General features: G+C 42.0%; 1 protein-coding gene and 1 pseudogene across 1 annotated transcript; one reads left to right on the top strand and one right to left on the bottom strand.

The window, feature by feature from the left end:
- Positions 1–1,858: 1,858 nt before the first annotated feature.
- LOC115128786 (metaxin-1-like) lies at positions 1,859–14,103 on the bottom strand (annotated as a pseudogene).
- Positions 14,104–22,335: 8,232 nt separating this feature from the next.
- On the top strand, positions 22,336–37,848 carry LOC115128491 (mucin-5AC-like). Its single transcript, XM_029658362.2, has 8 exons — positions 22,336–22,356; positions 29,906–30,066; positions 30,260–30,333; positions 30,732–30,871; positions 30,975–32,386; positions 32,505–32,645; positions 33,293–33,377; positions 36,099–37,848. The coding sequence occupies exons 2-7, from the start codon at positions 29,935–29,937 to the stop codon at positions 33,344–33,346; spliced, it is 1,953 nt and encodes a 650-aa protein (XP_029514222.2). The 5' UTR covers positions 22,336–22,356; positions 29,906–29,934; the 3' UTR covers positions 33,347–33,377; positions 36,099–37,848.
- Positions 37,849–51,647: the final 13,799 nt, after the last annotated feature.

The following is a 51,647-nucleotide window of genomic DNA, read 5'->3' as shown; positions in this document are numbered from 1 at the left end:
GGATTGAATTGACAATCCTACTAGACCAGAGCTAACAGCCACATTTGACCCTTGACAACATCTGGTATGACCTGCCAGCGTCTTCCAGAATGATCTTATGCATTTATGAACATTTGTTTTTATTGTCTTTTGGCCTAAGTACCACTGCTGAGATTATGTCATGGCTTTGGGTTTATGCCTTCAGATTATACTTTTCTTTTCTGAAATAAAGTGGTTGCAGATTGATTCTTGAGAGACTGTTTAACCTAAAGTATAATTAGTGTGATTGATCTAATCCATATATGTCTCATTGGCAATGTTTTGGCCTGCATTGTACAACATGGCAACACAGACAGGTCAGAAGGTTCCTGTCGAGACAAAACATATGGTGGAAATAATATCCCGCTCCTCGTAGTAGTTGCCTCAAATGTAGATCATCATAGAACACACAAACATTGTTGTCAGTTGGAGACATTTATCAGCATATTATTGAGTGTATGTATTTCATTGTTTATATGCAACCTCAGAAGAGCAAGAACCAGGGCTTGTTCAGGAGAGTGTAACGTAACATAACATAACATTCAGATATAAATGTTTTTTTGGAGACAATATATGATTGTCTGCCCTGTAGACTATAACGCATTGTGTCTGATGCTCTATTTATGACTTTTCTATACTACATGAACAAAAGTATGTGGACAACTGCTCGTCGAACATCTCATTCCAAAATCATGGGCATTAATTAGTGAGGTCGGGCACTAATATGGAGTTAGTCCCCCCTTTGCCGCCACTCTTCTGGGAAGGCTTTTTTTAGATGTTGGAACATTGCTGCGGGGACTTGCTTCCATTCAGCCACAAGAGCATTGGTGAGGTTGGGCGATTAGGCCTGGCTCGCAGTCAGTGTTCCAATGCCTCCCAAAGGTGTTCAATAGGGTTGAGGTCAGGGCTCTGTACAGGCAGGGCCAAGTTCTTCCACATCGATCTTGACAAACCATTTCTGTACGGACCTCGCTTTGTTCACCGGGGCATGGTCATGCTGAACCAGGAAAGGCGTTCCCCAAACTGTTGCCACAAAGTTGGAAGCACAGAATTGTCTAGCATGTCATTGTATGCTGTGTGTAAAGATTACCCTTCACTGGAACTAAGAAGCCTGAACCTTGAAAAACAGCCCCAGACCATTATTCCCCCTCCACCAAATTTTACAGTTGGCCCTATGCATTCTGGAAGGTAGTGTTCTCCTGGCATCCGCCAAACCCGATTGGTCCTTCGGACTGCCAGATGGTGAAGCGTGATTCATCACTCCAGAGAACGCGTTTCCACTGCTCCAGAGTCCAATGGCTGCAAACTTTACACCACTCCAGCTGACGCTTGGCATTGCACATGATGATCTTAGGCTTGTATCCGTGCGGCTGCTCGGCCATGGAAACCCATTTCATGAAGCTCCTGACGAAAAGTTATTGTGCTGGCCTTGCTTCCAAGAGGCAGTTTGGAACTTGGTAGTGAGTGTTGCAACCGAGGACAGACAATGTTTACACGCTACACGTTTCAACACTCAACGGTCCTGTTCTGTGAGCTTGTGTGGCCTACCACTTAGCAGCTGAGCTGTTGTTGCTCCGAGATGTTTCCACTTCACAAGAACAGCACTTACAGTTGACTGGGGCAGCTCTAGCAGGGCAGACATTTGACAAATTGACTTGTTGGAAAGGTGGAATCCTGAGCTCTTCAGTCAGGCAATTCTACTGCCAATGTTTGTCTATGGAGATTGCAAGGATGTGTGCTCGACCTGTCAGGAACGGGTGTGGCTGTAATAGCCAAATCCACTAATTTAAAGGGTGTCCACATACTTTTGTTGTGTAGTGTATCTTTAATAGATGCGTAAAAGAGTTCAATTGAACACAGACTGTGGGTTATAGAAGGACGCCAAATTGGCGCACACTGAACAAATCTGATCTAACAAAGTGAATATTCATCAAATCCGTCATGATTTATGTATTGTAACAGGCCCACATTGTGTATACTAAAGTCAGATTTTGATATATTTGGCTGTTTTCGCTGCATAACATTAATAGAAGTAGTCCCTTTTCAGGTGTAGAAGAAGTGACTGCTAAATGCTAACTCCCATTCATATAAACTGGTAGCATAGCTAGCATAGACAAATCGGTGGTGGTATTCAAAGTCGTTTTTAACTGTAATGCAGTTGTTTGGTCATGATGACATGAACATATATTGGGGTTGACATCCATACAAGCATTGTACTCCGATTTTTACCTCAACATAGTGCAATATACCATAAACAATAGCCTAAATGTAGGCTAATTTTGCTGGGGGCAATGAGGAGATTTGGGATCTTTACCCCACGGCATCTTTCCCCCATGTGTTTCCATGGCATTTCCATTGTTTTGATGCGTTCTATTGACCTCTTTACCACATCTATGTTCTGTACATTTTATGCCACTGAAAACTTTCCCGTTCTCACAGAAAGGAGAATTCTGACAAGAATTCTGACATGATTGTTGAGTGGTAAAGAAAGACTAGCATGGGTGCCACAAAAGAGCATATATATATCACAGGAAAGGAAGAGGGACAGCATTCTGTTCCACTCAGTGCTCTTCCATCTTACAGTCTACTAGTTAATTGCATAGTGCTGGGAAGCAGAGCTGTACAGCATCATTATTTCTCAATACCAAACCGTATGCATGTTTTCTATAAGTCACCTTTCTTTGGGTGATCGTTAAAAAGAATACTGCATTCGTGAAACAGAAACATTCTCTGTGTTACCTTAAAGTCCCCTTGGAAGAATAACTTCCAGGTAATATATCTGCTCTACTGCATAATTCTGTCGAATATGTTTTCCATTGTGATTTTAGGGGTAAAAAAAGAAAGGCATACTTTCTTCATAATTCTTCAATTATATCAAAACTCACTTGAAGATTCTGAGACAAGAAAAGGTATGCCTTCCTGGGATGTCAAGAAAACAAAAATCAAGCCCCAATAAAGGAGACAGCCCAACTTGGCATGTTGGTGGATGCCAAGAGGGGTCTGTTCTGACAAAGGATTATCGTACATTGTGGGGGATTGAGATTTTTGAGGAATGTAATCCCAGTTCCCTTATTGCAGTACACAGACACAGAATAAATCAGAGAATGTCCATTTTCCCTTCACAACGTCTCCTTGTCCCTAGTCCCATACAGAGCCAGTACTGCTCATTCCTCTTCTTCCTCCTTGATGTGGTGGGGTCCCACTAGCGCTGCCTGTGGTCAGACGTGCTGGATGCTGACGATCCCCATCAAAATGGCATAGCCCAGCATGGAGCCCATGGCGAACAGGACCGACAGGATTTGGTTGCGTTGTTTATGGGGCTCGTTGTCAAAGTCACTACCATCCGAATAGACTGACACCTGGGATGAGTGTCAAAAGAGAAGAAAGCATGAAGTCTCAGTCACATAGCGTATCAGAACAAAACCAGTTTTTGCAATTGATTGTTAATACAGTTAGATTTTTCAGTGTTTTGGAGTTGAGCATCACACTGCTGGACTAGGTACTCAAGATCAGTACGTCTCAACTCTGGTTCTCGAGTATCCCAAACAGTCCAGCTTTTTGATACAACCAGTCAACCAATCACCCACTTGACAAGTTAAATTCAGGTGTGTTTGCCCTGTGCTACAACAAAAGTGACTGTACTACTCGAAGAACGGAGTTGAGAAATAATACTCCAGGGAACTTACCTCCGCCCTCTGAGGGGAAATAGAGGACCAGGCCGTTGGTGCAGTAGTGCCGCAGGTTGTCCTGGGAGTTGAGGTGTTGGTGGAGTTTCCCAGTAGGCAGCTTCACCTTCAGCAGGGGTGCTAGGTGACCGAACACATAGGCATCCAAAGAGGATGGGCTGGGGAGACAATGCACAAAGTGGCTCCATCACGGCAGTATGGCTTTTGAACTTAGCCGAAGTTCACATAATTTGCTTCGCATGCAATTTAGCAAAAACATTTAACATAATTTGCATTTTCTGCACAGCAGCCACTTACGAATCCTTGAAGAAGAACTTGTGTAAGCCCAGGCGGTGAGAGAGCAGGTTCATGCACTCCAGCACGTCATGGTAAAGCTGTGGAGGGGATCCAAAGCACCCAGACAACCGTCAGCATGGACATACAGAAGCATTCTCAGCCTGAACAGCTGCATTTGCATTTATGAAAAAGGTCATCAGCAAGCAAGTGCACATGGAGCTTATTTATGACCCATCCCTCAATGAAGCCAGAACATGGTTATGTGTACAGTTAGTTAAACCAGGGATGGGCAACTCCGGTTCCCCCAAGGACCGGAGTTGCCCATCCCCCAGTTACAAACCGAGTCAATGCACATGTTGATATAGCATAACAAATAAAATACAAAATATTTTAGGGTGGGATCTTTGAGAACAATACCCCTTTATTATTAACCCCCCCCCCCCTCCCCCCGGAACCACCTCACTAATTATTCCTGAACGTGGTTTCCATGGAGATGAACCGCCTGACCCAATTACCACGTGTTGTGAAAACACAGACTGTTTTGGCTTTTTTCAATTACCATGAACTACTCTCTCCACGTCAGGGTACCAAAGAGGCAATCCAGGGGCCTCTCTCTGGTAATCGCTAGCTGCTATTTACAATGTGGACTACTTTGATGATAGTCCATCCATAGACTTGGCCGTACAACCCTTATCATTTCACATCTTATTGTCATCTCATGTTTCACCTCCTTTCTCTGTGCTTCTCAAGACACTCTTTCATCACTCCCCTCCATCTCTTATTTCTCACTGTCTGAATGATCAACTCTTTGTTCCTCTCTTTTGCATCACCCTCCTCTTCTTTACCTTTCATCTCCTCCCTCCACCTGTTACCTGGCCATTTGCCAAATCCCATTGTGTCAATTCACACTCAGTCATATCTTCTCCAACAATATGTATTTTACACCCTCAACCGTCCCTTCTCACCTTCTCCAGCTGATGCCCGGTCTCCAGTGTGGGGTCTCCCCTCACCAGCCTCAGCTTCTCCAGTTGCTGGTTGTGAATGTGGTTGGGCAGCAGAAAGTTGAGTGGGAAGGTGATGTTCTCGGCGTTCCAGCGCCGCGTCACGTCCACTGCTCCCAATTTGTTAATCTAGGTCCAAAAGGCCACATAACAGCTTCTACCCCCAAGCATAAGATTGCTGAACAATTAATACAATGACCACCCGGACTATTTGCATTGACAACCCCCCCCCCCCCCCCCTCCTTGTTTTTACACTGCTGCTACTCGCGGTTTAGTATCTATGCATAGTCACTTTACCCCTACCTACATGTACAAATTACCTAAATTATTAATTTAGTTTATTTAGTAAATATTTTCATAACTATATTTTCTTAAAACCGCATTGTTGTTTAACCTGTTGCCTCTACTTGGGACGCTTGCGTCCCAACTAGAGCTCTGGAAATGCAAATGCGCTACGCTAAATGCTAATAGTATTAGTTAAAACTCAAAAGTTCATTAAAATACACATGCAGGGTATCAAATTAAAGCTACACTCGTTGTGAATCCAGGCAACAAGTCCGATTTTTAAAATGCTTTTCGGCGACAGCATGAGAAGCTATTATCTGATAGCATGCACCAATACACTACAACAGAAAAGCACAGCAGGGGACGTAAACAAAATAATTAGCATTTCGGCGTTACACAAACCGCACAATAAAATAGAAAACAGTCATTACCTTTCACCATCTTCTTTGTTGGCACTCCTAGATGTCCCATAAACACTATTGGGTCTTTATTTCGATTAAATCGGGCCATATAAAGCCAAGATATCGTTATATGTAGACTGTGTGATAAACAAAAAAAATAGCGATTTCACAACGTAACGTCATTTTTTAAAATTCAAAAAGTAGACGATAAACTTTCACAAAACACTTCGAAATACGTTTGTAATGCTACTTTAGGTATTAGTAAACGTTAATAAGCGATAAAAATCATCCGTAGGCGATGTAAATATCATTAGCTGTCGTCTTGGAAAAAATTTCAGGAGAGAGCTCTTCCGGAATGATCTGGGCGGAGACCGGAGGTAAGTCGTGCCCCTCTTTCGGTTCAACCAAGAATCAAAGAGGATTCAATTCACAAGACTCTAGACAACATGGGGATGCTGTGGGAGTTGAATGCTCGGTCTTATCTAATTCGGCTCACTGTTAACAATTGCTGGAAGTGGCGCAAGGATATTTATTTCCATTTTCTGTGATCAGGTTTTCCTGCACTTTCCGATGTAACGCACGTTATGTAATAGCCACAGTCGTGATTTAACCAGTTTTAAAAACGTCCGAGGCTTTCCTATCCACACATTCTAACCATATGAACGTACTATATTCCTGGCATGAGTAGCAGGGCGCTGAAATGTTGCGCGATTTTTAACAAAATGTACAAAAAAGTAGAGGGTCGACTGAAGAGGTTAAGGGCTTGTAAGTAAGCATTTTACAGTAAGGTGTTGTATTCGGCGCATGTGACAAATACAATTTGATTTGATTTCAGCAGACACTGGGAGATGAATTCACCTTTCAGCAGGACAACAACCTAAAACTCAAGGCCAAATCCACACTGGAGTTGCTTACCAAGAAGATAGTGAATATTCTTGATTGGGCGAGTTACAGTTTTGACTTAAATCTGCTTGAAAATCTATGACAAGACTTAAAAATAGTTGTCTAACAACAGTAAACAACCAATTTGACAGATATTGAATAATTTTGAAAATAATAAAACGAGCAAATGTTGTTGAATCCAGGTGTGCAAAGCTCTTAGATACATAACCAGAAAGACTCATATTTTTATTTATTTGAACTTTTACCCCCTTTTCTTAGTCTTGTCCCATCGCTGCAACCCCCCTACGGACTTGATCGAGAGTCATGCATCCTCCTAAACACAACCGTGCCTAGCCGCACTGCTTCTTTTCACACTGCTCGCTTAACCCGGAAGCCAGCCGCACCAATGTGTCAGCTTGCAGAACCCCAGCCCGCCACAAGGAGTCAATTAGAGTGCGATGTGACAAGGAAATCACGCCTGGCCAAACCCTTCTCTATCCCGGACAACGCTGGGCTAATTGTGTGCCGCCTCATGGGTCTCCCGATCACGGCCGACTGTGACACAGCCTGGGATCGAACCCGGGTCTCTATGCAAGCACAATTGCTTGCAATGTGATGCAGTGCCTTAGACCGCTGTGCCACTCGGGAGGCTCTATGCATTTAATTTTCAATACATTTACAAAAAAATCTAAAATATGTTTTCACTTTGTCATTATTGTGTGTAGATGGGTGACAAAAAAATTGAATCTAATCCATTTTGAATTCAGGCTGTAACAACAAACTGTAGAATAAGTCAAGGGATATGAATACTTTCTGAAGGCACTTTAGATAGATGGAGGGGAATAGAGGGGGAATACAGTATTCGCTTGAGCAGTGGTCACCAACCGGTGATCACGATCGATTGGTCGATCACCAAGGCATTTTCTATTTCTTATTTGTTTCGGGTGAGAGGCAGCCTCACTGCTGCTCCCTCCCTCCCCTCAGACTGACCATCAGATGCAGGCCATCAGTCAAGTAAAACAAATAAGTTAATTATGCTCACTTAGCTGTGCCTCAATTAATACAAAAAATGATCTATTACCAGTGTGATCATATGCCAAAATTGTTGAACTATAATTTCAAAATGGTCTGAGAAGAACAACATTGACAGGTAATTCAAGCACAGCCAATATGCTGTGGGCTAATTGTGTGCCGCCTCATGGGTCTCCCGATCACGGCCGATATAATGTATTGGGCCTATAAGAAAATCTGTTCGGTAGATCTCAGCTTGCGTCTTGACACAGAAAGTGATCTTGACTCAGAAAAGGTTGGTGACCACTGGCTAGAGCAACTAGATACAACAAATGATGATCAAAAGGCACTTCATAGATCCAACACAACAATGAAGATCAAATGCACCTTTTTTCGAAACAGACCTGTGAATTAAGAGGACAGGACCACCCTGACTATCCAACAGTTGATCCTTTTGTTGTAAATAACTTCAATTGCTAGGACTGCTATTTTGAAATCGAGATGTTTGACGACATGATGCATGCAATTGAACCAGGGGCACAACAGTATTTAACCTGACCATCTTGGGGTCCCATTTCCCTAATCGTAAGGCCATACTGTTGTTTTATTCCCAGAGGCTCGGTGCAGATGCAAGGGGTCACCCCAGGTGTCGTCAAAGATAACGGAGACTCTTCTGCTTGTTTCTAGATGCAACTCCATCCACCCTGAGACACAATGTCTGTCGCCCGTTTCATTACTGCCCTCTTTTACACAGGATGCCAGATGCTTTTATACACGAAATGCGGCACAGGTTGGTCATGGTAAACTTATGAGGATTCTCCACAGGGCCCAAAGAGTAAACACAGGAAAGCCATGTCCGTCCCTGAGCCTTGTTCCAATGTTCATACTAGCCTACTACAAAGAATACATGCCCGATATATTGCTGCACACTAAGTGCTGTGCTAGAATGGAAATTGGAACATGGCCAGTAAGCTTGGTACTATAGCTGCTAATCAATGCTCAATTAAGCTTCAAAAGTTTTGAAGGCTTCAAAGGCTTTGACGATGAATGCCTACTTCCCCTTTAACCTTAAGCTGAGTAGAAGTCAAATATTTCACAGTTCTAAAGAATATTTCACAATAGCTTACTTTTCTTGTAATGTTACATTTTACATTTACATTTAAGTTTATGTTGAGAGAGAAACTGCATTACCAAGACAGAACCTTGCATTTAACCTTGCCCATGGAAGGTCATGCCAGGCGAAAGCATTTAGAAAGCATATCTATTAGGAGTGGGTCAGACAGAGTTTCTTTTAGCTTTTTCAATGACTTGAAAGCGTTCCTGAATCCACAGGGGTATCTGATCCGACTCCTCCCCTGGCACAGACTAAAAGAGCAGAAACCTTTGATATTTTTTTTATCATCAACCTCCACCGAAAGGCGATAATGGGAATGTTAAAATGTGGGGATGTTTTTTATTTATCTGTGTGTTAGGGTTAGGGTACTTTAGCATGATCTGCTACACCATAGCCACCCTTTTACTTCTCTCTTCTTTTTCTCTGTTCTACATGGTATGTGAAAAGAGAAAAATAATCCATTAACTGTCTTCTTTTTCGTTCCTCCATCGCCCTCTCCACAGGCAGAAGTTATCTCACCAATGCAGGCAGCAGTTTCTCCTCCAGTAGGAGCCAGAGTGTCTGCCCCTCCCTTGGCTGAGAGGTCATAGTCAGCATTGTATTTCTGAAAGGCAGGACAGTCAGCCACTTAGTTTAGATATTGGGATATCAGGTCCTAGATGAGAGCATGGATGCATGGTCCCCCTTACAAAAGAGTCAATAGAATTCACTAGGAAAAAAGGCATTGCAAAAGTTAAACTTCTGGTGAAAAGGCCTTTACAAAGCTCAAAGAGTTTGAAGAATGTGCTCAACATCCACTGAAGTAGCTAGCAAGTTTACTAGATAGCTACAGTAGAGTGGAGGCTGCTGAGGGGAAGGTGGATCATAAGAATGGCTGGAACGGAGCCTATGGAATGGCATCAAACATGTTTGATACCATTTCACTCATGCTGCTCCAGCCATTACCACAAGCCTGTCCTCCCCAATTAAGGTGCCACCAACCGCCTGTGCTCCAGTAGTTGCCTTGGTAACCAAAAGAACAGACTTGCTAGTTTAGCTAGCCAAACTATCAGTCCTAGCTTGCCATAATGAAAATCAAATTCAACAATGCCAATAAGGTTTTCAACTTGGCTTTTGAAAGTACAGAAGCTCAATAGAACATGCAATAATGAACTATAGCCATTGAATTCTACCGTGCTGATACACCATGCGTTATAGGGAAATAATGCACGCTCTAGAATGCCCTTCAAGCTAATCAGAAACACGTATTCAACAATGCCATGGTATAAGAAGTTTTAAAACAGTGAAAACCAACTGTAATCTTTAAGAGAAAAGTGCTGCCAGCTTATTCTGTAGTGTAAATTTGAGCACTAAAGTTTGAGCACTGTTGTCAACACAAAGCAACCACAAACCATCTATTAAAAACCTTGTTACCAAAAGAAAGACCATGGCAATCATCAGTGTCAACAAATGGAAGGATCCTAGAATGACACCTTAACTTACCCCTCATCGTTTGTCCACTTCCTCTACACATGGACCCTTTGCCAGGACTCATTAACCATAAACCTCTTTGCCAAGAGGCATAACTGTCAAACCGCTTCCGTAAACCACAATAACTATAAAACACTTTGCCAAGACCCAAGACTAAACTAAATGCCATGACCCTGACGTGCACACTCATTTCCAATGAAGTGTTATATTGTCATTGTCCAAAGAAAAGTATAATGAAAGCAATTGAAAGCAGTCATTAATTTATAAATACTGTGAATACTAAGGCCAATATAAGTGTTTGAAAACACCATTTGAATTTGAACGCTGGCCTTTTCCTATGGTGAAATATCTTCTCTTTTTTTGCTGTTGTGAAAAAACAAGCTTTTCTTAGGACTCCAATGAGACGGTCCCAATTCAATCCCTACCCCTCCACCCTGGCCCTAACCTCTCAATCTGTAAGGTGGAAGCAATATGGTGGACGCTTACCACAACACTGCTAAACTGTTGCACAATCTGAGAGATATACTACAAAGCAGGATCAATGAGTTAACTTTGAGAAAGAACCAGAAATAACTATTGATTGATTTCTGAAAGCTAAACTTAGATGTGTTTTGTTGAGTTCACCCTCCACCAGGGTGCACATTTTTGGTTTTCACCCTAGCACTACACAGCTGATTCAAATAACCAAGTCATCATCAAGCTTTGATGAATTGAATCAGCTGTGTAGTACAAAGATATGCACCACGGGGGTGGGGGGGATGGACCGAGTTTGGGAAACTCTGAATTAGACCATGTCCATTTCAAGCTTATCTCCCTAAAATATTATATTACGGCATGTTAGCTGGCTAACTCATTGATCCTGATTTGTAGTATACCCTCCGGTGACTTTATGAGAGACCCCTCTAATCTATTCATAGAGTTTATGATCTACGATTTCTACACCTGAGACTCATAACCCAGCCTAAAACACTAAATTAAGCCTAGTGAATCAATATGCCAAGACGTTCTACCAATACAAGTCAATGCTCATAGCCAGTTAACCTCAACTTATAGCCAGTTAACCTCTACCCCAAGACTCACTGTCCATGATCAATAAACCACCAGTTCCCTAGACACTAATATATAAGGGCCTCCAGCTTGCCTACCATCTTCCTTTTGCATACCAGTAGTATCAGTATCACACTGATGCAGGTGCCCCTTCTTAATATGTTTCTTAACCATACTTCTTAATATGGTTGGTATTCTGACCAGTTGCGTCACTGCCTGGTACGGCAATTGCTCGGCCTCCAACCGCAAGGCACTTCAGAGGGTAGTGCGTACGGCCCAGTACATCACTGGGGCAAAGCTGCCTGCCATCCAGGACCTCTACACCAGGCGGTGTCAGAGGAAGGCCCTGAAAATTGTAAAAGACCCCAGCCACCCCAGTCATAGACTGTTCTCTCTACTACCGCATGGCAAGCGGTACCGGAGAGCCAAATCTAGGACAAAAAGGCTTCTCAACAGTTTTTACCCCAAAGCCATAAGACTCCTGAACAGGTAACCAAATGGTTACCCGGACTATTTGCATTGTGTGCCCCCCCCCAACCCCTCTTTTACGCTGCTGCTACTCTCTGTTTATCTTACATGCACAGTCACTTTAACTATACATTCATGTACATACTACCTCAATTGGCCCGACCAACCAGTGCTCCCGCACATTGGATAACCTGGCTATCTGCATTGTGTCCCGCCCACCACCTGCCAACCCCTCTTTTACACTCCTGCTACTCTCTGTTCATCATATATGCATAGTCACTTTAACCATACCCACATGTACATACTACCTCAATAAGCCTGCGGTGTCTGTATATAGCCTTGCTACTCTTATTTTCAAATGTCTTTTTACTGTTGTTTTATTTCTTTACTTACCAACACACACACACACACACACACACTTTTTCCCCCCTTTTTAAAATGATTTATTTATTTATTTTATTTTTCTCTGCACTATTGGTTAGAGCCTGTAAGTAAGCATTTCACTGTAAGGTCTACACCTATTGTATTCGGCGCACGTGACAAATAAACTTTGATTTGATTTGATTTCAGGTGAACACAACAACTAAATAACTAGTACCCATCCCAACTATAGATGAGGATGTCTTCTAGAGATTCATAATTACCATGTAGTCACTGGAGCTCAAGAAAACCCTTCTGAAACCATGCCCAGAATGCATGCCCAGAATATATAACCAAGAGAAAATCCCTTGGGGCCAAAAGCATTACACATTGGACATCAGTTCCTGACTATGACGATCCCTACAAATGTCTCTGGATATCAGTCACCTGTTTCTTAGAAGAGTTTAGTGTTACATAAACACACATCTGTTTCCTACAGAACAGCTCCTAATTTGGAAGGGCATGGTTACCCACATGTTTCCTGTGTAAAGGGATGGGGGGTGGAGGGAGGGAGAGGCTGTCTTTCACCTGTTTATTATTAATCTCCCCTGTGGGAAGGGGAAGAGACATGGTGGGAATAGGACTCACCTGTTTTCTAAGGTGAATGATGACATTACTGGGTTTGGAAAGACTACCAATACTTTCCTCTGTGGTCTTCAGTGCCGACAAGGTACCTGAAACGAGGGACCAGAACAGTCAGCCCAAAGGGCGCTTTCAAGATCGTCTTTATTGCATTCGTGCTGAGCAGATTATCAGACCTTACAACACCTGGAAAAGTGTTTAACATCTCAGCAACCACATTAATATGATATAGAGATCTTCTAAGATGCGTAGCGAGATTGCAAAGAAAACGACCAAAACCGTAACCATTATAACCACAGACTCGTCTGAACCCCCTGTGGCGTGAAGAAGACAGGAGGCTACAGCCAAAATGGGCTGGAACACAAAGGAGGTTGTATTGGGAGAATTAAGAATGTCAGGTGCTTGCGAACCTTTTGGTGCTTGCAGACGTTTTGTTACCCCACGACCTGTGAACCCTGTTCTACTCTAGTGAGAAGAGGGGGAAAGTGAGAGCTTCCTGTCCTCATATATCAAACCATCGTTCTCTATGTTTCTCAGGGTGAGTGAACGCAGACTGTGAAGTAAAGCTATGTTCTACTCAGGTGATGTGTGACCCAGTGACTGTATGACCTGTGACCCTTTACTGAGTTCAGTGAGGAGGGAAAGGTCTGATTTCCTTTTCTGTCAGGCCAACAAAATGAAACAACCAACCTGTGCTCCCTAAATTCTGCCTACGTGTAGGCCTAGGCTAGGCCTCTTGAAAGTTGAGGAGGGGGGGAATACATTCAATATATGAAAACAAAGACATCAATCATCGCTTTGGCACGAAGTAGGCAAAAATTAGTTGCCCTTACTGGGCTAAATTACATGCAGCTTGGTGGTGGTGGTAGTGGTAGGAAGAGAAAGGAGAGTGGTGACGAGGCCCTAGGTTGTCTTTCTGAGTTTCAAACTCCCCATTTTCTGAACCTGCCAGAAAACCGCAGTTAAAAAACATTAAACGCAGATACCCTCACCCGGGACTGTTTGCAAATTCCGCTGAGGATTGAGGCATTCTGTGGCGAGACGAGGGACAAGCTCAGAGCGCTTTATAAATCATCCTCGTTTTTGGGTGTCTGCAGGGATGGAGTGGAACGCATAGTCTATTTCAAATAGAGAGGGCATTAAAAACCTACAGAACACTAAACAAACAAAATACAAGCCAAGTACGCTAGCCTCAACTTGGCCCAAATTTCAAATTTGTTTTGAAATTCATCTTTGAAACGTTCCAAACAAGGGCCTGAACATGGCCAACAGCATACTACAAATAGCCTAGTTTTATCCAGAACTGAGTTACTGGAAGGAGCTAGCCTAGAGTAGGATATACAACAAAGTATGTCAACATTAAAGGTAGGCTATGCCTGGATAATAACAAAATCATTGACTTTACCAAAATTCCCGGGTTTTACATAAATCTTGGTTGTCATATTCCTGGAATCAGGAGAGAAAAGAAATACAAAACCTGGGAATTTTAGAAAGGTTACTGGAATGTTGCAACTTGATATACTTTTATTGTTAAGTAAAAAACAAGTCGCTGGAAAGTCAAAGAATGAAGACAGCAGCTAGACCAGAACATTGGTACTCAGCCAGATGGATGTGTATACAAGAAAATGACCTTTAACCCTCCCACAAGAGCATTAGCTGTAGTGCACCCCTCCCTCCCTCCCTCAGAATATGCCATGGCCTCTGTGTGTGAGTGTAGTTGTAATAGTAGAGAAGGCTCAGGACATTGTGGCTACTACCATACGTTAGAAACCATACTCCACCCCTCTCGGGTGTGGGTTCAGTAATGGGAGACCCCACTTTGTTGCAGACGAGAATAAAAACCATTACATTTTTGTGTTTCCTTCCCTCTGTGTGTTTTGCAAAACGCTTTTACATCCCCTTTCCTGTAGACAAATGCTATTTAGGTTTGCCAGCTGAAGCGTGTCTGGCTAGAGGGACACGAAAGAAACGTTCAGGTTTAGATCACTAACCTAGTTACCTAAGTGATTAAACAGAAGCTGACATGAACACTGTTCATGAACATGGTTTGAACTACTTTGGATTATGCCATAGCTGCTCGAGATAGAGAGAGAGAGATGAGATCGTCATCTGTGGTCTGTGCTGTTTAGATACAACTCATGGAAGTTCAGAAAGCTTGACAAGCATTCGGGTTTTTAGACCCCCTAAAAATACATGTCAAGGAGGGAGCCACAGTAATTGTGAGAGGCCTTTATGGGTTGGCAGGACATTTCTTTGTGGCTCCCAATCACATCTACTCATTTCTTTGTTTGAACTTATGCACTGGTGCCATGGCAACCAAGTAGGTATGGGGCGTGTTATCAAGATAACTCTAGTAAGGATTTTTACCCAGTGTTGTAGTACTCAAGACCAGTCTTGAGTCCGGTCTCGAGACCACGTATTGAGCACATATTGAGTGTCTCGGTCCTGATACATTTGTTACTCAGTCTTGACTGAGACCATAATTTATTCACTACCAGCATAATTTATTCACTACCAGCGGGAGTAAAAAAAACTCTGAATAATCATTCCATTCAGACATCGCATAAAAGTGCTTTTCGCCAGGCCAAACACTGTATATACATTCTTGAAACATGAGTATATCTTATTGCCTACTGAAACCTGTGATTCCTACTTTACTCATAACATTACTGTCCTTTACTTTCATGAAACAATATCCTGAAAACTTTGCGCAATTTCCTTGACTCGCTGGTAGGGAAGAGTGGGGGAAATTGTTGTAAAGTTGTGCGCTCACTATTAGTTAAGGTCAGACTGGGAAATTGTAAAATATATAAGAATTTATTATAGAGACATGTTTGGGCAGTTGCAAACCTATTGGACCTAGGCCTCCAGTGTGTGTCAGGCTTGTGATGCTGCAAGGACAGCAACCGTAATACCAGCGAACTCATGTAGGGAGTGCAATTTTTACTTACAAAAAAAAACATTGTAGTCAGAGTGCAGTATAACTGAAATACTGCATCTAAATATTTATGTCATCTTCCCCTTTCTTGGCTTTGCTCAAGTTTCTTTGAACCCCTCTCGTGGTGGTGATGGTTGCATGCTGTTTAGACAGCTGCACTGGGCGGTGAGATAATCCATGCTGGGGGAATTGAAAACAGGCCAGCCAGGATCCAAAGCAAGTCCCTATAACACCAACAAAAGTGGGAGCCGGTCCCTTTCCATGTGCCACCATTCACAATGACATCAGCATTAATTGTGTGTTAGATGAGCAGAAATTGAATTAGGATTTAGAATAATTGAATAGGATCTCTATGTTAACAGCCCTCTGATGTTCACTGCAGTAATTAACCATATGAATTACCCTATGCCAAATACAGAGCAAACACTAGGCTAACCCCTTAATGGTTTAAACAGTCAATGATCTCAAACAAACACCATCTGGTAATCATGGTCACGAAATCCCCTAGTGTTTACTCTGTCCATAAATATTTTAGTGTATGACCTCAGATAATTGTATTTTTAGTTAGTAGTAGTAAATCAATCTAAACAAAAAGTCAACGCTATTTTAAATAATGTTAATATTTCACTTCACAAATGAATGCATATTGTGGACTGGATATTGCAGTGGCCACTGATCAGCCAATATATTCTCATTCGGTGAGGTTTTAATGGCAGTTGGCGTCCAATATGTTGCATTACCGCTACCAACTGAACGGGAGTATAAATTCATTATACGTTGTGATACAAAATTGAAAAAGGAAAAAATAATTAGTCTGCCAACCCAATGTCCCCTCAAAAACATGTTTGACACTGAGCAAATTTCAGGTCTGCTAAACGTAAACTTGAACGTTGTGAAAATTCTGTGCAACTTCCAGCGTGCGTTTACTGGGAACACTGAGGCTGTATCTGCTTTAAGCTACAGTTTTAACAGTGGCCATGTACGCTATTGTGGCTATTTGATCATAATGTAGGTCTACCAGAGTGGCCTACCATCAAAAACAATTGAGTAAATGGATCCCATAACATTTCAACATGGAAATAGCTGTTCTATCATTCAGCCTACAGTAGCAGCCAATGTGTGGTGTTCAATGTAGGCCTACATTCCAGGAGACTTTTGAAAGAAAAACGTGCAGCGCTTGATATTAGCCTGTTCATCATTCAGACAAGATGTGTGATGTAAGAAACCACTTTACAACATAAAATGCATTATTATTCCCATTATTACAGAAAATCAGACAAATTATGCTACCCTCTGGCTGCTGGCTACTCAAAATACAACACTGCCCCTTTAAGACAATTTTTTTTTTTTTTACCTGACTCGCTTTCCAATGATGTCTAGAAATGTACACATTTTGTGCTCTTGTGGGAAGCAATCACCCCCTATTACTGACAACAAATGATCTATAACTGAGCTAATAACTCACTAACTAGCAAAGGATATGAACAAAATGTGCACGTGTCTACATGCAGCTCTCGCTGTGATCTCAAACCAAGTGCATCTATTCACGACTGCTCATGCTGTAAACACAGTCCAGTTCAAAGTAAATGGCACAGATCCATATATGGCAAAGGTCTATTTGCGTATAGGCCTACTGCAGCTCTGATTGTTTATGCCGCACTGGTCTGTGTAGAGTATGGGCTGAGTATCAAGAGACAATGCAATAGATGCATTCTGCCTAAAACAAAATTTCTTAAATAGTTTGTTTTGTTTCAGTATTTTGCATTGAAAGTGGTTAAAACCTGTTTGGGATAGGGGGCAGCATTTTCACGTTTGGATGAAAAGCGTGCCCAGAGTAAACTGCCTGCTACTCAGTCCCAGTTACTAATATATGTATATCATTAGTATATTTGGATAGAATACACTCTGAAGTTTCTAAAACTGCTTGGATTATGTCTGTGAGTATAACAGAACTCATACGGCAGGCAAAAACCTGATAAAAATCCAACCAGGAAGTGGGAAATCTGAGGTTTATAGTTTTTCAACTCATTGCCGATCCAATATACAGTGTCTATAGGGTCAAATTGCACTTCCTAAGGCTTCCACTAGATGTCAACAGTTTGATGCTTCTACTGTGAAGGAGGGGGGAATGGGAGCTGAATGAGTCAGAGGTCTGCCAGAGTGGCATGAGCTGATCACGCGCGTTCAAGTGAGAGGTAGCTTGCGTTCCATTGCAATTCTTCCAGACAAAGGAATTCTCCGGTTGGAACATTATTGAATTATTGAAGATTTGTGATAAAAGCATCCTAAAGATTGATTCTACACTTCGTTTGACATGTTTCTACGAACTGTAATATGACTTTTCTTCTGAACTTTCGCCTGGACTTGCCCGCGCATCGTGAGTTTGGATTTGTGAACTGAACACGCTAACAAAAGGAGGTATTTGGACATAAATTATGGACTTTATCGAACAAATCAAACATTCCTGGGAGTGAATTCTGATGAAGATCATCAAAGGTAAGTGAATATTTGTAATGCTATTTCTGACTTTGTTGACTCCACAACATGGCGGATATCTGTATGGCTTGTTTTGTTGTCTGAGCGCTGTACTCAGATTATTGCATGGTTTGCTTTTTCTGTAAAGTTTTTCCGTAAAGTTTTTTTTAAATCTGTCACAACGGTTGCATTAAGGAGAAGTATATCTCTAATTCTGTGCATAACACTTGTATCTTATATTAAAGTTTATGATGACTATTTCTGTAAATTGATGTGGCTCTCTGCAAAATCACCGGATGTTTTTGGATATAAATATGCACTTTATCGAACAAAACATAGATGTATTGTGTAACATGAAGTCCTATGAGTGTCTTCTGATGAAGATCATCAAAGGTTAGTGATTAATTGTATCTCTATTTCTGCTTTTTGTGACTCCTCTCTTTGGCTGGAAAATGTATGTATGTGTTTTTGTGACTAGGCTCTGACCTAAAATAATCATATGTTGTGCTTTCGCTATAAAGCCTTTTTTTAAATCGGACACAATGGGTAGATTAACAAGACGTTAAGCTTTAATTTAGTGTATTGCACTTGTGAATGTATGAAAGTGAAATATTTCCCAAAAATATTTTTGCGGAATGTTGTTGAGGGGTTCTGCTAGCCATAACAGTTATTGTGTTGATTCGATCACAATTGCCACAGTAAAGGGAAAAACCTAGAACAGTGGTCACCAACCTTTTCTGAGTCAAGATCACTTTGAGTCAAAATTCAAGCTGAGATCTACCGCTCAGATATTATTTTAACATGACTGAAAACATTAACATGAACCATTAACCAAATAAAAACAGTACTGTAGCAATGAGGTTTGTTCAGTAAGCTATAGGCCCAATACATTATCAACACATATTGACTTTGCTTGAATTGCTCTGCCAATGCATTGTTGTTAGAGCCATTTAAAAATATATATATTTCCAAATTAGAGGTAGACTATATGTACACATCAGTAACAGATCCATTGTTGTATTACTTGTGAAGCACAGCTGAGTGAGCATACATTTAAATCATTAGCTTTTTATTTGTATTTTACTGGGCTGATGGTGCCTGCATTTGATGGTCAGTCTCAGTGGAGGGAGAGAGCAGCTGACTGAGGGTCTGCCTCTCAACATCCTCCGCTCTCCCTTTCCTCCACTTACACTGACCAAAAAAAACACATGATGATTTTGAAACTCAAGTCGCACCGCATAATTTATGCCGCGTGCACAAATTCATGTTTTTTACTCCTATGAACAGTGAAACTGAAATATTCCTCGATATTAAAAAAGACCCAAGCCACTAATCATAACAACGCAATCCTATAGATACACTTTCCTACTCATTCATTAATACTGCAGTGCTTGTTGTAGCGCTGGGTGGAAATAGGAAGAACGTGCATTTTAGCGGTGAATGAACTCACTCATAAAAACCGCATCTATTTGCTGTATTCGTTGACGGTCTCTATAGTCATGATTTTAAATATTTTGAAATCTCACAGTATCAAATTTGATGTAGCTTTCTTTTATGTCTGCTGCGTTACTGCAGACATGGTTATCTGAGCCATCCGATTGGCCAGCGGCACTTGATTTGCTCTCTGGGCCGGGAAAACAGTTTGTACCTTTTAGACACATGAAATGGTTCAAAATGGCAAGAGTTTGCCTAAGCGACGCACAGGGCAGCTGAATTGGGTGCACCTACCGCCAACAGCCAGAGACAAAATTTTTTTTTTTTAAAGGAACACACACACATCGCCTTGGAGATTGACACCTGTGGTAAATGCAATTGATTGGACATGATATGGAAAGGCACACACCTGTCTATATAAGGTCCCACAGTTGACAGTGCATGTCAAATCAAATCAAATCAGAGAAAAAAACGAAGCCACGACAGGATTGTGTCGAGGCACAGATCTGGAGAAGGGTACCAAAAAATGTCTGCTGCATTCTCAATCAGGGATAGCTGTCTATCGTTGTCTCTGATTGGGAATCATACTCAGGTAGCCCTTTTTCCCTCCTTTCTTTGTGGGTAGTTGACTTTGTGAGAGGCTTCATAGCCATGTTAAGCTTCATGGTAGTTTTGTATTGTTATTGTTGGCGACATTCTAATAAAAAGTAATCTGTACGCTCCACACGCTGCACCTTGGTCCGCTTCTTACGATGCCCGTGACAGTTAGTATGTGTGTGCACAACTGAAAGCTTGTAGTAAGTGACTGAAAGTGTAACTGATTGAAGTCCTTGGTCCAAAAGATCCCTTATCCTAACGGGCAGATGAGCTGTTGCTGGAGGATCTCAGTAAAGTGCAGCAGGGCCTCCCAGATGGTGCAGTGGTTAAGGGTGCTGTACTGCAGCGCCAGCTGTGCCACCAGAGACTCTGGGTTCGCGCCCAGGCTCTGTCGTAACCGGTCGTAACCGGCCGTGACCGGGAGGTCCGTGTGGGCACAATTGGCATAGCATTGTCTAGGTTAGGGAGGGCTTGGCCGGTAGGGATATCCTTGTCTCATCACGCACCAGTGACTCCTGTGGCGGGCCAGGCACAGTGCGCGCTAACCAAGATTGCCAGGTGCACAGTGTTTCCTCTGACATATTAGTGCGGCTGGCTTCCGGGTTGGATGCGCTGTGTTAAGAAGCAGTGAGGCTTGGTTGGGTTGTGTATCGGAGGACACATGCCTTTCAACCTTTGTCTCTCCCGAGCTCGTACGGGAGTTGTAGCGATGAGACAAGATAGTAGCTACTAACAATTGGATACCATGAAAAAGGGAGTAGAATTAAAATTAAAATTAAAAGTAAAGGGCGGCAGATCAGATAGATGTTATGCTGATGCATAACACTGTTCTTAATTCCAACAGATAATTGTCTGACAGCCACATTAAAGTCTGGCCGAAGGGCTGTATTCACAGGAGACAATGACACTGACCTGTATTGTCAAGTGGACGATCTACTGGTACAGACACAGCCAAGACTCTGATCCTCTCCTACACTCGCAGCCGAGTCAGTGTCTCAGATGGAGGGCAGTACTGGTGCATAGAACTGGGAGAGAGGACCCTGCCTATTACTAGTACAGTGATCCAATCCAGATAAACGTTACTGGTGAGTCTGAAAAAAAACTATATTTCCCACCTAAACATGAATGGATAATTAATTTTAGTGAATAGTATTGTCTACACGTGATCCATGTACAGTTCTTATTCTAACAACAAACTTTTTGTCATGAGTATCAATTAATACATTCAGAATTTTAAAACTGAGTTTATTGTGTGTGTTGTGTTTGTACAGACCAACCCAACGCTGTTCTGACCCTACAGACTGACTGGCCCCAGAAATTCAGTGGAGAGATTGGCACTATTAGATGGAAGAGACACAAACTGGGAGTATGAGTGGTATAAGGACAGGAAAGATTTTAAGCATATTTTTGTTTATTGAGTTGTGGTTGAATCATGGTTTGATTGTGTTGAACTATAGACTGCTTGTGCCTCAGTTTACATTTTTTTTGTGGTTTGAGAGGCATTTGAGAGGTAGTCAGTGACAGTTCATATGATGTTTGATCCTGTCAAATGTTGTGTGGTAGGCTGATGACTCCTGGTTTGTTGCCTTTGACATGGGCACTTGCCAATACCCCTTACAGAGGTTGGGTGAGGAACTTAGCAGTGCACAATAAGCTTAATAAGAACATTCATTCTGAGCAGAATGGATGAGGTCAGGTAGAGGTCAAATGTTGAAATGGAGGTTTGCATCCTGATATCCATACAAACCTAGGCATGATGTGTAGTGTTTTGTTTCAGTCTTTTTTACATCTATTCTTTACCTGAACTCAACCTTTTCAGGGTTCTTGCGTCATTGAAGTCAAAATGTTACATTTATGGCAGATAACATTCAACATCTGCGATAAGCAGGATAGATGTCAAATAACATCATGATTGATTAGTTCATGTTGCTCTTCCATTAAAAAAACACTGAAAACCCTGTAGATGGCACTTCATGGACCACGGTATAGGTAAATAGCAGACAAGGCAAAATTAGGTCAAATGTGAATCATTATACCGCTGGGTGGCACTAACCACATACAGACAGCCAACAGATTGCAGGCAGCCAGAATGCAAACAGTTTTGTTTTTTATAGTTGAAAATCCACAGAAATTCTGGACCCAATGTCTCACCAGCCTGTATGTGATATGATGTTAATTTGGTCATACATTGGTAAAGACAATCCCAGCCTTGAAAAATGTTGTGACCATGGAAGAAAATGCAAGAAAACAGGTACTGTACCTCGTGTTGTTGATTATTTGTGTTGGATTGTCAATCGGGCAGCTCAGTCATAGCCTAGGTGCAGTATATATAGCCTATATTGTGAGTCTTATGCATGGTTGGTTAAATTACTTTGGGAATGTTATAGATTAAAGTTACTATTCACCTATCCAAAATTGTAATCAGTAATGTAACTTTTGGATGAACCCAACTCGGCAACATAAAATAATTACTTACAGTTACTTTTGGATTACTTGCGCTTTTAAAATGCATTAGAAAACAAAAGGATCCATCAAACGCATTTAGTGTTTTATCATTGTGGTCTCTGACTTGTGGCCAGGTGGAACAAACTTAAACTTGTGCTAGTTCTCAATGCTGAATTGAATGTCATTGCAATAACAAATGTGTCAAAGTGTTTTTTTCTGCAAACATACTTTCTGAATTTAAAATGAATCCAAGTATTTCTTTTTTTAAGTATCTGCAATCTGATTACAATATTGATTACAAGGTAACTGAATAGCTCGTTTAAAAAAAAAAATCCGATTCCATGTAATCAGTTACTGCCCAACCCTGGTCTTATTCATAGTTTTATTTGTGGTTGATAAGTTGCATCCCAAAGTGTTTGCCATTCCACAACAGTGAGTTAATTGTTCCAACATGACAAGTCTTTTGGTTGGATACAAGGACTTAATAATAGTAAGTAAAGGTGTTCCCTACTCCAAGGCTGTGCAACAACAAATACAACCTATTTATATATGGATTAGAAAGCCAAGCTACATACGTCAAACAATTTTCTTTGTGTCCTTCTTTGACTCACCCTCCTTTTTGAAGGACGATTGTAGGAATAGGTTAGTCAAGAAGCTAAAGTCAATGTGATGTTTTGTTCGTGTATAAACAGGTCCTCATCAATGATGAAATTTGAAATTGAGTTATCAATACGTTTAAATTAATTATAAAATAGCTTTTTGATCGAGCTAATGAAAATGCTGATTTAGTCTGAGAAAACACAAAGTCAGAGTACAGTGTATTGGAAAAACGTCCATTTGGTTAGCCCTCTCAAGTCTCAATTGCATGCCTTCTGCTCTCTTCAGTCTAAAATTGTATTTAATAGTGTTATCCAGGAGCTAATACAACTATTAAGCCATTTCCCATTGTATTATTAAGTTAATGCAGCCCAGCCAATGTTTTACACAAGTGTCAGGACATGAACCCTCGCCCAAATAAAGATATTCAGTTTTTTCAGATCCAAATGGGTTCAGCTCATGAATCACCGAAGCAATCAGAGTTGAGCTGTGATTCACATCTCACAATTTCTTTTAGCACGGCCCAGCCTCAGACTCACGCGGCTCCTGTCGAGTCACACCTGACGTAGGTGGCCCCAGATAAAAGACTGGTACCTCACCCTGCAGATGACAAACTACATCTCACCATTAAACTCCATACTTGAGAAGTTAAATTGTTTGTATCATACATTTGGTTGCCAGATTTTACCCATCAAGATGGTACTACCTTCAGCTAACCATTTGAGGATTACACAATGCATCTTAATATTTGCCATCTCGGGTAAGAAAATGCATCCAGTTTAACTGCATTAAGTAGGTGCAACATTATTTTTGCTTTATGGAAAAAGGAGAAATATTTCTGAGGCTTGAAGTTGGAGGAATTGTAACTATTTGGTAATGTACATATTATCAATAATACATATATATAATATTGTATACCTTAGTATTAAGAAATTATATCGATTTTACAATGCAATCTCTTTCAAAAACCTGATGCACACTATATGGGTACTTGGGTAGTACTTAAATGACAGGAAAATCACATTTTATGAGATGTTTAAGTGTCTTACAGACTGATTTTGAAGTAATCAATCCCTTCAATTATAGTTATTTAATATGTTTGTCTATCAATTTCAATATACTGTACCACTATTATACAGCTGAAGTCGGAAGTTTACATACACCTTAGCCTTAACATTTAAACTCAGTTTTTCACCCTTCAAAACTTCACAAGCCTAGTACAAATTCCCTGTCTTAGGTCAGTTAGGATCACCACTTTATTTTAAGAATGTGAAATGTCAGAATAGAGAGAGGATAATTTATCTCAGCTTTTATTTCTTTCATCACATTCCCAGTGGGTCAGAAGTTTACATACACTCAATTAGTATTTGTTAGCATTGCCTTTAAATTGTTTAACTTGGGTCAAACGTTTTGGGTAGCCTTCCACAAGCTTCCCACAATAAGTTGGGTGAATTTTGGCCCATTCCTCCTGACAGAGCTGGTGTAACTGAGTCAGGTTTGTAGGCCTCCTTGCTCGCACACGCTTTTTCAGTTCTGCCCACACATTTGCTATGGGATTGAGGTCGGGGCTTTGTGATAGCCACTCCAGTACCTTGACTTTGTTGTCCTTAAGCTATTTTGCCACAACTTTGGAAGTATGCTTGGGGTCATTGTTCATTTGGAAGACCCATTTGCGACCAAGCTTTAACTTCCTGACTGATGTCTTGATGTCTTGAGATGTTGCTTCAATATATCCACATACTTTTCTTCATGATGCCATCTATTTTGTGAAGTGCACCAGTCCCTCCTGCAGCAAAGCACCCCCACAACATGATGCTGCCACCCCCGTGCTTCACGGTTGGGATGGTGTTCTTCGGTGTGCAAGCCTCCCCCTTTTTCCTCCTAACATAAGGATGGTCATTATGGCCAAACAGTTCTATTTTTGTTTCATCAGACCAGAGGACATTTCTCCAGAAAGTGCGATCTTTGTCCCCATGTGCAGGTGCAAAGTGTTATGTTTGTTCCTTATATAATGACAAACCGGGGCATAGGTTTAACTACTTTCAATGAACATATACTTCAGCTAGAATCAAATAAAAGTTTATTTGTCACGTGCGCCGAATACAACAACTTTACAGTGTAATGCATGGCTAAACAAGGAGAGAACTCCTTCTTTAGCCATGCAAGGCATTCTTCAACCATCATAGCCTGCTGCGTAATGTAGTCGAAATGTTATGAACACATAACAACACATCTTCCTTCCTTTAACAGAAACCTACTTTTCTATGTAACTACACGTCACATCACATTTGTTTACTCAACCTGCGTAACACGCAATTTTCAATAACACACATTTCTTTCCCCCAATTTTTTTTTTTTTACATTGCTCTCATACCTTAAGAGGAAATACACATATTCTGATATTTTTATAATTTTTTAAACTAAATATAGTCTGCCCAACAATACTCTATTGTGGATCTAATTCTTTTGACATGCACAAAACATTCAGTCCAGGTGCCCCTTTTTTAGTATATATATTTTTTGGAGCAATTCTCAATAAGCCTTTCATGGGCTCTGACAGTCCTTTTTTGGTCGTTCTGCTGAAGTCCTTCCTGTCCTGTCAGTCAAGGTGTTCTGACTGATTTGTCATTTTCTAAAGGCATTTGACGCTTCAGCAGTATCCTCCTGATGATCCTCAGTCCTTTGAGGGAATGGCTGAAGCCTTAGATCCACTCTGTTTCGTCTCAGTTGTGATCCATGCTCCGTTTGGATCTCATAGGATTGCGGTGCAACTTCTCTCTTAACACACCCTTGCTGCATCCAGATTCCTGTAGTGATGTCTTGGAGTCGTACATAATCTCTAGGTTACAGTTCAGGTAAGTGTCTTGCACTTTTGTCGTGTCGCTGTTTTTGTTTGTCTTTCTGTTTTTCCCTCAAGTTTGACCTTGTGAGCACCTCTGGGTGTTAGCAAGTCCTCATGGATGGGTAGGTTGGTTCTGATGCGACGTCCCATCAACATTTGTGCAGGTGAAAGTCCTTTCTGCAGCGGTGTGCTGCGGTAGATCATCAGAAATCCTACTTTCCATCGTGTGCATTTTTCATCAGACCTTTGACAATTTTGACTGAACTCTCTGCTAAGCTGTTGGACCTTGGGTAGTTGGGGCTGGAGGTGTTGTGTTGGAATCCCCAGTCGTTAGTGAACGATCGGAATCCGAAACTTGAGAACTGCAGGCCATTGTCCGAGTACAGTTCAGACGCAACCCCATGTCTAGCAAAGACTGATTTCAGGTAGGTGATTACAGCTTTGCTGGAGGTAGGTGGCAGTGTTGCTACTTCAGGGTAGTTTGAGTAGTAGTTGGTAACAACAATGTGACTTTTGCAATTGCACTCAAAAAGGTCAACTCCAACTTTGTAGTATTGTCTGTTGGGTGCTGGATGAGGCATTAGCGGCTCTGCTTGCTGCTTTGGCCTGTAGGTCAAACACAGTTCACATGAAGCAGTGGTCTGGCTGATTTCCTGGTTCATTCTTGGCCAGTACATTACTTCTCGTGCTCGTTGTTTACATTTTTCCTCACCCAAGTGGCACTCGTATTTTCTGTAGCATTTCTTTGCATAGTGTCATGGGAATGACAATCTTGTTTCCTTTGAACACTATGTCATCCACAACAGTGAGCTCTGCTCTGCTCTGCTCTGCACATCCAGTAATCCTGTATTCTCCTTGGACAGTTGTTTTTCTCTGCAGGCCATCCCATCAGTGTTGTTTCTTTCAACTCTGTCATTGTTTGGTCTGCTGCGGTCTCTCCTTTGATCTGATCCATTCTCTCAGAAGACACAGGAAGTGATGCTACGATCATGTCGACGTAGGCCTAAATCTCAGTGTTTTTCTGTGTGCCGAAGCTCTCTTTCTTGTCGACTGCTCGAGAAAGAGTGTCGGTGACGAACATTAACTTTCCCGGGGTATAGATCATCTTCACATCATACTTTTGCAGTCTGATCAACATTCTCTGGATTCTCATTGGACAATCATTCAGTGGCTTAGACATGATTGACATCAATGGTTTGTGGTTGGTTTCTACTTCGAAGTCTCTTCCGTAGATGTATCGGAGAACACTTTTGCAAGCGTATGTACTCGCCAGTAGTTCTTTCTCTATTTGTGCATACCTTGTCTCTGCGCCTGTCAAGGCTCTGGAAGCATAAGCGACGGGTTGCCATGTGTCGTCATGCTGTTGCAGAAGAACTGCTCCCAGGCCAAACTGTGAAGTGTCTGCAGAAATCCTTGTGCTTTTCTCTGGATCATAGAACCTGAGCACTGGCTCTTCTGTGATTGTCTTTAGGTTTTTGAAGCAGTTTTCCTGTTCATGGGACAATTCACATTCATTTTTCTGTTCCAGAAGACATCTGAGTGGAGTGGACTGTGCTGACAGTTGAGGTATGAACATTGCAAGGTAGGGGATCATGCCCATAAAGCGTCTCGCGTTGTCTCGCGTTGTCCTTGTTCTTCGGGCGCTCCATGTTGTTGATGGCTGATGTTTTCCTCAGGTCTGGTTTGACTCCATCCTCTGAAAGTACGTCTCCCACGAAGGTAAGTGTTTTCACACCAAATTCGCATTTGTCCTTGTTTCGTTTTAGGTTGACTTTCTGTGTCAGGTCCAGCACTTGTCTCACTCTCGCGTCGTGTTCTTCTTTTGTGGACCGCCAGACAATGATGTCATCCATCATGGTCTCCACTCCAGGAATGTACTTGAAGGTCATGTGGATTGTCTTGTGGTAGACCTCTGGTGCAGAGAGAATCCTATATGGTAGACGAAGAAATCTGTACCTGCCCTCAGGTGTGTTGAATGTGCCTAGCCTTGAGCTTGCATCTTCTAGCTTCATTTGCCAGAATCCTGATGAGGCATCAAGCTTACTGAACCACTTTGCACCAGCAAACTGCGACATTATCTCTTCTCTGGTTGGCAACTTGAAATGCTCTCGCTTGATTGCTTTGTTGAGATCTATCACCACAATAACCAGTGAGCTTACCCAGTCTGTAGGTTCATCCATTTTTGTGATGACGTCTATCTTTTCCATGTATCAGAGTTCCTCCTTGAGCTTTTTCCTCAGTGCAAATGGAATTTTTCTGCATGCATGCACAACTGGAGTAATTTTGTCATCAGTACATATTTTGTGTTCTCCTGGTAAACATCCAATACCCTCACACATCCTCATATTCAGCCAGTAGTGATTCTTGGTCATTTTCAGCCTGTGATGTCACTACATACACTCTTTTCAACAAATTGAGCTTTTCACATGCATTGATTCCTAGAATAGGCTGTACACTCTTTTCCACGATCAGCACCTCCGCTCTGAACTGTTTTCCTTTGTGCTGTAAAGTACAGTGCCTTGCGAAAGTATTCGGCCCCCTTGAACTTTGCGACCTTTTGCCACATTTCATGCTTCAAACATAAAGATATAAAACTGTATTTTTTTGTGAAGAATCAACAACAAGTGGGACACAATCATGAAGTGGAACGACATTTATTGGATATTTCAAACTTTTTTAACAAATCAAAAACTGAAAAATTGGGCGTGCAAAATTGTTAGATTTAGACAGGCTACAAATTAGACAGGCTATAATTTGGCCCAACTGGTGATTCAGGTGTACTTGATGGATTTTGAGTGGGAAAAGGTGCCCTACTTTCTGTGACATGATAATACTATTATTTTGAAATATATCCATAATTCAACTCGATCTACTTTGGTTTTGACTAATTTGAGCTGAAAGGACAATGGACATTGTATACTGGGTTTCCAACCCTAAATGGCCTGCATAATAATGACAGTTATGGAATCGCTCAAGAGTATTCTCTACAGTCAGAACTCCATGAGTGTCCTGCAACAACTAATTAGCAAAGTCAATCTAAGTGATAACACTTTTGAGAGGGGTATTGTACTTCTATTGATGTCTGATGTGGATAGAGTAATCTAAAGCTAAAGAGTAAACCAAATGAATACCACACCTTTATGAGTAGCTGATACTCCATTATGATTGTTATGTTTCCTAATGGGCCACCAGATTTGCTCACTGCATTACTTTTATATACACTCTCAACCCTAGCCTGAAGACCTGATATTTTGAATTGAATTCTACATTGGGCATAAATGAGCATTTGAATAAGGAGTATAAATATTCCACTCACAACCTCTACAAGCCAGAATGTTAAATAAAATGAGATTTGAATTTACTTTACACGGACAGCCGGTAAAGTAAGTTAAAATATAGATGTATTTATCATTCTGGCTTGTAAAGGTCTTGAGAGGAATCTTTTCTAATCATAACATTTATATATATCATTTATACCCGACGTTGAATCCATTGGAATCTCAAACTATACAGCCAACAGCTCTGTGTGTGCTACAGAGATAGGATATTAATTTCATCACTCTTTTACTGCTGACAATTTTCCTGCACGGCAGGAAATGCACATTTGTCGTGAATTTTCCAGGTTTAAAAAGGCTTCTAAAGTTAGTCATTTCCCTTTATGTCAGACCTGATTTGCCATAATGAAAAATGTATCAACTCTTATAGAAATTGTCAATTTGTTATAATCCACATAATTCACATTTTCTGTTGCTGCAGATTTTCCTGCTGTAGAAAACTGGCTCAAATGAAGATCCTACATCTGTTAGTACTTTAGGCTACCTCAAAAATCCTCTGATTCCCAAGATGAAGGCTATAGAAGTCCATGTTACACTTAAATGATCCACTTGAGTAAGGTGAATATTTTTACTTGCCACAGGTTCCCTGTGGTCAGTCACTCCAGCAATTATGAGCACCACCCCAACAAACAAAATGGTATTCCAGATGGACATAAAGATCACCAATCGGGTCTTCAATGACTCCCTATTGAATCCAAATTCCGAGGACTACAAGAAAATGTATGACGAGGTCAGCCAACTGGTAAGATTGAGAACCATGCCTTGATTTAAACAACACCACTATATAAACTATACCACAGCACGGGCCTATGTGCTGTTCTGGCTCGGAAAAGGCTTACTCATTTACATACAATATTATCACAGCAGGAATTATCTCTAAATGTGATGGTCTCATGACAATGATGAAAATTGTGACATAATTGAGTATTTTTCAGCTTGCTGATGCCTACAAGTCTTCTACATCCGGAACAGCATCCACTTATGAGGGCGTTGCAACAATGACTTTCAGGTACAGTAAGCTTGACTAAGTCACCTGGGTCCTTTAGATCAGCTTTTGAGAGGATGTGTAACTAAAGTATAAACTCACTGCATTTATATCGGTCCTTGACAGACTGAAACATGAAATTATGAATTGGAATGACTTGCCTCGTCTAAACTATGTAAACTTGTCAAATGTATAGCTTCAATGTCGAAAGAACTTTAAGGTTATGTTTTGGTGGGTTGTGGTAGTGTTTTAAACAGCCATATCAAACTTTGAAACAAAATGAAAACGCTGAAAATGGCTGTGATCTTCTGGTTTACAAGACGTGTTTAATGCCCACCTCCACCCGGTCAAGGTTGGGTGGGAATATTTTATTATACTGTATCATCTAACATTCTTAATTTTCTGAATCTTATCTTTTACAGAAATGGATCAGTGATCGCAAACGCTGACATAGTTTTCAACACAACGTCTATCAATGGATTTGTGGTCAAGTTTGATTTCCTGAATTATATCAACGCCAATCCTTCTGCCCTTCTCCAGATAGATACAAATTATATTGAATGTAAGACATACAAATATACTAATTGCATTTTTCCATCATGTTACATATTACATCATTACTCAGATTTTTTTTACCTGAGTGATTTCCCCCTTTCTCTTTTCAGCAGAAAAAGTTGGGCCTCCAACCTCAACCATAACCACCCCCACCTCAACCATAACCACCCCCACCACACCTACTACAACAATAACTCACATGACTGCAACCCCTACTAACCCACCAACAATCACACCATTGGCTACAAATACAACTATGAACATTCCTACAAATTCCACTCCATTGGCTCTAACTACAACTATAAACATTCCTACGAATTCCACTCCATTGGCTCTAACTACTTCTACAAAAATTACTACAACATTCACCTCATTGGCTCCAAATATAACTGCGACAATTCCAACCACAACCACCCTGTTGGTTACAAATACAACTATGAAAATTCCAACAACTTCCACCACATTAGCTCTAAATACAACTATTAACATTCCTACAAATTCAACTCCATTGGTTCTAACTACTTCTATGAATATTCCAACAAATTCCACTCCATTGGCTCTAACTACAACTATAAACATTCCTACAAATTCCACTCCATTGGCTCTAACTACTTCTACAAAAATTCCTACAAAATTCACCTCATTGGCTCCAAATATAACTGCGACAATTCCAACCACAACCACCCTGTTGGTTACAAATACAACTATGAAAATTCCAACAACTTTCACCACATTGGCTCTAAATACAACTATTAACATTCCTACAAATTCAACTCCATTGGTTCTAACTACTTCTATGAATATTCCTACAAATTCCACTCCATTGGTTCTAACTACTTCTACAAAAATTACTACAACATTCACCTCATTGGCTCCAAATATAACTGCAACAATTCCGACAACCACCCTATTGTCTACAAATACAACTATGAAAATTCCAACATATTCCACCCCACTGGCTCCAGCTACAACTACCAAAATTCCAACAACCCCATTGGCTTCAACTACAACAATGACATTTCCAACAACTTCCACCCCATTGGCTCCATCTACAATTACGAAAGATCCCTCTTTTGACAAAACCACACAAGATCCAATTACCGTAGTAACCTTCTCTTCCACTAAAGGCAGCGGAAAGAGAAACAATAGTGTACTCCCTACATCCAGTCCTACAAATATGTCATCTTCAATGACAACTGGTGGTTCAGGAGGAAACTACAAGACTAATACAATTCATCCACCCACCACAAGTCATGGTGCCAGTCCTTCACCTGGGACGGTGGACCCAAAAAGAAACAGTAAGAGACCAAACATCTCCCCATCTGGTGGTTTAACCAACCGTCCCCTGAAGCCTTCCATCGGGCCTCAGTCAAGCACCACAACTAAATCTAGCACAACTGCCAACGCAGCATCCAGGGATAATGGTGGTGGGTTCAGTGACTGGGTACCGGGATGGGCCATTGCGCTGTTGGTGTTAGCCGCTGTCATCCTGCTGCTCCTCATTATCATCTTCATCATGATGGTGAGTAACCTGCATGGTAGTTTGTGTACATTCTAAAAAATATATATTTTGTGACACTTGAACGGCAACAGTTTTCCTCACTGTCTGATAGCTTTCTTATACGTTACTTTCTCAACAGGTGGTGCGCTGGTGCTGTAAAAGGTCAGATGGTCCGTACGCTCATGAAAAAAAGAGCACCCCCAACATGGACTCTTTCCCCACATATGTCCCCCAAGCCCCTGTACAGGAGCAACCCAATGGCAAGACCTTTGAGACTATTGTAAGAATACCTCTAAACATGAAGTCTGATCATCTGACCAGATACTTATAGTGGTATACCTCAACATAGCCTTTTTCTGCCATTGGCTCTGGAGATGTTGAATATTATAGCTGCTAATATTACTAATACAATATTTAGTGTAATGCAATACAACTTTATTCAATGTACCTGGCCCCCTCAGTACTTTTGAAAATACTTATCTTGAGCAATAAAATAAGAATATGAACAATATTGATTTAGATTTTGATCATTCAGCTTCCTCTTTCATCTCGGAGGCCTTCCTTTTGGAAGTACTTTAGTTTTCCGGATGTAAGAACTCAAGTGCAACTTTTTGTCAAAAGCTGGTGCTTATCTGCGTTAGCCACAGATGGAAAGAACCATATAGTGGGGAAAACATTGTGGCTGGGTACAGAACCACATCAAGGCAACAGCTGCAAACTGAGAAGACAGAGTGAAACACTTTAAGCCAAATATTTTAGTACTGGGAGTGTTAAGTATATTGGATTAGCAATTAAATTTGGCTGTACCATTTTTGCATATGTTTAGTGTGGCTGGGATGATCTGACAGTAGACATTATAGGAAGGGGTGTTTAAATGGTAATCTCTGAAATGAATGCATCTGTCTGATACTGAGTTACATCTCTCAGCAGGATGACCCACGAAAGAAGAAAAAAACTGGCATGTACATAGTGAACCCCTGAGCAGGAAGATGTGGAGGTGACATACCAACAGGTACCTAAACCCAACACAGCTCCTGATTGGTGGTTTTAACACACCCAAAATGTAAGACCGTTCTGGATTGGTTGTGAATGTTATGTCACTCTAAAATAAGGCTTAAAATATCATTGACCTGTGACATAGAAATAACATATTGCTATTGTTAGTAATACATATAAATTCAACCACATAATACTGGTCTACGATTACTTTTACAATTATTTATGTCAAAATGCAAGAATTATATACACTGCTCAAAAAAATACAGGGAACACTTAAACAACACAATGTAACTCCAAGTCAATCACACTTCTGTGAAATCAAAGGAAGCAACACTGATTGACAATACATTTCACATGCTGTTGTGCAAATGGAATAGACAACAGGTGGAAATTATAGGCAATTAGCAAGACACCCCCAATAAAGGAGTGGTTCTGCAGGTGATAACCACAGACCATTTCTCAGTTCCTATGCTTCCTGGCTGATGTTTTGGTCACTTTTGAATGCTGGCGGTGCTTTCACTCTAGTGGTAGCAGGAGACGGAGTCTACAACCAACACAAGTGGCTCAGGTAGTGCAGCTAATCCAGGATGGAACATCAATGCGAGCTGTGGCAAGAAGGTTTGCTGTATCTGTCAGCGTAGTGTCCAGAGCATGGAGGCGCTACCAGGAGACAGGCCAGTACATCAGGAGACGTGGAGGAGGCCGTAGGACGGCAACAACCCAGCAGCAGGACCGCTACCTCCGCCTTTGTGCAAGGAGGAGCAGGAGGAGCACTGCCAGAGCCCTGCAAAATGACCTCCAGCAGGCCACAAATGTGCATGTGTCTGCTCAAACGGTCATAAACAGACTCCATGAGGGTGGTATGAGGGCCCAACGTCCACAGGTGGGGGTTGTGCTTACAGCCCAACACCATGCAGGACGTTTGGCATTTGCCCGAGAACAGCAAGATTGGCAAATTCGCCACTGGCGCCCTGTGCTCTTCACAGATGAAAGCAGGTTCACGCTGAGCACATGTGACAGACGTGACAGTCTGGAGACGCCGTGGAGAATGTTCTGCTGCCTGCAACATCCTCCAGCATGACCGGTTTGGCGGTGGGTCAGTCATGGTGTGGGGTGGCATTTCTTTGTGGAGCTGCACAGCCCTCCATGTGCTCGCCAGAGGTAGCCTGACTGCCATTAGGTACCGAGATGAGATCCTCAGACCCCTTGTGAGACCATATGCTGGTGCGGTTGGCCCTGGGTTCCTCCTAATACAAGACAATGCTAGACCTCATGTGGTTGGAGTGTGTCAGCAGTTCCTGCAAGAGGAAGGCATTGATGCTATGGACTGGCCCGCCCGTTCCCCAGACCTGAATCCAATTGAGCACATCTGGGACATCATGTCTCGCTCCATCCACGTTGCACCACAGACTGTCCAGGAGTTGGCGGATGCTTTAGTCCAGGTCTGGGAGGAGATCCCTCAGGAGACCATCCGCCACCTCATCAGGAACATGCCCAGGCGTTGTAGGGAGGTCATACAGGCACGTGGAGGCCACACAAACTACTAGCCTCATTTTGACTTGTTTTAAGGACATTACATCAAAGTTGGATCAGCCTGTAGTGTGGTTTTCGACTTTAAGTTTGAGTGTGACTCCAAATCCAGACCTCCATGGGTTGATAAATTTGATTTCCATTGATCATTTTTGTGTGATTTTGTTGTCAGCACATTCAACTATGTAAATAAAAAAGTATTTAATAAGAATATTTAATTCATTCATATCTAGGATGTGTTATTTTAGAGTTCCCTTGTTTTTTTTAGCAGTATATATATATATATATACAGATTTAAAATGTCCTGGTCCTGTACAGAGGTTTAATTAGTTTGCAGCAGATTACATACAAGCAGAGCACAAACATACATCAAACTTTTCAAAATACACAACACGGTGGAATGAGTTAAAGGAAACAGTCAGGTAATCACATTGCAGGAATTTATGTAAATCATTTGCAACACAATCATGGCTAAGATTTATTTGAGGTTAAGAATGAAATAGATATGGCTTCACTGTGTCAAGTGTCATCCAAACACCCTGCTGTGGGCAGAGGATATTTCCAGTTAAAAACATTTAAAACAGTTTGTTTTAGCTATTTAATATTAGATTATATTGGATCAATACCCAGCATGCCCATGCACAGCAAAGCTCTACAATCTTTCATTGATTCTTAATAACACTATATGTCACTCTTAAGGCTTATATGGGATACTTCCTGGAAATGATACCCGGCACATTGTTTTTATGGTGATTGATACCACTGTATTTACTTTGGTAGTAAAGGTGACAGATTGACTCACACCAATATTATCATATTGATAATAGCCTCAAATGTTATGGCTCAATATTGTATGGGAAGAGGCCTATACAATGCTGCCTCTCCCCACTTCAGATTGTGGGTAATTCATTGAGCAATCTGCTCCCATTTGAGGCTCAATCAAAATGTGTGATTATTTTTGACGAATGGCAAAAACAGGCTTGTTGTGTGTGTGTGTGGTTTGAATCACTTGAAGAAGCAATTTCACTTTTGGGATATTTATGTTTAGGGCTGGTCAAGCCCACAGGACCTAAACCCAGACAAACCCACATTAAACATATTAACATGCTTGATCAAGAAAATAAGAATCTATACGATAGATATTAATGAACATCTTTAGTAAATGTATGTTTATTTAACTGATAATCTTTATTTATTTTTCCAGGCAAACTCTTGTCTGCAGAACAAGATCTGACAAAGATGAGCTACAAGCAAAACCATGTCACAACCTCTGTAGATACTGTATAGTTTGTCAGGAATTTAGCATGTTATATTGGATGAAAATGATCGGAATGATTTCATATGTTTGTATTTATTCCACAAATCTTGCGCATAAACTTTGGGCAACCTTGCTAGTATTTTTGAACTGTATCTGATGTCGTCATATTTGACCCTGTTATGAACACAACCAGCGTCAAGCTGGTATATTATATTCTGATTTTTCATTGGCACAAATATCTCAGATGTTTTGCTTTGCATCATGTTCTACTGCTCAATTGTATAATGCTAAAGATGAATGTTGAATCAAATATGAAAATCAGAGTTCCTTAATTGGTCAGATATTTGAATCGGGAGTTTACAGCAATGATGTATATGATCCCTGGATTGCAGATGCTATGTGTTGGCCATTGACAGGCTTTAAAGCCACCAGTCGGCCATTTTGGCACTCCCCAGTTGGAGCAGTCCTTCATAGGAATACATGGAATTCTACAGTATTTCAATTAAATGTTTCAGGGACAAAATGACATGTATTTAAATATTTGTTTATTGTTGGGACAGTAACATTGGTGATCTCAAAAAAAGATACTTTAAACGTTTTTCTATATTTTATTTGTATGTTTAGCTCACATAATACAATGTAAAAGTATGCAATAAGGTGTCTGGAATAGAATAGTTGTGGCAAAAACAAATTTAGAAATTAATAAATTCATTTCTGTAGCTTCCAAAATATATTTTTTACGTTGAGGGAGTGCCAAGATGGAGGCATGGTGGCTTCAATAGAGCCGCCAAAACAGTAATCTAGTTTATATATAAATCATTGACTTACAACATGTGCAGTAATAATGTGACATCTTGAGAAATGGAAATAGATGTAGGTCTGAATCTTAACTTGACTTGAGTGCCCATTGATGTCAATGGAAGATTTTCAAAAACTCCAGTTATACGCACAGATCTCAAGTTAGGATTTGGGACTTGAGAATTACACATGTAAATAGGAGTACATTTCTGAGTACTGAGTTTGTATCACATCATACAATTTAATGGAAGACTTGTAAATAAATGCTGAGAACCAAGACCTCTTCTTCATGGAAGTATCCTCATTAAACTGACAGTTCACTCCCAACATCGAAGTTGGTATTTCTAGACATTAAAAGTAGTTTAATGAAGAAATATACAAAAGTATGTGTGAATTTGGCTATTCCAGCCACACCCATTACTGACTGGTGTATAAAATCGAGCTCACACCCATGCAATCTCCATATACAAACATTGGCAGTAGAATGTCTTTACTGAAGAGCTCAGTGACTTTTAACGTGGCAAGTTAGTTGGTCAAATTTCTTCCCTGCTAGAGCTGCCCCTGTCAGTTGTAAATGTTGTTATAATCTTGTTTGTTCAAGTCAATCAGCATTTTGTCTCAGCTCCTGCTTTTTCCAGTCTCTTTTCTCGCCCTCACCGTTTTGACCCTTGCCTGTCCTGACTCCGAGACCGCCTGCCTGACCACTCTGCCTATCCCTGACCCTGAGCCTGCCTGCCCGACCTGTACCTTTGCCCCCTCTGGATTACCGACCTCTGCCGTACCCTGACCCCTTCCTATCGTCCGGGACCATTGACCCACCTCTAGTTTTCTGACCCCTGCCTGCCTTGACCTGTCTATTGCCTGCCCTTGTTGGAACATTAAACTATTGTTTATTCGACATGGTCTGCATCTGGGTCTTAACCTCATATCTGATTAATACAATTATTATTATTATTAAATCATTTAAACGGCTTATTAAATATTGTGGCATGTTTTGTTTTATGTTGCATTAAAAAAAGGAAACTCCAATAAATATTTGAAGACTACAAACTCAGCAAAAAAAGAAACGCCCCTATGTCAGGACCCTGTCTTTCAAAGATAATTCGTAAATATCCAAATAACTCCAGATCTTCATTGTAAAGGGTTTTAACATTGTTTCCCATTCTTGTTCAATGAACCATGAACAATTAATGACCATGCAGCTGTGGAACAGTCGTTAAGACACTAACAGCTTACAGATGGTAGGCAATTAAAGTCACAGTTATGAAAACGTAGGACACTAAAGAGGCCTTTCTACGGACTCTGGAAAAACAGCAAAATAAAGATGCCCAGGGTCCTTGCTCATCTGTGTGAACGTGCCTTAAGAATGCTGCAAGGAGGCATGAGGACTGCAAATGTTGCCAGGGCAATAAATTGCATTGTCCGTACTGAGACGCCTAAGACAGCACTACAGGGAGACAGGACGGACAGCTGATCGTCCTCGCAGGGGAAGACCACGTGTAACAACACCTGCACAGGATTGGTACATCCTGCGGGACAGGTACAGGACAGCAACAACAACTGCTCGAGTTACACCAGGAACGCACAATTTCTCCATCAGTGTTCAGACTGTCTGCAATAGGCTGAGAGAGTCTGGACTGAGTGCTTGTAGGCCTGTTGTAAGGCAGGTCCTCACCATACATCACCGGCAACAACATCACCTATGGGCACAAACCCACTGTCGCTGGACCAGACAGGACTGGCAAAAAATTATCTTCACTGACGAGTCGCGATTTTGTCCCACCAGGGGTGATGGTCGGATTTGCGTTTATCATCGAAGGAATGAGCGTTACACCGAGGCCTGTACTCTGGAGCGGGATACATTTGGAGGTGGAGGGTCCGTCATGGTCTGGGGCGGTGTGTCACAGCATCATTGGACTGAGCTTGTTGTCATTGCAGGCAATCTCAACGCTGTGCGTTACACGGAAGACATCATCCTCCCTCATGTGGTACCCTTCCTGCATGCTCATCCTGACATGACCCTGCAGCATGAAATTGACACCAGCCATATTGCTCATCCTGTAAATATACAGATGCCTGTGAAAAAATGTACAACCATGAACAGCAAATCCACATTGTGTTTGTGCGTTATGAGTTCGAAAGTACAGGGTCAATACACAATTGAGAAAGTCAGCCGTCTACAGAATAAAATAGTCTTTCAGGCCGTAATCCCACTAAGGTTTACACAAATGGTTTACACAAATACTCTTATTTTCTCTTGAGCAATACCAGTGTGCTACCAGTGTGATTGTAATGAGATGGCTTTGAGAAAAACTTGTACTTTTCCTGCAAAACACCCTCACTCAGAACCGTGTAATCCATTGACTATACAGTAATACCATTCCATTTCTAGTTGACTTGCCTCGTTTAAACTATATATGCTTGTCAAAATCAATCAATCAAATGTATTTATAAAGCCCTTCTTACATCAGCTGATGTTACATGTTACTGATGTTTATAGCCGATCATTCAGAGTATCTCTACCGCTCATGCTGTCTCTAGAGAGTTGAAAACAGCAGGTCTGGGACAAGGTAGCACGTCAGGTGAACAGGTCAGGGTTCCATTGCCGCGGGCAGAACAGTTGAAACTGGAGCTACAGCACGACCAGGTGGACTGGGGACAGCAAGAAGTCATCAGGCCAGGTAGTCCTGAAGCATGGTCCTAGGGCTCAGGTCCTCAGAGAGAGAGAAAAAAGATAGAGAGAGCATCCTTAAATTTACCCCACACCACTAGGGATATCTTCAACCATCAACTTACTATCCTGAGACAAGGCCGAATATAGCCCACGAAGATCTCCGCCACTGCACGAATCCAAGGGGGGGGCGCCAACCCGGACAGGAAGATCACATCAGTGACTCAACCCACTCTAGTGATGCACCCCTCCTAGGGAAGGTATGGAAGAGCACCAGTAAGCCAGTGACTCAGCCCCTGTAATAGGGTTTGAGGCAGAGAATCCCAGTGGAGAGAGGGGAACCGACCAGGCAGAGACATCGAGGGCGGTTCATTGCTCCAGTTCCTTTCCGTTCACCTTCACACTCCTGGGCCAGACTACACTCAATCATAGGAACTACTGAATAGTCTTCAATAAAGACTTAAAGGTCGAGACCGAGTCTGCATCTCTCACATGGATAGGCAGACCATTCCATAAAAATGGAGCTCTATAGGAGAAAACCCTGCCTCCAGCTGTTTGCTAGGAAATTCTAGGGACAGTAAGGAGGCCTGTGTCTTGTGACCATAGCGTACGTGTAGGTATGTACGGCAGGACCAAATTGGAAAGATAGGTAGGAGCAAACCCATGTAATGCTTTGTAGGTTAGCAGTAAAACCTTGAAATCAGCCCTAGTCTTAACAGGAAGCCAGTATAGAGGCTAGCACTGGAGTAATATGATCACATTTTTGGGGGTTCTAGTCAAGATTCTACCAGCCGTGTTTACCACTAACTAAAGTGTATTTAGTGTTTTATCTGGGTAGCTGGAAAGTAGAGCATTGCAGTAGACTAACCTACTGCAATGTGTCAATGTCGCAAGAAACTTAAGGTTAAGTTTTTTGGGGTTCGGTTAGTGTTTGAAACAGACATATCAAACTTTGAAACAAAATAAAACACAGAAAATGGCTACGATCTTCTGGTTTACAAGACGTGTTTAATGCCCGCCTCCACCTGGTAAAGGCTGGGTGAGGATACGTTATTATACTGTATCATCTTTAACATTCTTCATTTTCTGAATCTTGATATTTTACAGAAATGGATCAATGATAGCAAACACTATTATAGTATTCAACACAAAGGCTATCAATCGATGGGTGGTCAAGTTTGTCATTTGACTCATTGCAGCACAAAACCTGTAGTTTCGTTTTTTCTTGACATCCAGTAGGCCTGCTATGGGCAGAGAGGATTTTTACAGTTATGTCTCTTTAAAACAGTCTTTCCTATTTGATATCAGATTATATTGGATCAATACCAAGCTTGCCCATTCACAGCAATGCCCTACAATCTTTCATTGATTCACTCGTACGAAGGCCTATATAGCTATCTGAGCAGCTAACCGATTGCTGCAGCTGTACATAGTCCATCTGTAAATAGCCCACCCAATCTACCTACCTCATCTCCATATTGTTTTTATTTACTTTTCTGCTATTTTGCACACCAGTATTACTGCTTGCACATCCTCATCTGCTCATCTATCACTCCAGTGTTAATCTGCTAAATTGTAATTACTAAACTACTATGGCCTATTTATTGCCTCCTCACGCCATTTGTACATACTGTATATAGGAAAAAAATATATATATTGTGTTATTGACTGTACGCTTGTTTATTCCACGTGTAACTCTGTGTTGTTGTTTGTGTCGCACAGCTTTGCTTTATCTTGGCCAGGTCACAGTTGTAAATGAGAACTTGTTCTCAACTAGCTTACCTGGTTAAATAAAGGTGAAATACATTTTTTTAAATATAAGGGATGCTTCCTGGGAATGGCACCCGGCACATTGTTTTTATGGTGACTGATACCACTGTATTTACTTTGGTATTAAAGGTGGCAGATATACTCACACCTGCATTCTAGTGGCCCTGCCCAGTGCAATTATATCATATTGATAATAGCCTCAAAGGTAATGGCTCAATATTATATGGAAGGAGGCCTATACAATGTTGCCTCTCCCCACTTCAGATTGTGGGTAATTCATTGAGCGATCTGTTCCCATTTGAGGCTCAATCAAAATGTGTCATTATTTTTGACGAATGGCAAAGAAACAGGCTTGTCCACTGTGTGTGTGTGTGTGTGTGTGTGTGTGTGTGTGGTTTGAATTACCTGATTGGTGGTTTTAACAGACCCTCAATGTAAGACCGTTCTGGATTGGTTGTGAATGTTATGTCACTCTATAATAAGGCTTAAAATATCATTGACATGTGAGATAGAAATAACATATTGCTATTGTTAGTAATACATATCAATTCAACCACATAATACTGTTCTACAATGACTTTTACAATTATTTAAGTCAAAATGCTAGAATTAAAAAAATATATATATATACAGAGAACTTTTGACTGACTGTCCTGGTACTGTACAGAGGTTTAATTCGTTTGCAGCAGATTATATACAAGCAGAGCAGAAACATAAGTCAAACTTGTCAAAATACACAACACAGTGGAATGAGTTAAAGGAAACAGTCAGGTAATCACATTGCAGGAATTTATGCAAATCATTTGTAGCACAATCATGGCTAAGATATATTTGAGGTTAAGAATGAAATAGATATGGCTTCATTGTGTTTAGTGTCAATGTGCACAGTGATGGAACACATTCAATCTAATTCACAACCTGTAGTTTAGATTTCTTGACAATCAAACGGCCTGCTGTGGGCAGAGAGGATTCTCACAGTTAAAAACATTTAAACAGTTTGCCTTGGCTATTTAATATCAGATTATATTGGATCAATACCCAGCATGCCCATTCACAGCAAAGCTCTACAATCTTTCATTGATTCTTAATACCACTGTATGCCACTCTTAAAAAGGCGTATATGGGATACTTCCTGGGAATGATACCCGGCACATTGTTTTTATGGTGACTGATACCACTGTATTTACTTTGGTATTAAAGGTGGCAGATATACTCACACCTGCATTCTAGTGGCCCTGCCCAGTGCAATTAAATCATATTGAAATAGCCTCAAATGTTATGGCTCAATATTGTATGGGAAGAGGCCTATACAATGCTGCCTTTCCCCACTTCTGTAACGGCTTTCTAATGGTGAAGGAGAGTCGGACCAAACTGCAGCGTGTCTATTGCGATTCATCTTTAATAAACAACTGTAACACACGACAAAACACTAACACTACAAAACAATAAACGAAACAAAAACCGAAAACAGCCTATACAAGTGTCTACTAACCTCTAACAAGGACATCAAGACACACAGGACAATCACCCACAATACAACCAAAGAATATGGCTGCCTAAATATGGTTCCCAATCAGAGACAACGGTAAACACCTGCCTCTGATTGAGAACCACTTCAGACAGCCATAGACTCTCCTAGAACACCCCACTAAGCTACAATCCCACTATACACACATACCAAAATCCCAAGACAAAACACACCACAATACAAAAACTCTATGCCACACCCTGGCCTGACCCAATACATGAAGAAAACACAAAATACTTAGACCAGGGCGTGACAACTTCCCATTGTGGGTAATTCATTGAGCGATCTTTTCCCATTTGAGGCTCAATCAAAATGAGTCATTCTTTTTGACAAATGGCAAAGAAACAGGCTTGTTTCTGTGTGTGTTTGTGGTTTGAATCACTTGTAATTTTCCATTGACCAGTAAATGGGTTCAAACAGAATATGTAATATTGGCATGAACAAGCAATTTCACTTTTGGTTGAAACCAACAGTAGTTCCATACTATGGGTGAGGATCTTTATGTATAGGTCTGGTCAAGCCGACAGGACCTAAAGCAAGACAAACATGAAACATATTAATATGCTTGATCAAGAAAATTAGAATCTATCTGATATGTTAGATATTCATGAAAATCTTAATTAAATGTATGTTAATTTATCTGATCATCTTTGTTTATTTTTCCAGTCAAGCAAGATCGGACAAAGATGAGCTACAAGCCAAACCAAGTCACAGCCTCTGCAGATACTGTACATTTAGTCAGGAATTTAGTATGTTATATATCAAGGATGCAAATGATCAGAATGAATGGTTTCATATGTTTGTATTTATTACACAATGTTTGAGCCTGAATTTTGGGCAACCTTGATAGTATTTTTGTACTGTATTTCATGTCTTCTTTGACCCTGTTATGAACACAATCAGCATCAACCTGATATATATTTTCTGTCTGTTATATTCTGACTTTTCATTGGTACAAATATCTCAGTTTTGCTTTGCATCGTGTTCAACTGTTCAATTTAAATATGAAATATTTATGAAATATTAAATATGAAAATCAAGAGTTCCTTAATTGCTCAGATATTTGAATCGGGAGTTTACAGCAATGATGTATATAAATCCTGGATTGCTGATGCTATATTTTGGCCATTGACAGACTTTGAAGCCACCGGTCGACCAAAATTTGCACTCACCGGTTAGGAGCACTACTCCATAGGAATGAGTAGAATTCTACTGTATTTCAATTAAAGGACAAAATTACATCTATTTAAGTTTTTGTAGTTGGAATAGTAGCACTCGTAATCTAAAAAAAATATTTTTGAAGGAAAATATTTGTATGTATTTGTGTTTTTTATTTCTACGTTTAGCTCATATAATATAATGTAAAAGTATGCAATAAGGTGTCTGTAATAGAATACATGTGTCAAAAACAAATTAATAAATGCATTTCTAAAGCGTCCAAAATATTTGTCACGGTGGATTTCCTCCACTACCTCTGAAGAGGTGAAACAAGGATCGGAGCAAAATGCAGTAAGTGCCCATGGTTTTAATAGGAAAACTCTACACGAACACAACTACAAAACAAGAAACGTGAAAAACTGAAACCAGTCCCTTGTGACACAAACACTGACACAGGAAACAATCACCCACAAAATACCCAAATAATATGGCTGCCTAAATATGGTTCCCAATCAGAGACAACGATAGACAGCTGCCTCTAATTGAGAACCAATCTAGGCAACCATTGACATACAATTACCTAGAACGATGACAGCCCCATAAACTTACAAACCCCTAGAAAGGTTCCAGCCCCATAAACATACAAAACTACCTAGAAAGGTGACAGCCCCATAAACATACAAAACCCCTAGACAAGCAAACACATAAATCCCCCATGTCACACCCTGACCTAACAAAAATAATAAAGAAAACAAAGATAACTAAGGCCAGGGCGTGACAATATTTTTTCAACGGTGTGGGAATGCCAAGATGGAGGCATTGTGGCTTCAACACAGCACCGCCAAATAGTCATCTAGTGTATATACATATCATTGGCTTACAACATGTGCGGTAATAATGTAACATGTGCAGTAATAATGTGACATCTTGCAAAATGCAAATACATTTAAGGCTGAATCCTAACTTCACTTGAGAGATCATTGATGTCAATGGAAGATTTGCAAAAACTCAAGTTACTCTGCACAGCAAATTTCCCAATTGGAACAATAAAGATAACTTGAACTTGAACAAATATCAAGTTAGGACTAGGGACTTGAGCACTACACATGTAAATAGGAGCACATTTCTGTGTATTGAGTTTATATTGCATCACGTTATGCACAATTTAATGGAAGACTTCTACTGTAAATAAAGATAATAATAATGGAGAATCAAGAACCTTTTCTTCATTGAAGTATTGTAATTAAAATGACAGTTCACTCTAACGTCAAAGTTGGTATTTTTTAGACCTTAAAAGTAGTTAAATGAAGAAATACACTATATATACAAAAGTATCTCGACACACCTTTAAATGAGTGGATTTGGCTATTTCAGGCCACACCCTTTGCTGACAGGTGTATAAAATACATTTGGTCATGTAGTGGAGTACATGCTTCAAGTCATCTGATCTGAAGTCATTCAAAATGCATTCAATCCCAAATGTCCTTTGATTTACATGACATTTGGTTGGGGCTGTAATGAGTCATAGAGAAAGGATGTGGGCGGGTACAAAATAAACTCATGAATGAAAATTCACTCAACCGCTTACCTCTGTCTATGTAATCTACAGAGCACAAAAAAAGGATATGCCTTTTAATTGCCAAATTCATATCCATTTGAGCCAATTCAAATACCATTGGCATTTCGTAAGCAGACAGGTTGTTTAGCATGTGTGGTATATGAGTAATATGTGAATGGCACAATGCTGCAAGAAACTTATAAATCTCTCTCCATCCATCTCACTGTAGGATGCAGGTGTAATAGACGTGGTTTGATGAAGTACTTTGATAAACTAACTATGCTCGCATGATGAGTAAACTTGGCTGAGATCTGAAAACTTGTGCGTTATATTGCTTTCTTAATAATGCTTAAATATGAAATAATAATTTCAATGCTTTATTAAATATTGTGGCATGTATTGTTGTATCTTGCATTAAAAAAAGGAAAAAAAACTCCAATAAACATGAAAAAAAAATTTTGATTCATTTTTATTATGCTTTATTAGCTCAGTAGGCTAACAGGTTCAAAACCAGTTGGTACCACAGGTGTATGTAAATATCAGGAATAAGAAAGATAAATATAAAGACGTCTATGAATATCCTCCTTTACCACCATGAACACCAACTCCACATTGTGTTTGTGCATTATGAGTTGTAAAGTACAGGGTCAATACACAATGGGGAAAATCAATAGTCTACAGAATAAAATAGTCTTTCAGGCCATAATCCCACTAAATTTTACACAAATACTTAGTTATGTTCAGCCGAGCCCTTCCTGTCGTACGTACTACCAGTGTGATTGTAATGAGATGGCTTCACCCAGAACTGTGTAATCCATTGAATATATTTCCATTACATTTCTAGTTCCATACACATTGCAAACAACAAATATAGCAACTTCAAACACACATACAACATTTGATATGTCTATTTTGTCCCATTCAATGTGAATTCTTCAATCTAACTTTTTTGTGCAATCCTTATTGGTGACTGTGCTGTTTGGAACTTCTTTGGAACCAGAAATGTAATGAAACCTTTCCATGGATCATACAGGCCTCTCACAATCACTGGATGTGTTGTTTTTATATGTTATGTGGCAGACCAGGGGGTTTGGTCAAGACGTTTACACAGATCAGACACGGACAGACCTGGATTAGCTCGGTTTCAAGCGTGTTCATTTAAAAAAACAACCGAAAAGAAAAGACTAGGAGACCTCCTCCGGGATCCCGTCTTCTGGGCTCCGCGTTCTTGCTGTATCCTGGGGGGAACAAAACTCCCTCTGTTACCTGAGCTCCCTCCTGGAACTGAGCACGACTATACGGGAGTGACCTCTCTGCCCCCAGTCCCCTCCCTTGTGTGCTGCCCTTCTGGCATCTTTATGGGACTCATCCAGCTGGTGAGCAATCATCCCCTTGATTACTCACCAAGCACAATCAACCCCAATTAGTCCTGGCCGGAGAGCCTATCGAGACCTGGCACGTCCAGCAGAGGGAGCCATCGCCTCGTGATGTAGACTCCACCTGTTACCAAGCCTCGACAAGTCTCCTCCTGGTGGCTAAGCTGCTGTATGCCACACACCACCCCCCCTTAGCTCTGTCGGGGAGGGGGCTGTCGTCAGTGCGACAGCCCCCTGGGTCCCTTTTCGATAGGGCATCCGCGTTGAAGGGACAAAGAACCAACTGGTTACTCGATCATTTGTGTCCCTTCCCCTGGCCATCCAGACCAGGGGAGCGTGGTCTGTGACCAGGGTGAAGTGGGTACCCAACAGGTAATACTTGATAGTGTGTAGTGCCCACTTCACCGCTCGCCACTCTTTCTCGTCAATAGAGTACTTTTTCTCTCTGGCATCAGCTTTCGCCTTATGTACATGATGGGGTGCTCCTCCCCATCGTGTACCTTGGACTAGACGGCCCTTAGTGCCGAGATGCATGTGTCCGTCTAGACCAACATCGGCATCTGGAAATCGGGCATTACGAGAATCGGTTGGGAGCACAGCACTTCCTTCAGGTGCCTGAATGCCGCTTTGGTCTCGCCCGTTCATTTCACTGTTTTCGGGAGGCGGGCCTTCCAGGAATGGGGGAGGCTATAGCCACAAAGTTGGGGGTAAACCGGCTATAGTATCCTGCCAGTCCCAGGAAGGACTTGACCTGTGCCTTGGTGCATGGAACGGGCCAGTCCCGTACCGCATGGACCTTCCTCTCCTGGGGCTTGACGTTCCCCCGTCTGATCAAATACCCAAGGAACTCCACCTCCTCGAACTCTAGTTTGCATTTCTTGGGGTTCGCTGTCAACCTGGCTTGCCTGAGCGCGTCCAGCACTGCCTAGAGGCGTGTCAGGTGCTCTTCCCAACCTTGGCTGCGGATGATGATATCATCCAAATAGGCCGCTGGGTACTGTTGGTGAGGGCGAAATACTTTGTCCATCAGCCACTGGAATGTGGGCAGGAAACTGAGGAGACTGAATGGGAGCATGCGGTATTGATACAATCCATCCGGTGTCGAAAACGCTGTCTTCTCCTGGGAGGAGGCTGCCAACGGTACCTGCCAATATCCTTTGGTCAGGTCGAGGGTGCTGATGTACAGGGCCTTTCCCAATTGGTCGATGAGCTCATCCACCCTCGGCATGGGGTAGGTGTCAAACAAGCTGATGTCATTCACACCCTGGAAATTATTAAAGAAGGACAGGCTACCGTCTGTTTTGGGTACCAACACCATGGGGCTGCACCATGCGCTGTGGGACTCTTTGATGACCCCCATCCTCAGCATAGCCTCCACTTCCTGCTTCAAGGCCTTCCTTCGGAATCTGATATGGCCTCTTGCCTACTGTTTCCCGGGCCGGGTGCGGACGTTGTGTTCAATCAGGGTCGTGCGGCCAGGCTTCTCGGAGAACACCGCCGTGTTCCGATTGACAAGATTCCGCAGCGCTTGCCTCTGGACCGGGTCGAGGTCTTCATTGCCCGGGACCACCACCGGTACAGTTTGTGTCCTGGGTCCCGACCATAACACGACCATGTCTGTCCTCTCATGCCACTTCTTCAATAGGCTCACGTAGTAAATCTGTTGGGGTTTCTGTCTCCCCGGCTGCCATACGTGGTAATTGACAGGTCCCAGCTTCTCTACCCCCTCGTACAGCCTGTGCCATGTTGCCAGGAATTGACTTTCTGTCGTGGGGATTAAGACCAACACCTTGTCTGCCACCTAGAATTTTGGGGGCTGGGTTCCCAGATTGTAGACCTGGGCTTGGGCGACTTGGGCCTTCTCCATATGTTCCCTTAACTCTGGCCATATGGCTGTCATCTGCTCCCTCATCTTCTCCACATGTTCTACCACGCTGCGTAAAGGTGTCTGTTGGGCTTCCCACACCTCCTTGGCGAGGTCCAGTAGGCCACGTGGCCTCCTCCCGTAGAGGAGTTCGAAAGGGGAAAACCCGGTGGAAGCCCATCTGTCTCTGGGTGAAAGACAGAGGTCCGGATCTGCTTGATCTGCAGGAGAGCACACAACTCTTTCATTAGGTGGGACATAAACATACCGTGGTCTGTCAGGATCTTTTTTGGGATGCCTACCCGGCTAAAGAGGTGGAACAGCTCCCGGGCGATTTCCTTGGATACCACCGCCCGTAGGGGAATGGCCTTGGGATACTGGGAGGCATAATCTACTATTTCCAGGATGTATTGGTGTCCTCATGCTGTTTTTACCCAGGTGCTCCCCCAACAGGTGGGTGTGGGCCAGCTGAAGAACGGTTCCCACAGTACCTCTCAATATTCCCCCTGTTGGCACGACACCTGATACAAAAGGTTATTCTTCATTTGGAAATGGGTGTATCGCCAGTCACTCACCCCCGGAAGTAGTTGTCCATCTATCACTATCACTTGGGCTTCGGCAGCTTTCAAATTGTCCTCTCAGTTGGCTCCCAATGAGTGTCTCAGCTGGTCCCTCGAAATCAATGAAGGGGAGGATGGGCTCCTCTGGCCATGACTCCGGACCCGTAGATACGGTTATTCCACCGCTTGTTTCCAGGCGAGGTCGTCCTCGCTCTCGTCTTCGGCCGGCTCGTATCTTTGTCCTTGGCTCGTGCCTCCACAGTGCCGCAAACAGTGGTCCATCTCTTCCCACGAGGAGGGGTACCAGCGACTCCGGTATTGCATCCACCATTATCTGGCAACTCCCTTGTGGCATCACGATATTGGCTTGTATGGTTGGATACCACTTTGTGTCACTGTGGACACAGGAAATGGACAACTCCTTACCACGTTCGGTCCCCTGGACCAGCAGGCTCGTGGCTACTTGCGTAACCACACTCCCAGAGTCTACTAGAGCTTTCATGTCGTGTCCGTCGACCTTGACCAGGAACATGGGTGCCCCCAACAGGTGGTGACGTAGTTCACTGCGTGGCCCACCTCGTCTCCAGGGCTGGCTGATGGCATCGACTCCTCTCGAGATGGGAAATTCCAGGCAAGGTCCCCCTGGGCGCCACATTCAAAACACCTCCTTTGGTCTCCATCTACATGGGGTTGTCGGCAGCGGGTCGGCTCTCCCCCAGCTGTCTCTCCACGGGTCTGCAGTCCTTTGGCCCTGCCGACTGTCGGTTTGAGGTATACAGCGGTGGGGCTGTCCTTCCGTCCCCTCGTATGGTATCCCGAATCCTCAACAGAGCCTCAGTGTTCTGATGCATCTCCACTGCTCCCAGGAGGCCCTCCAAGGTCTGGGGCGCACATTGACTCGCTGCCCTCTTCATATCATGGGGTGGCGACCATAAGAAGCAATCCAGGACCACTTTGTCTAGGATGCAGAGGGTGGCTAAATCGGTTATGAGCCATGCCCTGGTGATGCGCAGTAGGTCGCTCATCTGGGCGGCAGCCACGAAGGTTCGTGGAACAGTTGAACCCGATGGGCCAGGCTGTACCCATAGTTGCTGAGTATCTTCCTTCTGAGTATATCCCGTTAGCCGCCTGTTTGTTGTTAAGGTCCCTATATGCCTTTTGTGCGTTCCCAGAGAGGAACAGGGCCAGCAGACTTTCCCACTTTGGCCTTGGCCATCCTTCCTGTAGCGCTATCCGTTCAAACGTGCTGAGGTATGTTTCGATGGTGTCGTCTTCCGTTAGCTTGATGCGATTCAGTAGCTCCTTGTAGCTTCCTGATTTCCTCAATGAGGTGGTCATTTTGTAGCCGCTATTCCTCCAGAGTTCGTTCCTGAACCGCCTTTTGTGCTTGTTGGGCCCGGACGAACTGAGCTATCAACTCGTCCATGCGGATGCTGCATAAACGTCAACCCTGATCCGACCACGTATCAGAATCTCCACCACTTGTGGCAGACCAGGGGGTTTGGTTAGCTCAGTTTCAAGGGTGTTTATTTAAATAACATCCGAAAAGAAAAGACTAGGTCTTTTACCTCCTCCGGGAAACTGGGCTCCGTCTTCTGGGCTCCGTGGTCTGACTGTATCCTGGGGAGAACAAAACTGAGCTCCCTCTGTTAACTCTGGGACTGAGCACGGCGAGTCTCCCCTTGGTGGCTGACCTGCTGTACGCCACTGTTAGTTAGACAGCTAACAAAGACAGCCAACTAACAAGACAACTTAATACGATCCATTTTAAGAGATTTGATTTATTTTTCATTGAGTACTATTGTTTTCCTGCACATTGTTTCTTTAACATTGTTTCTGTTTATATATACAAACGTATGTGGTCACCCCTTCAAATGAGTGGATTCAGATTTTCAGCCAAGCCAGTTGTTGACAGGTGGATAACATCGAGCACACAGCCATGCAATCTCCGTAGACAAACATTGGCAGTAGAATGGTATTACTGAAGAGTTCAGTGACTTTCAACTTGCCATCATCATAGGATGCCGCCTTTCCAACAAGTCAGTTTGTCAAATTTCTGCACTGCTAGAGCTGCCCTGGTCAACTGTAAGTGCTGTTATTTTGAAGTGGAAACGTCTAGGAGCAGCAACGGCTAAGCCGCAAAGTGGTAGGCTACACCAGCTCCCAGAGCAGGACAATCAAATGCTGAAGTGCTTAGTGCGTAAAAGTTGTC

This window comes from Oncorhynchus nerka, linkage group LG4 (assembly GCF_034236695.1).
Source record: "Oncorhynchus nerka isolate Pitt River linkage group LG4, Oner_Uvic_2.0, whole genome shotgun sequence".
NCBI classification, from domain to species: Eukaryota; Metazoa; Chordata; class Actinopteri; order Salmoniformes; family Salmonidae; genus Oncorhynchus; species Oncorhynchus nerka.
The sequence above is the reverse complement of the archived record's forward strand: the minus strand, read 5'-3'. Positions and strand labels throughout refer to the sequence as shown.

Coding starts and splice junctions, on each gene's coding strand:
- LOC115128491 (XM_029658362.2), top strand. CDS start 29,935: ATGAGCACCACCCCAACAAACAAAATGGTATTCCAGATGGACATAAAG. Junction 30,334..30,731: donor GTTGCAACAATGACTTTCAG/GTACAGTAAGCT, acceptor TATCTTTTACAG/AAATGGATCAGTGATCGCAA. Junction 32,387..32,504: donor TTATCATCTTCATCATGATG/GTGAGTAACCTG, acceptor CTTTCTCAACAG/GTGGTGCGCTGGTGCTGTAA.